At 42.9% G+C, this 72089-nt stretch overlaps 1 protein-coding gene and 1 pseudogene across 2 annotated transcripts; both read left to right on the plus strand.

The window, feature by feature from the left end:
- The first annotated feature begins 5298 nt into the window (after positions 1-5298).
- On the plus strand, positions 5299-41753 carry PPM1A (protein phosphatase, Mg2+/Mn2+ dependent 1A). 2 transcript variants are annotated; one of them, XM_066629691.1, is made up of 7 exons: positions 5418-5508; positions 21103-21180; positions 22514-23367; positions 26182-26299; positions 33506-33614; positions 35947-36004; positions 39072-41753. In XM_066629691.1, exons 3-7 carry the CDS (start codon positions 22534-22536, stop codon positions 39099-39101), a joined length of 1149 nt encoding a protein of 382 aa, XP_066485788.1. In that variant the 5' UTR covers positions 5418-5508; positions 21103-21180; positions 22514-22533; the 3' UTR covers positions 39102-41753. The 2 variants fall into 2 exon arrangements, with proteins under 2 accessions (XP_066485794.1, XP_066485788.1); XM_066629697.1 differs by lacking the exon at positions 21103-21180 and having other exon boundaries at positions 5299-5508.
- A 21267-nt stretch (positions 41754-63020) lies between these two features.
- LOC136638023 (5S ribosomal RNA) lies at positions 63021-63137 on the plus strand (annotated as a pseudogene).
- Positions 63138-72089: the final 8952 nt, after the last annotated feature.

The following is a 72089-nucleotide window of genomic DNA, read 5'->3' on the forward strand; positions in this document are numbered from 1 at the left end:
TAAACTACAATGACAAGTTGAATGTCTTAAGTAGTTGGACCCACAGACATGTCTTCTGGCCCCCAGACACCCTGTAGTTGCTGCCCACTACCCAGTCCTGACATTAGAGCAGCCCGTCCCTCCTGTTGCATGAAGTCCCTAGTCTTAAAATGCACATCAATATCTATTTCCTGTGGCATGAAGGAACAAGCCATTGCAGTACACAATAAGGGTGTTGTCTGCAAAAACTGACAGGTGCTGTTCAAACTGAGAAGGAGTCTTAAAGAGCCTGTTGTGTGTTTCTTGGTTCGTGCACAGGAGTGAATCACTGGGCAGAAGCAAATGTTGAGAAAGATGACAGGCCAACTGCCCACACGTTCCTGTTTTGGTAGCCCAGTGAGTAAGAACAAGCTGCATCTGTTGAATTCTCTTCTGTGTTATCCTGTAGCTAAGGCTATAAATGGCTTGGGTCCTGGCTACTCGAAGGACTACCTTCAAGTAGCCTACCTGGCTACCTTCTTTCATAAGAACTGCCTACCATGGATAACGTGTAAGAACTGTTAGAAATGCAGACTTAAGTCTGAAAAAGGTGGGAAGGGCAGTTTGGTTTTGAATTTCCATCCCAAAGCACTAATTGAAAAGGGAGGAGTCAAGCAGTCCTAAGGAGTACAGCAATACTTTCACTTTCATTGCTTTGCTCTTTAAGCATGCAAGCTTATAGTGCCTGCAGGCACCCTGAATGCTTGAAAAGACTAGATTGAACATTAACAGGAAGCAGGAAGTTAATGTTCAATCTAGTCTCTTCAGGTATTCTGGCTATCTGCATGGGCTATAAGCTTGCATGTATAGTGCAATCTGCATCTGCAATCTGTATAGTGCAATCTGGCTATCTGCATGGGCTATAAGCTTGCATGTATAGTGCATGTAAGCTTGCATGTATATTGCATCTATAGTGACCTGTAAAATGAAGAATAAACTTCATTGTGATGTTGCCTCTAAACAACATTAAGGGATGCACAGGGGCATGCCCCCTGAATTTGCAGATCCATGGATAACTAAATCTGACACTGGATCTGCAGATAAGGGGGGGGGGGATGCTTGCATTTTTTTGCTCAACAAAATACTGAACAAAATTTTGCTGAACAAAATTTGCAAGCTAAATAATGCTCTGCTTTGACATTCATCCATTTTTTTTACTTTCATCAATGCTCTGATCCCTAACCAGATGAAAGTGCAAGGAATTGCTGTATATAAGGGCCAACTCCTAGTCAGAAAACTGTGTTTTAATATATTTGATTTCAGGTGCCTGCTGCTCTGGGATGTGTGTACTAAATGGCAGCTTAAAAATCACCTAAATAACTAGTTTCATACCTCCTGAAGGATCCCTCCTTCAAGCTCCATTGTATTCAAAAGGCCAGAGTGACTTCTACAAGGCAGTGGTGTAGCTGGAGGGGGTGCAAAGCACTAAGTTTTGCAGGGAGCCTCACCGCAACATGCAAGCAGCCCCTCCCCCTCAGAGCCAGGCAAACGCCACCGTTTTGCTCCCACTGCCTGCAATGGGAGGTGGAGGGGCCCCATGCACGCTGTGGTGAAGCTCCCAGCAAAACTTAGTGCTTTGTTCCCCCACTAGCTATGCCACTGCTACAAGGAGAAGTGCCTCTGGGACTGTGGAAGTTCTTTCTGCAGGCTCTGCATCTCCTTCCACCCTGTCTGATATGCTGGAAGCAGACTTCTGTTTTGACATGCACATCTGATTCCTGGGTCTCATTTTATATGTGGAGTGGTTTTATCTGGTGTGCTCCCTGGGGCATTTGGTGGGCCGCTGTGAGATACAGGAAGCTGGACTAGATGGGCCTCTGGCCTGATCCAGTGGGGCTGTTCTTATGTTCTTATAAACCCACAAATGACAGATTTTTCAAGGCCTAAAAAGAATTGGAAGTGAGATTGGAAAACAGCAGGGCTACAGTCCCTTGATTTGTGTTGTTAGCTCTGAGGACAACATGCATTGCTGGGTGATGTGTACACCCTCTGCTGGCAACCTTGCAGTAGAACACTAAATGTTATTAATCCAACAAGGAAAAAAGAACTAACCCAAAGTTCTCTCTGAAAGTTTTGTTTGTCTCTTGCAAAGAAATGCAGCTGCTGTGAGTCCTGTCTGTGATCAAAGGTGCAGCATCAGGGTATTGTAAAACATCAGAGTCATATAGATTTGGACTGAGAAGCATGGAAAGAAGACTAGTGTGTGTTTACTGAATTTTTATCCCACTTCCCCCCCCCCCAAGCCACTTACAGAAAATCAATGGTGGTTTGATATGATATGAAGCCATGGTGTAGGCTTCCTCATGAGGAAGGTGCTTGAACCATTCACTAAAGAGGCTATACTATATCTCCAAAACTAGACGTGATAGGGCAAAACGGATGCCATTTTTGGAATCGGCACCCCAAATATACCCAGGAATTGGTGTAACGTTTAAGAAGGCAAAAAGTGTGTTGGCCTGTGTTATTCAAAAATACCAAGATTTTGAAAATTTTGGCAAGTAGTGTCACCCCCCCCCGTGCGTGTCAGCCAGTGCATCCCACATCCCCTGCACCCCAGCAACACCATTGACTGAGTTCATAAATTCTTACAGTAATCTCTCTCTTTTTCTATTAATATGTTTTCAGATATCTTTAAAATTGTGAGCACGAATATGTTTATTGTTACTAAGCCAGTTCTTCGGTTGCTTTTTGAGGAGTAACATTACGATGCAATAATTTAATTCTTTTTATGTTTATTTAATGTTATTTTTTAATTCATGTTAATTGCTGCATGGTGAGAAAGTTAGCTTGCCCATTCATCTTTCCAAAGGTTTGACCAAACTTGAAACATTTTAACAATTTGTTCTCTAAGGGCACAATCCTAACTCTTTACGTCAGTGCTTTCCAGCACTGGTATAGTGGTGCCAATGGGACATGTGCTGCATTCTGCAGTTGGGTGTCACTCAAAGAGGCTTCCTCAATGTAAAGGAATGTTTGTTCCCTTGCCTAGGAGCTGCATTGCCCTTATGTCAGTGCTAGAAAGTACTGACATAAGGGGTTAGGATTGTGCCCTAATATAAACAGAGATGAATCAATTTTCCATCCTGATGGCTGTGATTTGATGTTATGAAAAGATGTACTTGATTGGCATTTTTAAAAAAAGTATTTCCTCTTCTTATGCAATTGACTAAACAACTGAAAGGTTTTTGTTTTTACATAATAGCTAACACTATACCATTTGCTTACTCTGTTGTCTCCTTGCGGTTTTAGTTTAGATCAGGAGTGTCCAAACTTTTTGGCAGGAGCGCCACATCATCTCTCTGACACTGTGTTGGGGGCTGGGAAAAGTAGAATGAATTTACATTTAAAATTTGAATACATTTACATAGATGAATATATTAGAGATGGAATGAATGAAGGTCTTGCAGTAGCTCAAAGCCTATAAAAGGCCTTGCACAAAGCAAGGCCAGCCTTTCTTTCACTGCCATTGCTGCATCACAGAAGTGAAACAGCAAGTAGTGGAGGGGACGCTTGCCCCATAGCTCATGCAAGAGGTCAAACAGTCACCCTCACGCTGAAAGCAGTTGTGTCGGGCCAGCACAGGCTCCAGCAAGACTGGGGGTTCCCTGAGGGCCAGATTGGGAGTACTGGAGGGCCACAAGTGGCCCCTGGGCCGGGGTTTGGGCACCCCTGGTTTAGATTGTAAGTTCCTTGGAGCAGGCACCTGTCCTTTAGTACTTTGTAAGAAGCCGTGCATATTGAGAGTATGAAAGTAATCAGAATGTATTCTGTGACTATTTATTTACTTAAAGAGGTTTATACCCGCTTCAAGGCCCTCAAGGTGGCTTACAATAATATTTACGTATGGCAAAAACAGTGCTGAAACGTGAAGGGCACAATCCAAAGGTGCCCTTGGGCCGACGCCAGCCCCTTGCGCCGGCCCAGGAGGGTCTCAAAGGTGCTGCGAGGCATGTTTACAAGTCTCCGCACCGGCCTCCTCCTTGAAGCTGCGTCGGCCCAGCTGGGCTGATGCAATGAAGGTAGGCGGGGGGAGGCGTTCCTGGGCAGGGGGAGGGCGGGAAGAGGAGCTTCAGCTACGCCACTGGATGGGTCCAGGGAGGGGTGAGTGGCCACCCCCTGCCTTTATCTGGGGTCAGGGCAGGAGAAAAGTTGAAGACCCTGCGATGCCCACTTTCCTGGGAGTAAGCCCCATTGGCCACAATGGCTTGTGCTCTCAGCGTCACTCTATGCAGGTGGAGAAAAAGTCCATTCACTTCACCTGCCCACGTGACTTTCATTCCTCCCACTAAAAGCAACGCAGAGCCCTGCAGAGGAGGACAGGGAAGCACTCAGAGGCCACGCCCCGCACTCCCTTCCCTCCCGTTGCTGCTGGGTCCTGGGCGCGCATGCGCTGTCACGAGACAGCCAGGAGGGTGACGTCACCACCACGGCTCAGCCTCCTACCCCTCCCTTCTCCACTGCTTCCCACTTCCCCCCCCAGCCCGAACATCCGGGTCCTTGTTGCGCGCTCCTCCCCCTTCACTGCTTCAGACATTCAAAGCCCCAACATCCGGGTCCTTGTCACACGCTCCGCCAGTCTCCACCCTCTCCACTGCTTCTTACATTCAACATCCGGGTACTTGTCAGAAGCTCCTCCAGACTCCTCCCCCCTCCACTGCTTCCCACTCTCCCCAAGCCCGAACATCCGGGTCCTTGTCGCGCGCTCCTCTCCCTCCCTGCCTTCCTCTTCACTGCTTCCCACAATCTAAGCCTCAACATCCGGGTTCTTGTCACAAGCTCCTCCAGTCTCCTCCCCCTCCTTTCTCCTTCCACTTCTTTCTCCTTTCTCTTTCCCCAAGCCGCAGCATCCGGGTCATTGTCGCGTGGTGCTGCCAAAGTCAAACTCGCACGGGAGAGGGGGAAAGAGAGCGCGCACGCGCAAAAGGGGCGGAGAGAGAGCCGCGCGCGCTCATAGGCTGGGCACGAGGCCAATCACAAGCAGCCCCTGCAGCGCGCGCGCGCTCATAGGCCAATCGCGAGCAGCCCCTGGAACGCGAGGTCCGCCCGCCGTCCTGTCAATCATCCCGTCTGACGCACGTACGTCCGGCTCGCGCCCCCTCGCGTTTCTCATTTCCCGCCTCGCGCGTGCGCGCGCGCTGGGGAGGGGGGTTATTGTGCGTCGGAGGGCTGGTTCTCGATTTGCACATGCGCACCGGCGCTCGCTCGCCCGCCTGCCTGAGGGAAAGTGAGCGGCGCCGAGGGAAGGGCGGGGGAGGGGCGCGGGGCGGCGAGAGCTATGAGCGCTCGGTGCCCCCTCAGGACTGGGGAGCGGGAGCCGCGCAGGGAGCGCTCGCAGCCGCCGCGGCCTGTGTCGCAGCCGCCTGCCCCGCGTGGATGAACTGAGGGAGGTGCCCTCGCCGGCTCGGCTTCGCCCGGCCAGGCCCGGAGCAGCCCGGCCCTCCTCGACGCGCGGAGCCGCAGCCTCTCTTGCGCCGCCCCGGGCACAGCGGGGTAAGTGGAGGGGGAAGGCCGCCGCCTCGGGCTCGAGCCCGTGAGCAGGCCGGGCGGAGGGAGGGGCGCTCGGGGGGCTGGCGGGGCGGTGCTGCCCCCGCCGTGAAGGGAGGAGCGCCAGGCGTGTCAGGGCAGGTCGCGGCGCAGCTCCCTCCCTTCGCCGTCCCTGCAGGGCAGAGGCTCCCGGGCCGAGGGCCGTGGCACGCCGGTGCGTCCCGTCCCCGCTTTGGGTCGGCCACGACACTGAGCGGCGGCTTCCAGCCTTCCTCCGCTCGGGGCACGCTGGCGAGGGGCTCAGCGGCCAAGGCACAGCGCATTCTCTTGGCCACTGACGCCGGCGGGGGACTGACCCTCCCCTCAGACTCCTGGGGCACACCTGCAGGCCGCTCATAGTACACCAGTGGGCCCTGACGCTCTGGTTGAAGACAGCTGCAAAAGATCCTCCCCTGAACTCCTGTGGCGCACCTGCGGGCCATTCGCAGCACACCTCTGTGCCCTGGCATGTTGACCGAGGATGGCTCTGCAGGGACAACCTCACTGTCCACGGATTTTTTGCCTGCGGTTTAATGTAATGCAATAAGAAGGCTTCCTTTAAATCTGGGGTCTCTAAACTTTTTGGCCAAAGGGCCGCATGAAATATATGGCATAGTGTGGAGGGCCAGGAAAAAGAAAACTAAATATAAAATTTAAAAAAAATACATTAGAGATGGAACTTAGATATGTGATTAAATGAATGAACAAATGAGCTCAGATGTCCAGGATTTCTCCAAGCACAAACACAGCCCAAGAAATAAAGCACACACTTCAATGGACCCCCATTCCCCCACTCCAAAAGCACAACTCTGGTTGTGTTTGGTCAACTGGGTCAGGGGCTCTCAGAGGATCAAAGGCTGGCCACAGGCCAGATACAGCCTGCTGAGAGCTTCTATCTGGCCCCAGGGGCGGGGTTTGGAGACCCTTGCTATAAATTAAAGGAAAAAAGTCCTTTAACAACAACCTCCTTGATGTGAGAGGACAGCCTGCTGACAATCCATCAATCATTCTTTCTCCATGCACTTAGAACAGGCAAGCGACCCCTCCCTCCCCCCTAAGCACCACAAAGAAAGATAATCACTTTGAATTGGTGAAGGGAGGGGTCACTGGCTGGGAGTGAAGCCTTTCCAAGCACTTGGAGGGAAACTGACTAATGGATTTTCTACCTAATGACTGTTTTGCATCTCAGAGGTAAGCAAGGCTGTTCACCCACCAAAGGGACCTTGTTTTTTAAATGGATTTGCTTTAATGCAATTTTTGCCATCCACTGAGTTCTGGAAACGGAACCCTCCTGAATAAGAGGGAGACTCAACCTGTAGATGACTGTGTGTGCCCCCCCCCCACTATTATACCCTGGCACACTGGTTAAAAATAGCTGGACTAGATTATGACTAGACTAGGCAATTAGACTACGTGCATCAAGGTTAAACAATCTGCTACTTGGGTGAGTGGGCACTATGGGCTTTATACACCCTTCATAGCCCCTGAGGCTTGAGTGTTTGGTAAAGCTCAGAAGGCATACCCAGATGCTAGATGTGATGACCCTGCTGTAAAGGACTCCTTCTGGAAGAAAAGGGTTCTACAAGCTGCCAGTAGAACAATTATAATAAACTCATTTGTACTCTACTGTGGAGCTTTGCAATCTGCCTTGGGCATTTGCTTTAGCATGGAAAAGGTGGGATATAAATCTCTCAAAATAAAAAAAAATAAAATAGAGCTTTATCTAGGTGGGTTCCACTGCAATAGATTTTAGTATTTTATTGAAAAAAATTGTACCCCGACTTTCCCAGGTGAGCAAATGCCCATCACTGAGCTCCATGATAAAGTTCAAAGTGTCAGTCACAAGTAAGAAGGAAAATCATCAAAACAAGCATTAAAACATTAATTTTAACATTACATATTGAAACATAAACCAAAACAGAGCAAAATCTGTTAGACCATCCGCTTTCCACTTGGTTTTAGTGAGCAGAAAGCAGATCAACTTTGTTTTATTTTTGATAAATTTATCTCCTGCCTTTCCCATGCCAGAGCAAATGCCCAAGACAGCTTATAAAGCTTTATACTCAAGTACAAAGTATTGCAACGGGTAACAAGAAGAAAAAAACATCAGAGTAAGCATTAAAACACTAATTTTAACATTAAACAGTGAAACATAGAAACAAAAACAAAGCAAGACCTAACACATATCATTGAGTCATTGGGGGAACAAATAAATCTAGGGAGGCAGTCAGGTCTCAACAATATTTCAGAGGCACAGAAGCCAAATTCTTTTCAATAACCAAATGCCAGATGAAACAGGTATGTTTTGAGCCCTCACCGAAAAGCCTTGAGGGAGGGAGTAGTTCTCAGAATCCCTGGAAGGGAATTCCATCCTTGTGGTGCCACTGCAGAGAAGTCTTGCCCCCCCCCAAGCATCCACCCTTCTCACTTCAGACAGAGTTGGCGCTTGTAAAAGAGCCCCTCACAGATGACCTAAGGGTGGGTTGGATATAATATCAATGCAAGGGCGCTATGCAGAGCAAACAAAACAGCAGGTCTTTGCCCCTAGGAGTCTGCAATATTTTAAAAAAATCGCCACACAGAAGGAAGTAGATGAGAATGAAGGGGGTAACAGTGCAAGTTTATACATTAAGTAACAGTAGTTCATTGTCTCCTACTCCCTTTCTCCTTTCATTTTCCACTAGTACCTGGAGGAGAAAAAGTGAGGGCCTTAAAAGTAGGTAAGGGCACACAGCTTAGTGCAGTCATTCAAACACTGTAATTATCATTATGGCATTTTAAAAAAAATTCTCAGCACAAGATGTTTTAATGCCTGTGTATGTGGTATTTAGAAAAGAGTGATCTATAGAAATCAGCACAAGGGAGATAAGAGGAAGGGATAAGAACTGCAAATTTCTGCCCCTCTGTTTGTTACACAAGTCTCATGTTCTAAGGTTTTGCAAAATTCACATATGTGATTATCCTTGCTGGGATGTGGAGGGTATAAAATTTGTAGACCAGTCTTTAAATATTTACTTGGAGGAAAAGTTCTCTTCATTTCCATAGAACTTTGCCCCAGGTAAGTGTGTATGTTAGCAGTTTCAAATTTTCAAGAAACAAATGCTTGAAGCATATGTGTAGATGTACAAAGGATGGGTTAGCCCCCCCCTTGGGATGTGATTCCTCTATGTTCATTCTTGTCAACCCAATCCAGTGGTGACGTAGCGTGAAGTCTCTTTTTCCCTGGAGGTGTGTTAGTAGTGGGCAAAAGGGGTTCTTTCTGTCAGAATTTATTAGTAATGGTTATAAGCACGCATTCTACTCCTTCAGCAATAATTTTTCTTAGTGTTCACAGAGAACCATTAGTAAATTAGTCTATCTCTAAAACTCAACACTGCTGCATAATTCTCTTCATACTTCTAAAATGTGTAACTTTTATAAAGCGTTCTGTTTTAATGATTGCTTTTCTGTGTGCTCAACTACTGTTGTCTTTTTTAAAAAAAGTGTGGGAGAAGTTTTGAACCAAAGCAAAAAAGGTTATGTAAATGTGCTGCCTCTTGTCATATTTCAAATAGCCAAAGTGGGTGTGGAACTTTACTTTTGAGAGAATGATATCATTGCTTACTGAAATGTAAAAGGTAGTTTTTTACTTTTATAATGTCTTCACTGTGCTTAGTTTTTGTGCTGTTTTTTCAGAGCAGTGATTTTATAGCAGTTTGAGCAGTGATTTTACAGTGGTTTGATATGTATAATGTGGGCTGTGTCTACTTGTAATGCATACTGCAACAAGAAAATATGAATTATTTAACCTGTATAAATTACGCTACACTAAATCTGTTAGTCTTCTAGGTATCATAGTACTCTTTGTTGATATTTGGTGTGTGTGTACTTCTGTCTTTGAGGGGAAAAGTTGTACATGGTACATTGCTCTTATGTCTGAGCACTGTAACAAATTTACAACTCTCATCCCCACTGATTTCATCAGGCATTGATGAACTTACACTTTCAGCTTCATATGAGATAGAAACCTGCTTTTAAAAAAATTGCTGGGATTTTCTGGATACTGAGCCCTGGACCTGTATGCAATCCTGTGCTTGTGTAGTGTGATTGCAGAATATGTGCAGCCCTAGTGCTGTTACATTCCAACACAGAGCTTTGTATAATTCTGCACAAGAAGGTGGGTTTTGACAACACAGATCTGGAAGCTTGTTTAAAGGACAGACTGTGAGTAGAAGTACTGTTACTTCAAAAGGCTCAGTTTTATTGGTAGACAACAGTACAGTATGTGTTCTAGCTCAGGGGTGTCAAACTCATTTCATATAAAGGGCCGAATAGCATTCATGATGCCTGCTGAGGGCCGGAAGTGATGTCATTAGGCAAGAAGCGATGTCATTAAACAGGTCATAACAAAAAATATGCACTTTTCTCTCACTTAGGAACTCATTAGCTGCAAATGACAAAAGAGAAATACTCAAACCTTGACATATTTCAAGATATGGGAGAGCCCAATTTTCATGTGGGCTACTCTTTCAGCAGTAGCATCTCAGCACTGCTCAGTGCCTGACGGCCAGATAAAAGCTTCCATGGGCTGTATTCGGGCCTTATGTTTGACATAGATTCCCCCAAACCCGAAGCCTTCCAATTCTGGTTAAAGCGCTATCCCATTCTGTCCTAAACAAGTCCCTGTCTCTCCTCAGTGTGCCACTTTTGAACTCTGAAAGTTGAAGTTGTGATGCAAATAAAATAACTGATAAGGTAGTGCCAATCTTTGCACTGCCACAGTGTTCCAGACCAGCTTGTTTTGCTGGTGGAATACGTTGATGTGTAGTAACCATTGCATGTGCAAGTATTTGTCAGTGGATCAGACCTTGAAATTGCACTGCCTCTCCACTTTTTTCTGTGTACCGTGAGCAATATCTGTCTTATGTATTCACCTATTGTGTTTAGGATGGAGTTGTAGAGCACTTCTCTGTGAACCAAACTTGTTGAATGAGGTTTCCTGTCATACAGTGTGAATTTTTTTTGCATTTGGTAAATACTACTAATATTTTAAAAACTAGTTAGATACCCATAGATTACTACAGTGTAATGGAATAGTACACTCTGTTCTTGAACAGAGAAGGGAACAAGCTTCTGTGTCAGCCAGTGCAGGAGTAGACTATTTAACCTAAGTCCAAGGTTGTAGTATAAAGGTAAAAGGTTATATTGTTAGTGCTGGCAATTATGTAAGATACAAGCAGTTCAGTCCACTAACGTTGATAGTCATGGAAGTAATTTTAATAAATGCTTAACAGAAGAATCTTGCTAGATCAGGCTAAAGGCCTGTGTCATTCAGTGTCTTGCTTTCCACAATGGACCACTAGTTGCCTCTGGGTAGCCCCCAAGCAGCAGATGAAGGCATACCTTCAATAATAATAATAATAATAATAATAATAATAATTAATACCCCTCTCCTACTATTGCAGTTTGGAAATGCTATCCTGAAACTTTGAGGTAGTATATCACCAGTATAACTAGTGGCTAGTGATAGACTTGTTCTCCATGAGTTGAATTAAGTAAATGCTTAAATGCAGAGCTGGTAAGTAAGCAGAATGTATTTGTGTCCAATCGTGGGGCCAGTTCACAAGTTATTATCTCTTTTCCTTGCTCCTGTTTGCAGGGGTGGTCTTGCTCACACAAATAATACTGCATTTTCGCAAAGAATTCATTAAACTCTACTGGAAGTTCTGTTTTGCTGCTTGGTGGTTGTGGATGTTGCTGATCCAGCTATTTTAATGTTTGCGTTTTGGTTATACTAGTTTTAGCCCCACAGAACAACCATGTTCTCAGGACATGTTCTAGTGTTTGTATATTGCTATAGTAGGATCTTGGCAAGAGTTTGCTGCTTGTGATAGAATTGTTAACCATTTCATGTACATCAAAACTGAAGTTCCTGCTTGTCAGTTCGTATGACATTAAATTTAAGTATTTTTTATAATTCAGCTTCTGTTACTACAAAGAATTAAATCTAAGAAGTCGCATCAGAGTACCAAGTTTTATATACTGCAAGGTTGAAGGGATATTACTTCAGGAGAGGCCTTGGAGATTATTCTAACTGTAGAATGCACTCTGTAAGCTTGTATATGACACTGACTGTACATTTTTCAGACTCCAGTGCTAGGATCATTAGAGAGCTATTTTCTCTCAGCATGCTAGGGTCACATTCATTTTTCAGGTTCTAGCACATTTACCACACTAGCGTGAGGGTAGAAAACATGGTGGCCTCCATGTATTAGAGTTTTGGTGTTAAAAACATGGTGGCTTTCATGCATTATGGTAAAAAAATGGTGCATTTGAGTTCAATGACTGGACGCCATTTTGTTTGTAAGTATAATTGTGCGAAACACGCTGGTGACATCACTAACTGCTATTTTCTAGTTGAAAAACAAATGCAGCCACTATATGTTCTAGAGCAGGGGTGTCCAAAGTTTTTGGCAGGAGGGCCACATCATCTCTCTGACACTGTTGAGGGCCCGGGGGAAAAAAGAATTAATTTACATTTAAAATTTGAATAAATTTACATAAGTTTACATAAATGAATATATTAAAGGTGAACTTATATGAATGAATGAAGGTCTTGCAATAGCTCAAGGCCTATAAAAGACCTTGCACAAAGCAAGGCTGGCCTTTCCTTTGCTGCCACTACTGCATCACAGACGTGAAACAGCAAGCAATGTAGGAAGCCCTCATCCCACAGCTCACGCGAGAGGTCAAGCGGTCACCCTCACGCTGATAGCAGTTGTGTTGGGACAGTGTGGGCTCCAACAAATCTCTGGAGGGCCAGAGGCTCATTGGAGACCGGGGGCTCCTTGAGGGCTGCATTGAGTGACCTTGAGGGCTGCATGTGGCCCCAGGGCCGGGGTTTGGGCACCTCTGGTCTAGAGCAAGGATCTCTAAATTTTTCGGCCAAAGGGCCGCATCAAATATCTGGCACGGTGTCGGGGGCCAGAAAAAAATTAAATATAAAACTTAAATAAATACATTGGAGGTTAAACTTTGATGAATGAATAAATGAATGGGTTCAAATGTCCAGGACTTATCCAAGCACAAAGCTCCAAGAAATAAAGCACACACTTAAATGGACTCCCATTCCCCCACCCCACAAGCACAATTTTGGTTATGTTTGGTCAACTGGGCCAGAGGCTCTCAGGGGATCAGAGGCTGGATATGGGCTGGATAGAGGCTCACTGTGGGCAGCATCTGGCCCCCAGGTTGGGGTTTGGAGTCCCCTGGTCCAGAGCAGCGGTTTTCAAACTCTCACAGAGAATTTGAACTGCAGTAAGTCTTGGTGGGGGCTGGGGGGAGGCAGCGACGCGATCACCAGGATAGTGTCATTAACGCGGCTGCAGGGACTAGGATGCACTCACCAGTCCCTGCAGCAGGCATCCTGGGGTGCAGGGAGCCCTGCGCTAGTGTCTGGAGGGCTCCCCAGCCTTCTAAAAGTGAAAGCGGAGTGATTGCGCTCCTCCTCCACAAAACCGGACAAGACACATCATGGTGCTGGTGCGGGGCTCACATCTCCCAATGGCCCTAATAAGAAATTATCCTCCCCCAAATTCCCACAGCACACCTGCAGACCATTCGCAGCACACCAGTGTGCCATGACACACTGGTTAAAAATTGCTAGATTAGGGAAATGAAAATGGGAGGGGGTCGGTCTCAGAAACCACACAGGCATCAGATCCAACTAGCACAGTGTGTCCCAAATTGTTGGTCATGACTCACTGGTGGGTCGCGACCACATTGTTGATGGGTCATGAAGTTAACAAGGAAAATGTATGGAATCCTTTGGAAAGTGAAACTGAGCTGCACGTGCATGTTTAGTCAAGAGTAGTTGACCATGTCTCAGTCTGCTTTGGAGGGTAAGCTGAGAGAAACACAACACTTCCAGAGTGGTCCGAATTGGATGATCCCAGCCCCCCCCCCAAACACTCGAAGGAAGTTCCCTTTCTCCAAGTTGACAAGGAAAATGTATTGAGCCCTACAGAAAGCAAAATTGAGCTACACATTTATTCATAAGTAGACAGATGCTCCTTGGCTCCTATCAAAGGCCAGCAAAGGGGAACACAGAGTGGTCTCAGACCTATGAATGTGAACTCAACAAACACTCATAAGGTGGGCCCCCATCAGAGTAAAAAGCATAAAAACAAGCTTAAGCAGTTGCTAAGGGGTGTGTGTGTGTGTGTGTGTGTGTGTGTGTGTGTGTGTGTGTGTGTGTGTGTTTAAAATCTTGTAAAGGTAGATGGGTCCTGATAGTTATTTTAGAAAGTGGGGCCCAGTGGTAAAAAGTTTGGAAACCACTGAAATAGCAGATAATAGAAGTGAAAACTTTTGTTTGAAAAGTGGCAAATGGGAAATCTTAGTATCAGTTGATTCAAGGTTGAAAGTTTAGTAGTTCAAGTAGGTCAGAGAAAGGGTTTGCCCCTTATTTTCAATTTAGAGTCCTTCCAGATAGTCAGTCTTTCATGAGAATAGAGGCAGAAGTTAAATTGACAGTTCAATGTTCAAAGCTACTCTGACTGAAATGGAAGGCAGCTGTGGGACAGTCCACAACATCCACCAGACTGTTGGGCCAAAAATTGTGTGTCAGGTGGGACCCAAATGGGAGATAAAGGAGAGATCTGTGGAGACCAGTGCAAAGTAGATAAAAGGGGGTATAAATCGGGGAGATTTAAGCCTCCCAAATTCAGTTGAAATCGCATTTTGCCCAAGAAAATTGGGTTCTTTTCAAAGAAATTTTCTCATTAATGCTTCTAATTTGTGAAAACATGATATAGGAATATGTATACCATAGTATATACAGGGAAGAACATTCATTTTTGAAACATTGTCCTTTTCCCATAAACTAAGAGGCAATTTTCCTCATGTAGTAAAATATTTTCTTGTATCATGTTGGTGGTTTTGCATGATAGCAACTTCCTTTCTTGTGTTTGAAAAACAAATACTTGTATTTGAGTTTTCAGAGACTTCTCTAACAAACTGTTCCTTCAGATATGCATAATGCAAGTGTTATGAGAAAAGCCTGGCTGGATCAGGTCAAAAGTCCATCTAGTCCAGCTCCTGTTTCTCACAGTGGCTTGCTCACCAGATCTCTCAGAGAGCACACACAACAACAGGAAACCAGCATCCTGGTGCCATCCCTTGCATCTGGCATTCTGAGGTAGCCTACTTCTAAAATCAGGAGATTACTCATACCGGTCACGGCTTATAACCTGTGATGGTCTTTTTCTCCAGAAATTTGTCCAATCCCCTTTCAAAGGCATCCAGGCCAGATGCCATCACCACATCCTGTGGCAAGGAGTTCCACAGACTAATTGCACGCTGCGTAAAGAAATATTTTCTTTTGTCTGTTCTTCCAACACTCAATTTTAGTTGATGTCCTCTCATTCTGGCATTGTGTGAGAGGGGAAAAGAACATCCCCCTATCCACTTTATTCAGAAATGCATAGCTGTCCTCAAGAACAGCAGCCTCATGCTTCCTCTCCATATCATCTCTGTAAAATTGAGTTATAAATATGTAATGCGTCATTCGTTTTACTCAGAATTTTTTTGGCCCTGCAAGTGGCAGCCAATTAGGGCAGGACCTGGAGCAGCGAGGTGGCCAAGTTTGCGGATGACATTAAATCTTTCCTAGAGGTGAAGTCCAGAAGGGACTGTGAAGAGCTCCAAAAGGATCTCTCTAAACTGGGGGAATGGGCAAAAAAAAAAAAATGGCAGGTATGCTTCAGTGTAATGCACATTGGGGCAAAATTTCATGGGCTGTGAGCAGTCTGTGATGGATCAGATCTTGGGATGGACAGGTTGAAATAGGTGACCCAGTGCGCACTGGCCATGAACACCAATTCCACACTCAAGATATTTTAAAAGGATTGAGCATAAGATGGCCAATATTATGCCATTGTACAAATCAATGGTAAGGCCACATCTGGAGTATTGTTCAGTTCTGGTCACCACACCTCATAAAGGATATAGTGAAACTGGAAAAGGTGTAGAAGAAATGTCCAAAATGACTACTAGACTGAGGCACCTCCCTTATGAGGAGAAGCTACAGTGTTTGGGCTTCTTCAGTCTAGAAAAAAGGTGCCTGAGGGGGACATTATTGAGATGTAAAATTATGCTGGGAATAGATAAATGGAAGCTCTTTTCCCTCTTGTAAAACCCCAGAAGCAGCATACATCCACTAAAATTCAATGTAAGAACAGAAAAGAAACTATTTCTTTACCCAGTGAGTACTTAAACCATGGAACTCCTTGCCACAGACGCCTTGCCTAGGAAGTCTTTGATAGGAGATTGAACAGATTTATGGAGGAAAAGTCCACAATAGGTTACAAGCCTTGGTGACTATATGCAACCTTTTAGTTTAAGAGAGAGGCTATCTCTGAATTCTAGAATGAAGGGAGAGGCCACAGGATATGAGCATCTTGTTGTCTAGAGCAGTGATTCTCAAACTGTGGGTCAGGACCCAATAGTTGGGTTGTGAGCCAATTTCAGGTAGTCAATTCATTCAGTATTTTATTTTTAATATGTTAGACTTGATGCTCCTATGGTTTGTGACTGCATTTGGGGAAATGTCACAGGCCTGTACTTTTATCAAGCTACTATGTGTAATTTTTAACAATGACAGTCAGTGGGACTTACTCCTGGGTAAATGTGGGTAGGATTGCAGCCTAGGATTGCTACAAAATTATCCTGCTTGATGATATCACTTCTGGTCATGACATCACTTCCAGTGAGTCCTGATAGATTCTCATTCTAAAAAGTGGGTCCCGGTGCTAAATGTTTGAGAACCACTGGTCTAGAGTACTCCCAGAGGCGGTGAGCCAGTGTGAAATACTGGAAGCTGGACTAGATGGGACCTTGGTCAGATCCAGCAGGCTACTCTTATGTTCTTATCATATGCAGTTGTATTCAGCAGCTGAGGCTGATGGAATTAATTTAAATTCTTTGCACGTTGTTATAGAAAATTATTTTCAGAGGTTCTGTTACAGTTAATATACCTAATTAAATGCCTACTTCTAACAGAGTTAAGAACATTTTGTTACTTTTATGTTTGGCTTCTCCAAGATTCCTTCTGTCCTTGATATCATTAGTTTGCTTTAGATTTTCTTAATTTTTAGGCACAAAAATTGACATTTTTGCCAACTGTAAAACTTTTTTTTGCCTGACTTAAATTCTTTCAGTTTCCACCATACTTGGCAAATGGCTATTATATTATAATGGCAATTATATAATTTTGATGCAGGAATACTGTAATGCATCCTGTATTTGTCTGCCCTTGAAGACTGTTCCAGAGCTTCAGCCCTTATGGAGTATACTTCCTGTCTTGGGTGGGATACCAAAGGTTCATTGTCTCTGTGCTCCAGTTAACTTCCTGTTTTCTTCCAGGCATGTTTTGGGTGGTAGCTTTGACCTATATAAATCCTTCAGTTATTTAGTTCTAGCATACCTAAGGGACTGATGCCTCAGTTGTCATGCATCATGACCTCTGGTTATTCCAAGAATACCCTTCTAATTTTGTCTGTTAAGTTTGGAGAACAGATGGGTGTGTAGAGGTGGTGGCGGCGGCTTCTCCTCAACTTCCCTGAGGTCTTGCCAAAGCTCTTAGTTGGAGTAGTCAATCTTGAAGAAAATTGCTTCATGACTGATCTCTGTTGATGGAGTTGATGCAGACATGAGAATTGGTGAGTGAGAAGGGGAAAAATGGAAATTAACATTCAGTGTGTGGAAAAAATTAGAATGTCTGATGAGGAACAAGCATAATATTTATTTAAAGAATTTATATCCCACCTTTCTGCCACACATTAGGGGCACCCAAGGCAGCTTACAACATAAAAACACAATACAAAATTGAAGATTAAAACAATACTAAAACATAAAACAATTAAAATGAAAGGGGAGATCAAATCCCAATGGATCACAAAAAACTATTAAACTAATATTCATGAAAAGTGCCAGCCCATTAGAGAAAATGAAAGGCAGATACATATATCATATTTTAGGTTTCCTCCAGATGAAAAACTTAATCCATATTCCTTTCAGAACTTGTATAGATATTCTAACATGGTCCAGAAATGTATCCCTGTGGCTGTTACCTCTTTAACCTACTCTGTCATGCATTTAAGCTATTTAACTTTTATGCCTATTATTTTTAGTTAGATGTTTGCATCTTTAATTTTTATGTCTGTTTGCATTTTTATGTTTGCACAATATTTAGGGAAATAGCACTTGATCAAAGACTGGAGTCTTCCATTTTGTTGTGAACTAAAGGATTCGGAATATTTTGTTACGCAAGATTTTTTGACTTTATGTTAACATTTCGTTTTCTTCTTTATGCTAACTATGGGATTGTTTCCATACATTGCATGTGTGCTAAACATAATTTTGGCATTGACCCATAGAGCTGTTTACAATGATGTACAAGTTTCTTTTTTAAATCTCAATTGTTGGAAAAGCGCCTTCCTATTCATAAACAATTGAAGCTTTTGAACTTCTGCAGGTAGGGGATGCTGGAAATTTTCTCTCACGGCCAGCCCAGTGTGGTCCAGTATACAGTGCAGACAGTTGCTTATTTTGTGCCAGATAGTTGGGAAATGTGTCCTTTTAAACTTTAAATGCTTCATGAGGAAGGAGTTAAAAGCTTAAAGGGTTATATTCCATTTAAAGTCCGTGTGAGGACAGAGCACAGTGAGGAGGTAAGGAGCTTCCCCCCTATTCTTTTTCCAGTGCTGCCATGCTCCTGATCACCTCTCCCACCTACAAGTAGACAAGGTCAGGCAATTTGGAGTCGTCCCCCCCCTTACTTGTAGTTTATTTATGAGGAACATGACCTACAGCCTCCCTGGTCCATGCTACTTTTGTTATGAGCAGTAGCAGAGCAGGTTGGGAACCCAAACTGTGCCACTTCCATTTCAGGCAAACGTGGCATGGACCAGGCAGGCTAGAGATCGTGCTCCTGGTAAGTAAAATGATGGGGGTGTACAAATGTTTAAGAGTGCTTTCAAGCATTTTATTCTCTTCCATTAAAAAGTGTTTAAAATACAAATACAAGAGTAATTATGATCTGCTGCTCAAAATTACCATGGGCATGTGAGAATTTTTTAGAAGATGATTGCCTGTTTGGGTATATTCTCTCAAAAAGGTTCACCATCCCTGACTTAGGGCTGCCATCCTAACCACACTTTCCTGAGAGTAAGCCCCATTGAACAAAATAGGACTTACTTCTGGGTAGACCTGGTTAGGATTGTGCCCTAGGTTGTGCCCTAGGATTGTGCCAGGTCTGCCCCATCTCCCTGCTATAATGGGTGTGGAAGAACATGGCAATACAGGTAGATTAGCCCTTATCCATAAATCCGAAATCTGGACTAGTCCAAAATCCAATATTTTTGTCCCAGACTGTTTAAAGTGCAGAAAGTGGCAGAGTGTAGAGCTGAGAAGGCAATACTTTGCAGACTGCAGAAGGAGCACTTGTGTAGTGTTTTCTGTAGCGCGAACACTAGAATTTCTTGTGCTCATTCCCACATACAGTACAGGTACAGGCTGTAAGTTGTATGCTCTGTCGGGTGTATTTGTGCAGACACCTATATAGGTAACCGTGAAAAGAGCAAGCATTTTATTTATGCAAAAATCCAGGCAAATTTGAATTTGCAGATCCCAAACAGGATTTGAAGTCCTAAACAGTCCAGATTAGGGATACTCGGCCTGTATGATTTCATGAGGCATTCCTCCAATGTGACAGACATAGAAATAAATTATTTCTGCTAATGTTGAAACCTGTGGAAAGTTGTTTTTCTTTTTTGAACCCAGACCAAAATTGAGACAAATATAGTATTTGCTTACTGATTAGAATATTTATGAAATATAAGAGTATAAATTCATTAGTTATTATTCAAATAATTACAATATTAAATTGTAAACCAAAGGTACCTAAGCAGCAAGCTAAAGTACCTAAGCTTCTTTTTCTTTGCCTGTTCTAAAAATTGAAAAAAATTAAAACTGAAAATTGAAAGCATCAACGTTGTTGTAAACAAAGGAATTTTAAAAAACATTTGTCTAGTCTTAAGCAGTCTTCACGCTAAATAATGTCTGCACTATCCAGAAAAAATTCTAAAACTTGCATTACCTGCAAGGGTAGAGTAACAGTGGTATGAGTGTACATGCTATGATGATCTATGTTTTAAAATGCTTTGATCTTTCTGGAAGAAATCTAAAATCTACCTCTAGCTTAAAAGCCATTTCTGCCCAACGTTGCTTATACACAACAGGGATCAAATGTGAACACCTGTAGGCTGGGCAGAAATAGATTAACAGATCAGTATTAATGTGCCAAACATATATTTCCAGTTTTTTCAGCTCATATCAGAATCAGGTGAGATGATCTGACTGACAGATGTCTGCAGCAGTGGTTCTCAAACCTTTTAGCACTGGGTCCCACTTTTAGAATGAGTCTGTCAGGACCCAGCAGATGTCATTAACCTTAAAGTGATATAATGGCTGGAAGTGGCATCATTAAGCAGGAAGACCTCCCCGTAAAACAAAATCAAGTAAATTAAGTTTACAATAAGTATAAGTTAAAAATTTATTCAAAAATTTAAAAAAATTTATTTAAAATAAAGGACTCTCATAAACCTCCCAAGAAGTTCCTGATCTGCTTTAAAAAATTTCCTCAAACATCCCAAAGGCTGCAATCCTATCCACACTTACCCGGAAGTAAGCCCCATTGATTATCATTGTTGAAAGCATGAACATAGGAGTAGACTGTTAAAAGGACTGATCTGTAACATTTCCCAAATGCAACCATGGTAGCATCAAGTCTAATATATTGATAATAAAATACACATTGAAATGAATGGGAATCTACCTGCACTTGACACACAACCAACCTAGGGGTCCCAGCCCACAGTTTGAGAAACATTGGTCTTATAGCATATAGGCCAATGGTTATCACTCATTTAGCACCGGGACCCACTTTTTAGAATGAGACTCTATCAGGTCCCTCTGGAAGTGATGTCATGACCAGAAGTGATATCATCATGCAGGATAATTATGTAGCAATCCTACCCACACACTTAGCCAGGAGTAAATCCCATTGATTATCATTATTAAAAGAATATACAGATTTGCTTATTAAAAGTACAGGTATGTAACATTTCCCCAAATGCAGTCACATATCATGATAGCATCAAGTCTAAATGATTAAAAATAAAATATCCAAATGAATGGGGACCTACCTGAAATTGGCTTGTACCTACCTAGTGGGTCCTGACCCACCGTTTGAGAAACACTGATATAGGCAATTACAATTCCTAATATTGCAGATTATCTTATGTAGTTGTTTAGAAAGCATATTGAAGAAATAAAGGGCAGTTGCAACATCATGTTAAGTCAAAACATTCACTCATAATTCTAAACAAATATGTTCTGTAAAACTTTCTCAATATTTCACAAAACTTCCAATTTTTTCAACTGAAAAAATTACCTATGAGAATAATTGAGAAATGCTTGATTAAAAACGTTTCTGGTTTTTTTTCCCCCCTGGTTCGTTAGATCTGTGACAGGACAGTCAAACTGAGGGAAAGAAAGCAGTTCCCCTTGTAGATGACTTGGACTGATATTATAGTTGAGGTAGGTAGCATGAGAAGTTTGACTTCCTAGATTTTATTAATAAGTGTGTGTGCCTGTACAGGCCATCAGGTTGTTTCCTAGCAGAGTTTATGGTACACACTGAATATTTAAATTTGCTTAGTCAAGTGATTTTCCTGACTTTTCAGAACTTGCTTGTTTGAAAGGCAAATGTTGCTATTTCATTGGCCATGCACTCTGTGAACACATTTTAAAATACCTTGGCCTTGTGCTGCAAAAGCTTAAGACAGTCTGTTGATCTTGTACTGTGATGACATTGACCATGTATTCCTACGCTTTCCTGTCTTAGGATGCTTTTAGAAGTTATATTTATATGTTGGTGTTGGCAGCCTCCATAAAGTATGCGTGTAATCATTAGTATACCCTGTAACAATTTGTCATTGCTTCACTTTATAGTAGGATATGCAGTTCTAAAAATATTTGGTGCCTCTGTCATTTTTTTTAGATCTTGAACTCTTTTGCAAAAGGGAGCCATTTCTTTATTGGTTTTTCTCTGTAAACCGCTTTGAACTTTTTTGTTGAAAAGTGATAAAACTTTTCAGTACCATAGGTGGTATTTTTTGGATATTTGCGCCTCTCATCTGTACTCCCAAGTCATTTTGAGACTGTTGATAGACTTGTAAAATATAGTCACTCTTCTGTATTAGAGGCCTTTGAAATTCTTTCATCCATAATCGAGATTTGCATATGAGTGAAAACATCAAATGCTAACAACTTTGGCATTGCATTAAAAAGCATGGCAACAGCCATCAAGGATGCTCAGGTACACTAGACTTCCATGAGATCAATGCATGGTATGTTTGGTCTACTTAAATTTTGTTTTGGCTTGTTGGCATACGAAAGGGCATCTGAAAATATTACTTTATAGTACAAGAATAATCATTATAGTTCCAGCAATCAGGGAGTTTTCTTTTGTCAAATTTGAGCAGTGGTTTTTTAGCATTTTATTAGAGATTTTGATAAAAGCCACATGAATATAATGTAGATCTTTTTTCTTGCATAGCAGCAACTTAAATACTATAAACTTGTATAAAGTATGCTTAAGAGTATAGTCCATAGAACCACAAAAGCAAAATGGTTTAGCTAGTGCCAATTTAATGTGGACATGATGCAGTTGCACATTCATTATTTATATAGCACCAGGGACATGCATGGAATTGTAGAAGAAAGGGAACAGGTTTACAGTGTACAGTCCAGAAATAGGCACAAGAGAGATGGGGTCTGGTCTTAGATGTAATTGTCTTTAGTACATTCTGCATATAAAGTATGTTATATCACTTTGAAATAACTTAACAGCAGATCTTTGTTTCCATAGATCTGAAAGGACAAGACAACATGGGAGCATTTTTAGATAAGCCAAAGATGGAGAAACACAATGCCCAAGGGCAGGGCAATGGACTACGCTATGGGCTAAGTAGCATGCAAGGTTGGCGAGTTGAGATGGAGGATGCACATACAGCTGTAATTGGCTTGCCAAATGGACTTGATGGATGGTCATTTTTTGCTGTGTATGATGGGCATGCTGGATCCCAGGTTGCCAAATATTGTTGTGAGCATTTATTAGATCACATCACAAGTAATCATGATTTTAAAGGGCGTGGTACTTCACCATCTGTGGAAAATGTAAAGACTGGAATAAGAACAGGTTTTCTGCAAATTGATGAACAAATGAGGATACTCTCTGAGAAGAAACATGGTGCGGATAGAAGCGGGTCAACAGCTGTGGGAGTCCTGATTTCTCCCCAGCACACTTATTTTATCAACTGTGGTGACTCTAGAGGTTTACTTTGTAGAAACAGAAAGGTTTTTTTCTCTACGCAAGATCACAAACCAAATAATCCACTGGAGAAGGAGCGCATACAAAATGCTGGAGGTTCAGTAATGATTCAGCGTGTGAATGGCTCTCTCGCTGTGTCAAGAGCGCTTGGGGACTTCGATTACAAATGTGTCCATGGGAAAGGCCCTACAGAGCAGCTTGTTTCCCCTGAGCCTGAAGTCTATGAAATTGAGAGATCAGAAGATGATGATCAGTTCATCATACTGGCTTGTGATGGTATCTGGGATGTTATGGGTAATGAAGAGCTGTGTGAATTTGTAAAATCAAGGCTTGAAGTCACTGATGACCTTGAGAAAGTTTGCAATGAGATAGTTGACACCTGCTTGTACAAGGTAAGGAACATTTTGATGGAAATGAGCACACTTTTGTACAGTGGGAGTCTTAAGTAGACATTTGTTCAAAGCTGTTGAGTCTGATGATTTCTAATATTGGTAAGCTGTAGATGTGTCACTTTGCAGCATGTGTATGGTGTTAAATGGTATATTGCTTACCCCATCTTTAGCCGATGGATTTTAAACTGAGATGTAGATTGAATTATATAAAATCAATACTGAACACATGTTTTGTGAATTGAACTCCTACTGCTAATTGTTGTACTGGTATTGAATGAATTTGTGTAGAGTAAAATATTTGTATGAGAAGTGCTGATGCTATTTTACAGGACCAAATTGGACATTGCCTTAATTTTTTTCCCTTAAACTTTGTGATATAGAGATGTGGGGCTTTACCCTAAATTCTCAAATTGTGGGTAGCGCCCCACTATTGTGTCATGACCCCATGCAAGATGGTTTGTGAGTTGGACCTTCCTACTCACCCTTTCTCCTGAATGATTCCAGATAAGAGCCATTCTGGAAGCTGAACAACTTACCAGGAGCCTTTGGAGGATTCTTCCAGGTCGTGCCAGGCTGCGGATGCAGTCTCTCAGTCTCTGTAGGTCTCAAAATGGCTTCCAGAAGCCCCTGGAAGCCACTTTGATTTTTGGAAGTGGCTTCTGGAGGCTTCTGCTAGCCATTCTGAAGCCTGTGGAGATCAATACAGTGGGTCTGCAGCCCAGCATAACCCAGAGGAGCTCTCCAGAGGCTCCCATGGGCTTCCTCCAACACCTCCAGGAGTATTGCAACCAGCTACAGAGAACAAGGTGGGTTGCAGTGTTCAAGTTTGGGAACTGCTGCCCTAAGGTGCTGCTTCTGTTTATGCAAGAAGTGAGGGGTGATTTTGCATTTTGTACTTTGCCCTTTCATTTTGCAACCCCCTGCAGCCCTTCAGGAAGAGATTGGATGGCTGCGGGGGTGGACACGATATGGGTGAAAATTGCCCTTCTCTTTTTGCTTAAACAGAGCTATAGAACAATTTGGGATACAGTCTCTGATTTCTTGATAGTGAAACCCATTTAAAATTGAATAAGATAGTGAAACCCATTTAAGATTTTATTGATAGTGAAACCCATTTAAGATTTAATTTTGGGAGGTTGCAAGTTTAAGAGAATGATTGCTGGGGAGAGATGGTGGAGGCTTTGTACACCTTTCCCCTCTAGTCATTTTCAACTAGTACAGTGAATCCCAATTTAATGGTCTAAAGGGGGAAAGGGACAACCATTAATGCTGAAAGTCTGTTAAATCCAAATCATCTTTCATATTAGTTGATTAAACCCCTCCCTCAGAAAGCTCCTTTGGCACTGCTGGTCTTCTCTGCTCTTCACCAGGGTGCTGTAAGAATTATCTGGTGGAGAGAGGAGCAGCACCACCAATGGAGCTCTCCCAGGTGGGTAATGGTTGGGAGGGGGCTGGAGAAGCAGGTTTACCTACCTTCTAGGATTGGTGCTGGAGTTGCCACTGTCCATTTTGCTTTTGAGCAAAGCGCTCTAGGAATGGAGAAATTTCTGTATTCTTGAGGTTGCAAAATGGAGAGTGGCAGCACCAGCCCTAGAAAGTTGGTAAGCCTGCCTCTAGTGCTTTCTGAGCCTTAACTACCTCACAGAGCTGGTTTGGCATTACTCAGGGAGCTCTGTTAGGTTCCTACCCCAGTCCTAAATAACTGGCGATTTCTGAGGTCCCAGAGTCCGTTACATATTTTTAACCAGACCTCTGGGAGCTCGGAAATGGTCTGAAGTCTGTTGAATTGAGGTCTTTTAAATCAAGGGTTCTCTGTATTTGCCTTCAGCGGCTTTCCACCATAGGAGAAAATATTACTATTGTATCTTTTCCCTTGGTTTGAGAGAAATAGCTTGTTGAGGGTAAACTGGTGATAATAGGAAGCTACCTTATACAGGCTATTGGTCCATCTAGATTAGTATTGTCAGTAGACTGACAGTGACTTTCAAAAGTTTCAAACAGGAATTTTTCTTTACCCTATGTGGAGATAGTGGGAATTGAACCCGGAATGTTCTGAATGCAAAGCAGGTGCCTTTATCCTTCCCTAAGAAAGGACTAGATGAATCTCTTCCTCTGCTTCTTTTCCAAATAAACCCACAGCTTCTTGGGGTTCTTGCAACCTCCTGATTTTAGAAATGGACTACCTCAGAATGCTAGATGCAAAAGAGTGGCACCAGGATGCAGGTCTCTTCTTGTGTTATGTGCTCCCTTCTTGTGTTATGTGCTCCCTGAGGCATCTGGTGGGCCACTGTGAGATACTGAAAACTAGACTAGAGAGTCCTGCCTTTGGCCTGATCCATCTGGGCCCTTATGTTCTTATTGGGGTTGCTCTTAATTTCTCTTTAAAAAAATTACCAGGAAGGGAAGATTGTGCAGCACCATTGTATACATTATGTCTTCTAATTAAGTTCAAGTTAGGTTCCAGGTGTCTGTACGAAAATCAAAGCATACTTAAGTTGTAATATACAGTTCTTGCCAGCTCAGCACTATCACACCTGGGCGAAGCACTTCCAAGTGTGATTGTAATCCTTATTTTGAATTACGATCCAAAATAATCCTTATTTTGTAATCCTCATTTTGCCAAATCTTGAGCCATTTAACTCATGTAAATGTAAAAACACCAATTGTGTTGAATAATTTGCCATATGCAAATTGATTTATGCTGTGTGTGGAGGAAGGGGTGAGAGAATGTATTTATGTAGTATAATAATTGTACATTATTATTATTAATGGAAAATAGGATTTTGCTGAACTCTTTTTTCTCCTCCCCTCTAGGGAAGCCGAGACAACATGAGTGTGATATTGATCTGTTTTCCAAATGCACCAAAGGTATTACCAGAGGCAGTGAAGAGAGAGGCAGAACTGGACAAGTTCCTGGAAAGCAGAGTAGAAGGTGGCTCTTTAAAAAAAAAAAAAAATAAGTAATTTCATTTCTAAACAAGTGGAGTGCTAAATATATATAGACTTTTTAATTAAATCCCTAAGTGCCATAGGATGCCTAGTATGCATTTCCTAAAAAGGTGGTTTTGTTACCTTTTTGGATGCATGTAGTATGTCCTGTCAAAATTCAGGTTGAGTATCCCTTATCCAAAACTCTGGAATCTGAAATGCTCCACAATTTGAAACTTCTTGAGTTTCACGGCCACAATTTTTTAGAATGGTTGGTGCTGTCTTGTTTTGCTCATGCTCTGTTCCTGCAACTTTAAACAGCAGCTTGATACACAGAAATGAAGGTGAGATGATGCTTTTCCTTGCACAGAAAGAGAGGTCTAGCTGCTGTGAAAAGGACAGAAAAGGAACAGGAGTTTCAAGAGGAAAGTTTCAGCTCCTGTTGACTCCATCCTGGAGCCTTTTTTTGTCTCTCCATGACTTCCATAGGGAAAGGCTTGGGCATATAATGCTTATTTCACCTTCTCCCCAGTGAACCTCCCTCGGCTGTCACATTTTGAGGAGTCCCTCTGTCATTTGCCTCCTCCAGACGACTTCAGCCCCTGGGTAGTGCCTGGAGATGTGGGGTTGGGTGAGGGGGCTTAGGCTTTAGTCTGGGATTGGTAATAGCAGCCCCCAGTGAGATCTGCAACCATTAGCAGAAGACAGCCTCTCCTTTTAGGGAGGAAATGCTGTACCCTGATGCTTGTCTACCAAGTTGCTCTTCAAGTCTCAAAAACAGGCCAGACCCACTTGCAAATATATAAAAAAATATTGTATAAAATTACCTTCAGGTTATGTGTATATGAAACAAATGAATTTCGTGTTTAGGCTTGGATCCCATCCCCACGTTCTCTTTATGTATGCAAACATTGCAAAATCTGAAACCTGATCCCAAGCATTTTGGGTAAGGGATATTCAACCTGTATTAGATATATTCATTTTCTGTCCCTGTCAGTTCTGCATAAGAGAGGGTCAAGTATAGTATTTGTGATGGAAACATTAGCAGCAATAATATTCAGGGCAGCAAACAATAAGCAGTGGTTATGATTATGTAAAGTTTAAAAATCAGTATAGCCAAAGAATATGTTAATCTGGTAACTTTGGATTTCATATAAATTTGTGCTATATATGGTTCAGAACAGATTCTGGTTACAAACATGGATTAAAAAGGCACTCACTGTGCTGCCTTTCAACATTAAAGATGGCAGTTTAAGTGACTTTACTATGGTTACATATCCATTTCCCAAGCTCCTTATTGTGAGTGCTTGATTTAGTACAAAGAAAACTGATTTTTATAAATGGTTGAATTAGTAAAATGGTATTTTGGATCTAAAATGGTGCACTGTTATGGATGTAATAACATGCAGGGTAGGCTCTGGAGTTATTAGTATCATGCATTAGCATGAGATACTTTTGTGTCTGCCATTTTGAGTTAAATGTTTCATGCACTTTATTTTTATTGTATAAAACTAGCAAAAACATAACAAGTGCCTGTCAGTGTTTCATTGCTTTTTTGATTCTTTAGCTACTTAGAACTATTGAAACATAGTATCCCAAACAGAGCTATGAATTGGGAAGCCCCTGGCTTGAATCCCATCTTTGCCAGGATCACACTAGATAGCCTTAGTAAATCTATGCTCCCCCATCTGTAGTAGAGATAATTATACTGACCTAACTGATAGAATTGTTGTAAGGAATTTGTTGAAATAAAGTTTTTAGATACTTAAAAGCACTGTACAAATGCCAAATAATATGTATTATGTATTTGTTGTTCAAGATCTTAGCTCTTACATGAAGGGAGTGCCGTTACTGTCTTCTGAGACCCATGATTAAAATTCATGGGTGTATAAAGTGTGATATACATAGGCTAGCTGTAATGTAACCTGTTACCTTTCAGCTTGATTAACAGATAGCTGCTGTTTCATAAGCAACAAGCCAGTGATTTAATGACTGAGATGTGGACAAGAAATAGAATATACTGTATATCTTCCCATTTGCCCATACATGCCTGTTTTCTTGAACTGAAACTTTCAAATCGCATTCAGTGGCCAGGATCCAAAGGGTCATTTACAGTGCTGTGCAAGTGCATTAGGGGTTTTCAGGCCACCACTTTTTACTTGAAGTATTTTTGCACACCTCCTAGAGCAGCATTATGTTGTTGTTTTATTATTATTATTAGTAGTAGTAGTATGGTGAATAGAGCTGCTGCCCAAAGGGAAAATATGTTGTTCTTCCCTATGTTTGGATGTAAGCACTAGATGAGCATGAAGTTCTTTGGATCTCACCCAATACGTTAAATCCATAAAGTGTATAAATACTACGAATATAACAAATCCCTGTTAATACATGAGATCTAATTCTATAGTTCTTACCTTGTATGAATGGACTTGGTGAAACTATTCATTAATAAACACTGGCTGCATTACAAAGGTTGATGTGAGTGCACATCAGTTTTTGAAGTTTTCTGTTCCCCCCACAAAGGGGGAACTTCTTGAACTTCTCTTTAACATTTTCTGAGTTCAAAATCAACTTGGGGATTTGTTGCAAGAATTTAAAAGGAAATGCTGGTGGGCTGCATGCAGTATTTCACTTTAAGTTTGTTTTTTTACCAAATTCCTATAAAAAGTGATATAGGAAGGTGTTAAAAAACAATTATGCATTATGGGGAAAGCTTCTGAACTAGTAACTGCTAAAACTTCAGGCATACATTTGTACTGGCATACCTGCCTTTCATAATATTTATGAGGAAGGAAGGCTTCTGGTTAATGACTTGTGTTATCTTTTACACAGTTCACAGGAAAACTCTTTCTGTAAATGGAGTAAGTACTGTCTAATTGAACTGATGTAGCTGTTGAGTCATTCAGAAATGTGCTTAAGTAGTAGTATTCTTAGAGCTTGACTTTTATCTTTTAAATGGCCATATACAAGGTCAAACTGTGTTCATTGTGTTGCTAAAATTGAAAAAATAGAAGCTTAAAAATTGTAAAATGTGGCTACTAAAAATTCAGACAAGTGGTTAAGGCAAGTAGATTAGAATTTGACTCAGTAGGTTGTATCCTAAATGCTTTTTTTGTTTGAAGAAGTAGCCCCATTTGCACTAGGAGGGATGATTTTTGCAATATATAATAATAAAATACATATGTACACACTGCTTGTCAGCAGGAAAAGTAAGCAAAGTAGCATACATAGAAAAATATTTTATAATATATAAATTATAAAATGGCTCCTTGCCCCAGAGAGCTAAAAATTCAAGAAAGCAGCAAATGGCCACTGAAAAAGCTGTTGTGCTTGAGTGAATAGGAATCTCCTTTCTGTAACCCCAACGCCACACAAATCTGCTCAATAACTGCAAGAGAACTGTAAAGGAAATTGGCAAAAATCACCTCTCTACCCCTTGTACAAATGGGAGAAGCACTTCAGATACAAACCAATATTTTTTTTTTCTGGCTGACCAAATTTGGGGCTTATACTTCTGACCAGATAATAAAACGATTAAATCTTAACATTCAAGCTTATTTACCTAATTGCTATGCAGGGGATCATGTTAGGAGTTGATTTAGAAGAGCATATGGTAGTAACAAACTCTGTTTTAGTCTCTGTTTAATCTATTCTGTATTCATGTTGAATAATTTATCTAGAATTAAATGTTGCAAATTCTCCTTATGCTAGCCCCGCATTAGAATCCCAAACTGTAGATGTTAAACATTTATTGCAAAATGATCTAGAACTATGGATAATGAGGCTATCCCAACTTTAAGAGAAACGGACTTTGTAATCTTTCATTACTAAGATTACAGTCCTCTTCCTGCTTGACTAGTGCAAGACTCACTTCATTTTAGTGGGGCTTACATGAATTTAGCACCTTGAGGTCTGGGCAGGAAAACTGTATTTTGAAATGCATTTTGTAATGCATATAATGTTGAATACAATAACTGTCTGTATTTTAATGAATTCATTAAGTCTGGTATAGTCTGCTTCATATCTTTATCTAAACATTTGTGTTTTACTTCAATGTCTTCTCTTACTCAGATGAAAAGATCAGTAGATCTTTATTTGGATGTTGTTTGAAAGCAAGAACATTCTCTCACAACTGTAAAAGTCCATTTCTCAAACTTTAAAACCACGGCCACTTTTTATTTGAAAGCCAGTGTGCTAAACTACGCTTAACGCTTAATGCCTTTCATTAATCTTTCTGTGCCACAGTTTGAAAAAATGTGCTAAGTTTATGAAAGGGAGCTGCAATATGCACTGGATGTGCAAAAGGAAAAATGAAGGCCATTAGATTGGTTCCATTCATGATATAATTATTTGTGAACTGTACATATATATCTTGAGTATAAATGTATTACTTTAGACGAGAATGTATTAAAAATGTACTGCAGCTTTAGGTTATAGAACTGTGTAGTCCAGGTAAATTTTAAACCCCTTTATTTTTGTACAAAAGAGAGCATTAGAATGATGTAGACACTACTAGATGTTCACAATTCACAATAAAATAACTTGGCAAAACAAATCTGAGATCTTTGCTCTTTATTTAGTATCAGAAGTTTTTGTCCTGAATATAGAGGATGAAATATAAATTCTGGCCATAATACTTCATCTTTTAAAACATTTTCAGTCTTTTTTTAGTACTGTATATGCTTCAAAATACTGTTCAGGGTTCAGAGTACTGTTAAACTAAGTCTGTGAGCCCAAGGGGGCTTGTTTACCTCAAACATGAGCATTATGAGCCATATAGGGAACTTGTTTCCCCCAAAATTGCACTCAGAGAGATCAACTGTATGAAGGAAACAGAACCAATTTCTCTGGGTTGGTGCAAGACACTAAAGTAGCTCTTTAGATCCTGGCCACTATTAACAATGATTTCTTATTGGAAAAAAGGTTGCTTTTTTCAATTAACAATTAAATGTTGTTAAATGCAGGGTTAAATGTCCTACCTACTATGGCAGTGTCTAAATCTTTCCCCAGTGTGTGTTTGTTCATAATACAGTGGTGCCTCGCATAACGAATGCCCCGCACACCGAAAAACCCGCATAACGAAAGCGTTTTTGCAATTTTGTCCGGTGACTCGCAAGACGAATTTTCTATGGCCGTGCTTCGCATAACGAATTTTTTTTATGACCGTGCTTCACATAACGAATTTTTAAAATTAAAAAGTTGAAGTTTTGTGCTTGAAATTTTTGAAATCCTCAGTACAGTATGTATGCCTTTAAAGAGCACTTAATAAACACTTTGTAAACCAAATTTGACTTTGTTCTGACTTTTCTTGCCCATAGGAACGCATTAATTAAATTTCAATGCATTCCTATGGGAAAACGCGATTCGCATAACAAAAAATTCGCATAACAAAAGGACTTGTGGAACGGATTAATTTCGTTATGCGAGGCACCACTGTATATAAGTAAGGATATTGTTACAAATTAGGCTAACCTTTGCTGTGACTTAAACGTTGTATTTAAAAAAATCTCTTCTTGAACTCCAGAATCTTACTTTGCAAGCTGTTCTTTTAAAAAAAAAAAAAAAACTATTTCTGTGCAGCAAACCTGTGTAGATAGATTTGGCAAACAGTTGCTTTGATTCTTGAATGGAATGTTAAATACGTATCTTCTGATCCAGCTTTTTTGCTGATGTTTTCATGAAATCTTGTTAAACGTGTGTGTGTGTGTGTGTGTGTGTGTGTGTGTGTGTTTCTAATCCATGGGCAAAATGTTTTTGTGATTTAAAGCTGTTGCCCTCACCAAATTAAAACATCCATCATAATCTTGTTTAGCAGATTATGAGATAGACAATCTTTGCAAATTATAGTTTCCAGTTTGATCTCTTGCAACAATCTTCAGATGAAGCATGTGTTAATACGAAAGCTGACAAAGACCTTGTAGTGAGTAATTGCTGGAGACCTTGCTTTAGATTTAGATCAGGGGTCTCTAAACTTTTTGGCCAAAGGGCTGCATCAAATATCTGGCACAGTGTCGACGGCAGGAAAAAAAATTAAATATAAAATTTAAATAGGTACATTAGAAATGAAACTTAGATGAATGAATAAAGGAATGGGCTCAAATGTCCAGGACTTCCCCAAGCATAAACACAGCCCAAGAAATAAAGCACACACTTAAATGGACCCCCATTCCACCACCCCACAAGCACAACTCTAGCTGTGTTTGGTCAACTGGACCAGAGACTCTCAGGGGATCAGAGACTGGCTGCAGGCCAGTTAGAGGCTCTGGCCCCTGGGCTGGGGTTTGGAGACCCCTGATTTAGATGGATCGGTGTTTTGAATGGTTGTTAGGCAAATTCGCATCTCAATACTGCCAGTTCTTATTTAGTTTTTTGAGGTCTTTGTTAAAATGTCTTTCCAAAAATGAAAAACAGTGCAGTTAAGCATTTTTTACATAGAAGTTGTTGTCGCTAGGTTTTTAAGTCTTGATACTCTGTTTACTATGAATAATAAAACTATTTACTGTACTGCTATTGACTGAAAGATGGATTGGGAATTAAGTGCATTCAGTGTTCAGATATTGGTGAAAACTTCATGGTATTGTAAACAAAATATTCTTGACTTTTCTAAGAATTTGTACAGCAAGGCTGAAGGATTTGAGTAAATTTAATGTTGAAACCTAGTTTCTGCATGCATTTATTATGCAATATGTCTCCTGTTTCTCAACTGTTTTCTTTCGTGATGTTTACCATGTAAGCTATAGTTTATCAAATCATAAAAAAATGTCTTTAAACAGTATTTTGGAATATATAATTTACATTGCCTAAAAATAGCAGTTACATTTATCTGTAAAGTCTATTTATAACTAGTTTGTTTTCCTCAGGCAGTATAAGCAGCCAAGACCATAGTGCTCTTTTAATACAAGCTCCCTTTATAGTATTACAAGGATTAAAGCATGATATTTTTAGATAACGATCTAATCAAATTAAAATTTTAGGCAAGATCTGTGGAAGAATTGATGTTGTAGAGATGCCATGCAGAAATGTGTTCTCCTTTACCATGTTTTTTTTCCTTTTGCTAGGATAACCATGATAACAAAATCATTGTAAAGACAATTCTCAATGTGATAAAATTTGTTAACATTGTAATTGTGCCTTTGGTAAAACTGAGTGTTCGCAATATTTTCAATTGCACTTGGATTGAATTTACAAAGAAAGTACTTCTGATTCCCAGAGATCATAAAGAAGCAGGGTGAAGGAGTGCCAGACTTAGTCCACGTCATGCGTACGTTACAAACGGAGAGCATCCCAAACCTTCCACCAGGGGGCGAATTGGCAAGCAAGTGAGTTCATACAAGTGAAATGGAGTTTTTATTTTAAATTAACATTTCATAAGACGATGCTTAAAAACAGAGGGGAAAAATGCACAACATATTTTGAAAGGTTCTGATGCCCTTGCTTTCTCTTTCAAATTTGAGATCCTGTTAAATAAGGACGTGGAGGCGTGCCTAATACTGGGAAGTAAATTCTTTCTAAAATTAAAAGTAGACCTGTTCATACTGCAGCTAAAGAACAGTCAGGCTATTTTTAAGGGTGGCCTCATTTTTTAACTGAAGTTCTTAAATATTAACCTTTTAAAGTGCAAGATGTGATGCATATGATTCTGATTTTTTAAATTAATATGTGCTTTTGACTGGTTCTGTGTTAGTGGTGTTTTCAGCAAACCCATGCTTCCCTTTTGCAAATGATGACTTGCCTAGTTTAGCATAAAACAGTGGTTCTCAAAAGTTTTAGGGAGATTTACTCCCTAAGTAAGTCTTTGCGGGGGAGGGAAGAGGGCTAAGGAGGGGCAAGGGGAGTGCTTTTACTTACTTTCACTGATGTAGGGCTGCTATAGGGTCCAGGAGGTGTGGGGAGCAGGGCCTAGGAGGGGGGGGTAAAGGGGGTAATTTGTACCTGGGCCCAGGAGCCAAAGGAGGGGGTCCAGAAATTCCTTGGGATCTTACATTTTCCTATCTATTTAGACTTGTTGCCTGCATGGGATGCTGGGGACACTATCACAGGCTTGCAGCTGCAGCTACTGGCAAGCCATATATCTGCCAGTACCACATGGGTGGGTAGACCTGGGCTCAGAAGACTTTTCCAGCTGTCTTCACCCTCCCCCATCCTGTTTTGCCCCTCCCTGCCCCCATTCTGCTTGCCCATCATCACCCTCCCCCACACTGTTTCACCCCTCCCCCTTTGCAAAGGGGCCCAAAAGAAACTTTGTACCCCCTGATTAAAGTCCTCTCAGAGGCCCTGGTGGGGAGCCCTGTGCAGCTCGCTGCAGGGCTCCCTGGGGTTTGGATTGTTGAGACATAAGCTTGCGCAAAGCATTTCCTCATTGTGTTGCAAAGAGAAAGGGCTTTGCACACGCTTATGTCTCAATGTTCTAAGCCTCGGGGAGCCCTGCAGAGGGCTGCACAGGACTCTCTGAACCTCCTGGACCCTGCAGCAGCCCTACATTAGTGAAAGTAAGTAAAGGCACCCACTCGCAGCGCATTGGGTGATGCGACACCCAGTGCGCTGATGCTCTAGGGCTCCAGTTTCCTCTCCGCGGGGGGGGGGGAGGGTGCCCTAGAGAGGCAGTATCACAACTCCCAGCACACTGCCTCTCTAGGGTGTTGTCTTGTCTCGTCTCCTCTGGAGGGGGCGCCCTAGAGAGGCAGCATCACAACTTACAGCACGCTGCCTCTCTAGAGCACCATCTTGTCTCCTCCGGAGGATAGGAAAGGGGAGCCCTAGAGCATCAGCGCATCAGGAGTCACATTTCCCAATGCACTGTCTCTCTAGGGCGCCCCTTTCCTCTCCTCCTATAAAGAAGGTGGGGAGAGTGGGCAGCCCCAGTCCAAAGTTCTAGCGCTGCTGGAGAGGCAGCTTCTCACTGCCTCTCCACAGCGATCCTGGGCACCCTTCCTCCGCGTCTGATGGCATCCCTCAGAGGCAGAGGGGAAGCGGCGTGTGCCTCTGATTTCAGAGGAGACGGATGCTGTTTCCAAGGCCCCGATGGAGCCTTCTGCGACCCTTGTAAGCGGCGCGGAGGTCTCCATTATAGCGGTCTGGGGCTGCTGGAAGTGCCACCCAGCAAGGGAGCACCACTCACCTGTCTTAGGCGCCACTTCCAGCAGCCCCAGACCTCCAGTGGACGACTCCAAATCCTCCATCAAGGCCTCGGCTGCCTCCTTCATTCCCCCTTCTTCAAAGAGGGAACGGAGGAGGTAGCCATGCGGAAGTAATTGTGGTGACAAAGATGTCACTGTAATTACTTCCGGGTTAGGGGGGAAGGGGGTGTGGGGGAGGAAAAGGAGGGTTTACCTCGGTGGCTGGGACCCCCAGGTACGGCACTGCACCAGTCCTCTGGATGCTACCTGCTTGTTGCTGCTTTTCTCTATTTGTTTTAATGTCATGTGGTCTATCTGTTGCTTTCTTTTATGATAGTTGATGTGTTTATGGAATCTTAAACAATCTTAAATGCCAACTGGCCGAAAAATCACAAACAAATATTTTAATTCAAATAACTGGTTTTAGTGATGAGTGATAAACTAAGTATGGCCATTTTCAGAACCTTTGTTTTTAAATAACTGCAGGCCTTTGGTATATGTTGACATTTACAACCGTTTTTCCCCTTTGTTTTAGGCGGAGTGTGATTGAAGCAGTTTATAACAGACTGAATCCTTTTAGAAATGATGATGCTGTGAGTATTGCTGCTGTCCAATCTGTCATATGACCAGCTCACTACCCATTTTAACAACCCCTGTTTAAAAGATTGTCAGTGCTTAACGTTTATTTCTGCTTTGTATTGACTTGTCCTGGAAATTGTGTACTGCTCTCTAAATGTGTCTGAATAAAGTCTTCCCTTAACTTGTTTCCAAGAATAGTCAGGGTTTATAAAACCACCCCAGATGATGTCTCCTCATCTGGATGTTGGGAGAGTTAAATGTGAACATACAGCAGATGCTATGAAAATGCTTGTAGCAAGGAACCTTTTGCCGTTCATGAACAGCAAGGTAGTCCTGGCTGTTGCATGTAAAAGTGCATTGTTGTCATGCCACCATATGGCTGAAGACAGTGTCAAGAGACCATGTTATGTTTGTTGCCATGGTTTTAGCATATAGTAGAGACACCATGCACTTATCCCTGTTTCATCACTGGATTAAGCCTCTTTTTTGTGAGACCTTAATGCTTGTATCATGCATTCATCAGGCATACCAGTTTATTGGACAGCATTTTCTGATTTCACTAACTGCTTTGTTACACAGTAACTCAGGCACAGTGCTGGCCTTAGTTCATGGGTGACTAATCTGCTGAAAATCTTTTGTACTTCTGTTTCACTGTACTCTTTATTTCCTTTCACTGTCTTCCTGTTTCCTTTCTATTCATTTTTTTGCTCGGTCTCCTTTCATCTGTCCAAACATGTGCAAGCACTTTATTGCTACTTGCTCCAGGCTCAGATGCATGACACACAACACATACACACTGCTCTTTCTGTTTCTAGAAAGCTTCTCTTCTGCCCTTTGGAAGCTGAAGTTGTTAATTCGCTCTGTTTTCATGCGTGATGATGATAGCAGAAGAAGAATCGCTATGCTTCTTAGAATTTATTTCAGGTGGTAGAATGGAATGGCTATAAAATCTCCAGTTAGTACTTATCCCCATTTCATTGTGATTTGTTTGTGACTACTTACATTTTTGCATAACTATTCCCAAATAATGCATCAAAGTAGCGCACTTGAAAACATAGTGTTACGTAAATTCCTTATATAGTCAATTCTCGCTGCTAGGGATATGTTTCTGGATAACCCAGCAGATATTGAATCATTGATCAGTGGGGCTAGGGGAAGGGGTAGCTAACCTGGTCAGGAATGCCAGCAGTGAAAAACCTCAGGATGGCCACCGCAGATAGCTTCAGGATGACTGAAAACAGGAAGCAAATGATGCAATATGAGTAACATTCCTGTGGATAAGCGAATCCGTGGGAAACTGTGTGCTCAAGCTAAGAAAGTAAAAACAGAAGTGTGGGTCTAAGGAGCAGATTCATCATAGGGTGGGCAGATGTCAAACAAGAAAACTTGTGCAAGGGGGAATTGTGCACTTACTTTTGCTCAGGTGCATCCACACCCACTTTATGTATGCATAAGGCCAAATACAGCTGTCTAGGAACAAACAGTAAGGGTGAGTGAGAGTAGACGTACCTTTTCCCAGTGGAAAAATTGGAAATTTGAAGAACTACTGTATTAGGCAATCCCAGATAATCTCACCTGTCTCAGATTCTTTCATTTTTTTGCAGCACGTGGAAAAAAGTGATATGTGGGAACATATACATCAAATCAAGAAACAAGTTTAAGATGTGAAATAGTAGCAAGAAGCTTGTTTCAGGCTATGCAAACCATCAGTTGTCTGAAGTCCAAGGAGTTCAGAATCTGATTCTGGTTTGAAAACAAAAGATTGTGGTATTTTTAGACATGTTTTCTTTTTGAGATGATGTGGGTTCTGCTTTGTCCATAGTTGTTGTTACCAGTACATGGTGGTGGTTTACTACTGAAAAGTAATAGAATTTAACCCAATACCCAGATTGACTAATAATTTCTTAATACCATGACCTGTTATGTTGGAAGTAGACACTAGGGTTTTTTTTTTTCATGAGTGTTGGAATCATTGATGGTGAGAATTGTTCGTAGTGTGCTCTATATTCATTTATATACTCTTCCAGATTGTTGCAGGTTTTTATGATTTCCGGATAATCCTGAAAATCACGTGGGTAGACAGTAGTCCAAATATTTTATTTTGCTGCTGTTTTCCACTTTCCCTATTTTTTCAGCTGGCAAAAACCAGGATATGCATAGGCATCAGCTTCATCCTTAATACTGTACTAGATATAATGATAATTGTTCCATAATGCTTAAACATTTCTATAAATATACCAAACGGTTCGCTTATATATGTCAATTTGCATAAGTGTAAGTAAGTTTAGATTTTTTAAGAGCATCATGCTGATTAAACATTGTTTCTGGGGGAAAAATTCTAGGAAAAAATATGCTTGACGTCAACATTTCTGGAAATTCTAGTCTGACTTCAGGAATGTTCAGATGTCAGAAGAGTGGAGAAATCCACAGTTTTAACAATCTGAATAACACGTATAAGTAGTACTACTTGTCAGCTATGTGAGTATGAAATTGTGCGTTACAGTAGGTCATGGGATCTAAGCCTGTGGCTTCTTTGTAATAATTTGGTGATGTCTGAACTTGGTGACTCAAACCATCCTTCATCACCAGAGAACTGATATGTGGTCTAAGTACTGCCATATTCAGCCCTTACTATGACTAAGGCAAAGATTCAGATGATGATTTTGGTGGAAAAAAATTTTCATCACATTTAAAAGTAAATTCTTGGAAAGCTAGTATATAGATCTAGTTACATAGGTTATAAATTTGTTAGTTCCAAGTGCCTTAAGTCTGCAGTTAAAAAAGCCAGAAGACCGTATTTATATGAGTAACTGTTACGTTAAATCATTAGCCAGCGTTAAGCCTGACATCTGAAAATAGCTTGCTTTGAAGTTAATAGATTAAAGGCAAGGTCCAAACTAAACTTTGTATGTGTATCAGTTTCATTTGTTGTCTGCTCATGAATTATTCCCAGAGTAAATCTGTTTTCAGCTGGAATCCTAAAATTATCTGCATTTCTACCCTTTTCAGTCTGGATTATCCAGAGACTGCTACAATTTTGGGTGCTCCAGACTTTAAAGGGTTCCTTCTCTTTTCTTTAAGGACTCTGCATCGACTGACGATATGTGGTAAAACTGCCATCTAAGCTGTGGAGTTTACATCCATCCTCTCTGTGGAAAATCACCCAGCCCACAGTGACCCTTCTTTACATCCATCCTCTACCTTATTGAAAGGAGAAAAAAAAAAAAGGTGATAGAAATGACTACAGCAGAAAACAGTCCCAATGCCTAGCCCAGGAACTGGTGATATATTTTGCAAAACAGACTTCTGTAAAAGTGACATTGAAACCATCATGTTGTAAATTGGACTCTAAGCAATTTATGTTGTATGATTTTGTTTGTAAAGTGCAATTGTGGTTGTACAAAATGCTTATTTAATAATGAACTGCTTTACATCATTTAAGGTTAGATTTGAAATGCTTTCTTTGTTGCTAAATGCAACAGAAATCTAGCCCTCTCCATTCATGTTTGTGATTTTAGATTGCTGGGAGCAGCAACCTAACCGGCTTAAATTCTCAGGAGGTGCATAGAAATCAGGTAAAGGATATTTTATATAAGCTGAACGTCCATGGCAGTTCACTGCAAGTCTAGGATGGAAAAGAGCTGGTATACAGTTCATTCTTTTTCAGACTTAACTATATCTTTTTTTAAAAATTCCTGTGGGGCCTAAAGCTCCCATTGTAATATGGGGGAGGTTCAGCAAAAATAGGGATAGGTTAGCCAACTTTGCAAAATGGCCATAGCAATTACAGATAGCAGAGGTTAAAATGCCTTGATTATTTGCACCTTTTCCAGATGTGAATCTTTTACCTTCAGTTGCGCGAGAGGCTGTATCTTTCTGTGTTACTAGAGGCCTGCACTGTTTTTACTATCCTGATCACCTGGGTTGGCTGCTGTTCCAAGTAAAATATTTTGGATTCCATTTTATCAATAAAGCTTGATTCAACAAACACAAAATTTAACAATATATGAGTAACTCCTTTTTACTCTGCTTGTCTTCTGAAATACTTTTAAATTAGATGTCATGTGGGTAAATATTTTTATTAACTAATTGCCCATTTTTTAAATGGGAAGAACTCTTGACTGTTGCCAGAGGCAGCAAAGGTAGACTCTTATCCAGTTTGTGGGCATAAAATGATTTGAAAAACGGAATGACTTTTTAACATGGTTTCTTTCTGGATTTTTGCTTTGAGAGAACCACATGAGCCTATATTTGCCTCTTGTTAATGAAAATTCATTTGTCAGAGCCTGACAATCTTACATTTTATGGTATGTTTTATAAGACCTATGAACCTGGAAAACTAATGATTTAGCAGTATGTGTGATTTGACATGCAGCATGTCGGAATATTTAATGGTTGAGATGAAATTCTAATCTTTAAAAAATGTATAAAAGTAATGCAACTAATTTGACTTTTCTTCCACCAGGCATACAAAAATAACTTTTCAAATCAACCATGTGTTTGCAGAACTACTGTTTGTGCACCTTGTATTTTGTCTTTTTTAAAAGTAGAGGATATTGCACGATTAATATGTAGCTTTCTTTAACTTTCAGTCAGCAGGTGCCCCCAAAGGAAAATCAACAAAATATATATAAATAGGTTGTAGCAATGTAGCTAGAAAAACTTTTTAAAAGGTGTAAAATATACCTTTTTATAGGAAAAAAATGTACAATGCATTTTTCTATATCTGTCTTTTCCCCAACTTTGAAATATACAATTGTGCGTGTATATATAGATTTAACTATTCAGAGTTAGGGAGTGTTTAACAGTGGAAAAAGTAACTTACTTGTGTCTCCGTTAAGGATAGCATTATACCAGCAAACATCTTATCCTTCTTGTTTGTGTGAGGTGCTTAACCTAACATTGTATTCAGTTTGTACCTTGTTCAAGCATGAATGAAGAAAACATAAGCACTGTTTGTATTTATAAATTTATAGCAATTTGGGGTTAAAAGAACAAATCCCTCACCCTAGTGCAAGTAAATGCTTACGATGTACAATTTTGTTGAGTTCAGACTATAAAGATGTCAAACATATATCTTCACATGCACCTAATTAAGAGACTTGTATTTAAAATACTCTATGATAAGCTAGTTAAGGTTTAAACTGGTTTTAGGGTTGGAAAGAGCATTCTGCTTCTTTTTTCCATGTAAAGTGTAATGTGGTTCTTAAAAGGCAAAACCTCAAAATGGACTGTGGAAACTAAGGTTTAAAATCTTTAAAAATCACAGTTGAAAGCCATATATTAAACAATAATTTAAAATGTCATAATGACATAGCACATGTTTAAAACTTACTACAGATGCACCCTTAAAAAAGAAAAACAGACAATTCTGCTGTTGCTACTAGTGCTGTAAAAGGGGTTTGGGGGTAAAAGGCACAGCAGTTTAGATCCCCCTCTGTTTGGCACTTTAAAAAGTGGTCAGAGCACTGTGTCAATTATGCCTAGTTCACTGCTATTTTATGTACCAAAACGAGATTAAATTCATGTATTCAGTGCATCACATAATCTCACAAGAAACTTGCTCTTCATTAATCTGCAAAAAAGAAAAAAAAGCACTTTTCATTTTTGCAACTTTTTTAAATGCTAAAAATTGTTGGAACACCTCAGGGGCAGTGCAGCAAAGTTTTGAAGAATTGTGTGCTATTTATTTCCCTGACTGGAGAAGGAGGAAGTGGATTCCTGTGTGCTGACTCAATAAAGTACTATGATGGTCCCAATGTATCTGTAAGGTGTTGCAATTTTGTGCATTTGCTTTTTATGCATTCCACTCTGTATATCTTAATTTGACAAGTTTCAGTTGTTTGAGCGTTTCAGTTTCAAACATCATTGAACTCTGAGAAAATCTAATATTCAGATAGCCGTATACTGCTAAGAAATGCTTAAACAATCTATACAGTAGTTAAAACGATTGAATTCAGTATACATATGAGCTAGCCGCACATTTTGTGGTTTGCATGACGTGGATGGATCCATTGATATATATGAAGCTCCTGCAATATTGAAGCTTGCACGTGATCAGGTTGGAAGAACGGTTATTTCTACAGCTCAACCATAACATTTAGAAATTACTTGGGCTGAGTTAATCCGTTCCTAGAATCCTTGCAGATGCTGAAATCCAAGAATAATCAAATCCATGAGTCTTAGCATTTAAACACTCCACTGGAGCAGAGCTCTGGTTGCATCCAGCGGGTATTCTGAGGGCCAGGGAGGCTTAGACTGTCACTTCCGGTTTTGCTGAAAAACCAGAAGTGATGTTTTAAAGGCCTTCCAAGGATAATTACCCTCCACATATGTGCATATGCTGGTTGTGCCTATAGTGGATTCAAAGCTCCAAGTGATGCAGGTAAATTAATATGTTAGCCATGGGTAGGAATAATTTGACTGGGAGAAGACTACAGTCAAGCACGCTTTCTGGGCAATGTGACTGAACATTTTTGCCAGTTCAGTGAAATGAGCATGGCACATTTTCCGAAGAGTATAGTGCTACATTGTGTGCTTTGTGGAGCTGTAGCTAAAATCAGTTTCTGGCCTAGTGGTAGAATAGCTTTTTACAGTACTTCAGCAAAAGAAAGTCCTCTTCTGAAAAAGACTGGCTTTGCCACATAGACTGCTGTTCACCGAAATGGAGCAGGAGTGGGCAAACTTTCAACTTTGGGGATCCTGGACCTTTACCTGTTGTGCAGGAGAGAGAATTTCAGCAGGTAGAGCTTGTCATCTGTGAGATGACAAGCTGCACCTGCTGAAGTTCCCACTTCTATACAATTGTTAAAAGGTCCAGGATCCCCACAGTTGAAAGTTTGCCCATCCCTGAAATAGAAGAATAAAATTCTTATCCTTGTTTCTAACTTAATAGAGTAGAAATGAGTGTATAACCTCATTTCTGATATCAGCCGAATAAGTAGTATAACTGGCTGAAAGCATCTGGATGACTATTTCTTTTCTGACCATGTCTTGGGCCAGCCATTTACAACCACTGTGCCATGGCACACTGGTGTGCCACGAATGGTCCCCAAGTGTGCCGTAGGAATTTGGGAGAGGGTCATTTATTAGTAGGGCCATTGGGGATGTGAGCCTCCCATTGATAGCACAGTGTGCCTTGTCAATTGTCAAAAAACCGATGGTGTGCCTTGACCATTTTAATACTTTGCCAGTACTGTCCTATGAAAAAGGTTGAAAATCACTGTCTTGGGCAGTAGAACTGATCAGAGAAAACATCCCATCAATCTGCCACTTCCACCCTGCTGAAGAACAAGTGCAGGGGTGTCAAACATAAGGCCCGGGGGGGGGGGGCAGATATGGCCCCTGGAAGCTTTTTATTCACCCCTCAGACTCTCAGCTGCTGAGGTGTTAGTAGCAGTACTACCAGCAGTGCTTGAAATGGTGTCTGGTGATCCTCATGGGACCCCTGGACACCTGCCCAGCAGCGAGACCAGGAATGTGATGCAATGAACAGTGGCAAGAGGCTCAACTTGTCAGTCAGAGCTCCAAAGCATGCTTTTCCACTCTTGGAAAAAGCCTTCCTGTACATTCTGAGCCTCTTATTGATGTTTGTGGCCTCCCAACCCAGAGGTAACTGCTTATTATGTCATTGCCAGTTACATCTGGTGGTACTTCGAATAGGTGGACCATGTGAAGTTATACGACAGAAGACAAACACTGAGAAACACTGACTTAGTGCAGTTCTTTTCAACTGTATTAAAATTACAGAAATTCTACTCATCCATTGGTCAGTGCATGAAATGGAGGTAAACGTCCTTGCTTATAAATCATCCCAGTAGTTTTTTACACATTGGAAAGCAAATACTGTACTAGTTTTTTCGATTGCCCAGCAAACAGTAGGATCTGCTCATTTTCCTTTGTTTCCAACTACTAAGTGAAAACTTAAAAATTCCTGAGAGGCCTAAAAGATCCCTGAGTGCTTGTGGTCTTGTCCATCAGACCCAAGCCTACAGCTGCCTTTATTGTTCCCTTATGACACACCTTGAAGGGGTTAGATCCATTCATACGAATGCCCTAAGAACTTGCAAAAAATACTGTTTGTGAACCATTTATTCTTTCTGTTTAACAGTTTTTGGGAAACTGTTGCCTCACTTGGCTAAGGCAAGGCACAGAGTGTTCTGCTTGGGCAATTTCAACAGTAATTTTAGCAACACTGCTTGACAGCTTCCTTAGACTATGACTTGCAGGGACAATCCCCCCCCCCCCCCACACACACACACACTAACCTTATGAGCTATTTCATATGATTTAAAAATCAACTTTCCTACATGCACAGTACCATCTCATGCCACCGCTGCAGGAAATTATGGTGCCATTTGATCGTAAGCCACCTGATGTCCCTTTTTAAAAATATCTCCCTGCCCAGGGCACTCCTCAAAACAACCTCTTTGCCAGTTTATATGCAGTACACCTGCTATCCAAGGAAGAATATGATTCATTAATACACAAACAATTCTGCACTGAGCTGTAAAAGGGGCTCTGAAGGATTGCCCTGTGAATATGAGGGGGATTCTTGCCTAAGTACTTGGTAAATTGAATATACATGGTACGCATATGTTTAAATCTATGTATGCAAATGCAAGAACAAGGGAAGAGGTCAGCCCTCGCAATATATACCTGTAGATCCTTAGGATGCCTCTGAACAGGATACAAATTATCCCAAACTTGTTTTCAAAATTGGATTACAAAGGTGTTACTGAATGTTACTCAATAACCCAGGTGATATAGGATCTTCTACAACATGCTTGCAACACATATGCAGAAAGTCGATGTACTCTGAATTGGGTTGCACTCCCGCTGTAAGAAGAGGTTTGCAGCTTGGGGGTTCTTCTGGATTGCCAGGTGCCAGGAAGGCCTTTGCTCAGCTGAGGCTAGTGCACCACCTGTGTCTGCACTCGAGTTGGTCAAATTACCCATGGTAGCCCATACCTTGGTGACATTAAATTTTGACTACCGTAATGCTATCTATGTGGGGCTGCCCTTGAAGACTGTTCAGAAATTGCCATTATTGTAAGCTATGGCAGGCCATGCTGTCTTGGGAGCTCTGCAATTCAGCTCTGTCAGATGGCTCTCCTGTGGCTGTTGGTTTGTTTCTAGGCACGTTTTAAGGTGCTGGTTTTGACCTCAAAAGCTCCTTGTAGCTTTGGGGCTGGGAAATCTGAGGAACTGTCTTGTCTCCCTATGAGCCAGCTCATCCCACAAGATCATCTGGGGGATCCTCATCTCGTGAGTGCCACCCTTGACCAAAGCCAAGTTGGCAGCAAGAAGATACAGAACCTTCTCTGTAACTGCCAATGTTATGGAACTCCCCTCTTCACTGTTATGGAACTCCCCTCTTCACTGAACTAAGAACTGCACATGCGCTGCCTCCGACGCATCTTTGGTATCACCTGGCAGGACAAAGTTCCAAACAACATAGTCCTGGAGCGAGCTGGAATCCCCAGCATGTATACACTGCTGAAACAAGACGCCTGCATTGACTTGGTCATGTCATGAGAATGGGCAATGGTTGGATCCCAAAGGGTCTCCTCTATGGAGAACTAGTGCAGGGAAAGTGCCCTATAGGTAGACCACAGCTGCGTTACAAGGATATCTGATCTGAAGGCCTTAGAAATAGACCTCAACAGATGGAAAACCTTGGCTTCTGAGCGTCCCACTTGGAGGCAGGCTGTGCAGCATGGCCTCTCCCAGTTTGAAGAGACACTCGCCCAACAGGCTGAGGCAAAGAAGGAAGGCCCATAGCCAGGGAGACAGACCAAGGACAGACTACACTTGCTCCCAGTGTGGAAGGGATTGTCACCGATTTGGATCGGCCTTTTCAGCCACAATAAATGCTGTTCCAGAACCACCATTCAGATCGTGATACCATAGTCTTCCGAGACTTAAGGTTGTCAACAACTGTGTATCTGTTTTTATGATATATGTTCCCTTTTGTCATTTGTCACAGTATTTTAATGAACATTGTAAGCCACCCTCAGTACCCCATAAAAAGAGGGCAACTCTTTTAAATACATTACTTACATACTGAGGATTGCATAGGTATTCTAAAACCTGTACAACCATTAACCTGTCAAATGTGCCGTAGAACACTGGGCCTAGTCTAGGCAAGGCTGTATGTTGGATAGAGTAGTATATTTTGGACCAGGGCATATCTGGGTTCAAAGCCCCATTCAGACACAAAGTTTATTGGGTCAGTCACTATGATTGGGTCTATGTGACCTCATTGTCTTGCTGAGAAAACACCTGTGTGCAGTGCTCTGAGTACCTCAAGAAAAGCTGGGAGCACAAACTTCAAGCAGGGCAGAATTAAAGGGATGAATGCAGACTTATCGCTACCAAAAACGGCAGCCTCATGTCAAGATCGCTCCTACTACTACATAGCACAACTTGCCCTGACACTGTGCAGTTTCTTTCCCTAGCTCGACATGAGTGGCTACTACTAGAGGGCAAAAATATATACAAGTGCAGTGATATTGGACACATAGTAAGGCACACTAGTTCAGGGGTGTCAAACTCGTTTCGTACACAGGGCCGAAGTTAGCATACAAGGCTCCTGCTAAGAGCCGGAAGTGATGTCATTAAACAGAAAGTGACATCATTAAGCAGTTAATGGCCAGAAATTAGATCTTGTTCTCATATAGAAACTCAATAACTGCAAATGACAGAAGAGAAAATATGCAAATTTTGATCATATTTCAAGATTTGGGAAAGCCCAATTTTCATGTGGGCTGCCATTTCAGCAGTACCACTGGTGGAGAAACACTGCACTATTTAATAAATGCAGATTTAGGCTGCATTCCTATAGAGACATTCCTGGGGGTAAGTCTCATTGAACACAATACTTCTGAATAGATACGCATAGGATTGTGCTGTCTGCTGTTTTATCTAGGTTTTTTGCTGTTTAACATTAAGTTGTGGTGTTCACTCTTGCAGTACACACACACGAGAATCTCTCAAGTTACTGCATAAAGAATGAAATAGAAAGGGTTTTTTTCCCCAGCTCTGTTACCAAAAAGGCTGTTTTGTTTAGGGGAATTATTTATATTAGCCTTCTGGAAACTTTTGGGACCATAGGCTGGATACAAGACAGCGTAGAGCAAAGAAATCCCTTGTTTAGCTTAATGAGGAGACTGGGAGGAAGGTAACTTTCAATCAAAGGATTATATTTTTATTGCAAAAACACACAAAGGTAACATAATACACATGGAGAATCGATAAGTATATACTTGTCTGGTGTACCTAACTCGTGGTGGATGCATGTGCTATGTATTTGAGTGCATCCAAAAAAGAAACAGAAATGGTTAGGGTGTAGGAAGGTATTTTAGTGGTTCCTTAATCTGCTAAACCCAGTTGCTGACTAAAGATGGGGGGGAGAAGGGAGGAATAGGTAGGGTGAAAGGGGGGGAAGTTTAGACGCACGATATATTTACCTGTGGGGGGGCAGTTGGAGGAAGAGTCCCGCAGGACCACTCTCGCAAGAGAGCAATCCGAGAGAGACCGCATGTGCTCTGAGTTCTCTCTTAAGAGTTGTCTTTGACCTGGAAGTCAATCCAAACTGACCGGAAGTATCCCAGAGCTGTGGGCATGCTCAGTAACACTTGGAGTATGTAAAGAAAAGGTGGAAGGGACCAGAACTCGGTTATCAGCAAAGCTTGACTCTGGGGGAGGGGGAGTAGCTTACTTCCTGTTGCTACTAGATTTGAGTCTGGAGGTGGCTTTAATGGTTGTGATTTAATTAACAATAGGTGGTAGACTTTGCTGCCAAAGTCCTCCTTCTTTAAGGTGTTTGCATATTCAGTGATTGACTTAAACAATAAAGACATTTCCAGTGTCTCTAGAGGAAATGAGTCTCCCCAGACTGACAAACAACAGGAGAAATGAGTGAGTTTAAGATTTGACTCCTTTTGTGGCCTAAAAGAGAAGTTTTAGGCCTGCATTTTAGTAAAAATCACAACTTGGAAGGGAAAAAGGGGATTTTCACGTAACAGCTCCACTGAAGATTACATTGTAAGATCATGACATAATTTGAAAAGCTGTATATAAATATTCTGAAGTGTAAAGAAAAATGACCCTTCCTTGTTTTTTTTTTTACTCCTCTCCCTCCTGTGAGTGACTTTCTTTGCTCACTTGGGAGGTCTGAATCAAACTATGCAGCTGGTACGCTTCCTTACTCCCAGTCCTGCTTGTGCCATTTTTCAGTCAGTATTGATCTGTAACTGTTACCCTGCACATGCCTGATCTCAGAAGCTAAGCAGCATCAGGCCTGGTTAGTACTTGGATGGGAGACCGCCTGGGAACACCAGGTGCTGTAGGCTTATACCATAGTCTTTCGAGACTGAAGGTTGCCTATCATTGATCTGTAAGTGATCTGATGCACTGCTGGCCCATCCATGAGGCCATCTGAGTGGGTTGCATCAGCAGCAGCTTGCAAGAGGTCCAAGGGGGGGGAGGTGGCAGGTTCTGGATGCTTTTCACCTTGAGCCTGCCACCACCACCCACCTCCCTCCAACCTGCCATCAGTACAAGCCACATTGATCTGCTTCCTGCTCACTCAGGTGAGACCATTCTTCTCCTTACTGTGCTCCTTGCATATTGCTGGGAGACTTGGAAGTCCCACACTTTCGAGTTTCTCAGCAGGCAAGCAATGAGCATGGTAAGGGACTGTGTTGTGTGTGTGTGTGTGTTTTGGGAGCACAGAGGTGAAGGACCAGAGATGGTATCAGGCAAGTGTTCCGGGTCATGCCCCACGTGAGCGAATGGCCTAGCCTTGTAAGAGGAGGTGAAGGCTGGGCTTATTCATTTTTGGCTCCTTCCCCTGTAACACTAGAGTGTTCCCTAGTACAACATTTGCTACCACGGTGGTGGGGAGGGTGCCAACTTAAACATTGTGGTTCTGGCGCTGGCCAAAGCTCGATCCAAAAGCACTGGCAGTCAGTCATTCTTAAAAACACCACACTTTGACAAATCTACTTATAAATCATCTTGATAAGAACAGGCATTGTGTTCTTGTAGGTTGTATATTCTTGTGATGTCTTCACCTTTCTAGTTCAAACAATTTACAGCCTTGTAGTAGTTTTAACCTAAATGTATCAAATCATCTTTCTTGCAGTATTTTAAACACGTGATTAGCATGTGTGATAAAACGTGCAGAAGAATCCAATGTCTTTATTAAAACCCATTTCTGCCCAGCCCACAGGTGTACACATTTGATCCCTGTTGCGTTGGGCAGAAATGACTTAAAAAGAAATGAATTGTATTGAATGGGGATGGATGCAGAGGTACCACTGCCTGAAATTCAAATCGGTCACTAGATTTTCTGTAGAAGACCGGAAAATGAATTTTCACAAACGGTTTCACACCGTATCAGTCTGACCGTGTCTGAAGAGTGTTTTCAGTGATAACTGTTTTAATGAATGTAATAATTACATCCTACTTGGATTACAATGCCTTCCCTACTCTATAATTTAATTGTTCAATTTATATTCTGCTCTGCCCCACTTTTTCTACATGTTAGGAGGCCTGTCCCCAGAGGCTCACAATCTAAAAATATCTGTCAGCTACACCGGATGCCTTTCCAGGAGCCCAGCTGCCCCTCCCACTCTCTGTCACCATGACAAATACTGTTTTGATGGATAGAAAGCTAGTCTTGGATCTGGGAGACACAGGATTAAGTTTCACCTTTCCTTTGGACTAATTTTGTGGCCTGATAACTCTGCTCTTCCCATTTATAAAGTGGGAATAGGGATTTACTGCACTGATCTGAGCTGAGGGAAAATGAAGATTGTAAAGCACTTTGCAAATCAGGACTCATTTATGCTAGTTGAAATTTCTACACTGGCAATAGCATGTTGATATTGCTAACCATTTTATGTTTGGCAGACTTCTTAAATTAGCACAGGCAGGCCACAGTCTGAACAGCCATGCAGAGATGTTCACAAAAGCAGGACTCATGCATGTAGCTCTGCCACAAAGCAATTTTTAAAAATTACCTTGCCAGGTTGGGGAGAGAGCCTAATGATTCCATCTTCTGTGAACAACACCTTATCCAGTTTTGAAAGTTTTGTCCTTTGTGTGTTTCCTTGTAATACAAATAGTAATAGCTCTTACTAGTTCTTCCTCTTTGCCGACAATGCAGCTATCACTACCCACTCTGCCAAAGATCTCCAGCAGCTCATGGGTCGTTTTAGCAAGGCCTGCCAAGATTTTGGACTGACAATCAGCCTGAAGAAAACACAGGTCATGGTTCAGGATGTGGACTCACCTCCCTGTATTACAATCTCTGCGCATGAATTGGAGGTTGTCCACGACTTTGTGTACCTTGGCTCAACGATCTCCGACACTCTCTCAATACTGAGCTAAACAAACACATCGGTAAAGCAGCTACCACGTTTTCCAGACTCACAAAGAGAGTCTGGTCCAACAAGAAGCTGACTGAACATACCAAGATCCAGGTCTACAGAGCTTGCGTCCTGAGTACACTTCTGTACTGCAGCGAGTCATGGACTCTTCGCTCACAACAGAAGAGGAAACTGAACGCATTCCACATTTGCTGCCTCCGACGCATCCTTGGCATCACCTGGCAGGACAAAGTTCCAAACAACACAGTCCTGGAACGAGCTGGAATCCCTAGCATGTATGCAATGCCTGCTAGAGTTTTGCTGTCATCACGGTCTCTGTGACAGTAACACGTTCTTCAACATGAAGCCCCAACATAGAGTCTCTTGGAGACACCCAAGATCAAAGTACTGGCACCAGCTCGACCTGATTCTCACCAGACGATCCAGCCTTCCCAGCATCAAGATCACACGCAGTTATCAGGGTGCTGCCTGCGACACCGACCACTCGCTGGTGTGCAGCAGAGTGAAACTGCAAACAAAGCAACTGTACCACACAAAAAAGGAAGGAAGACCTCGCATTGATACGAGCAAGACCCGGGATCAGAGAAAAGTAGAGGAATTGGCACGAGCGCTTGAGGAATCTCTTCCAGGCCCGGTCGATGCAAACGCATCCAACAGATGGGAACATTTCAAGAATGCCATTTACAACAACGCCTTGTCCATATTTGGCAAGAAGACCAACAAGATGGCAGACTGGTTTGAAGCCCACTCTGAGGAGTTGACACCAGTCATTGAGGAAAAGAGGAGAGCTCAAGCAGCATACAAGGCCTGTCCCAGTGAGCGCAACCTGCAGGTCCTCCGAGGTGCTCGCAGCAAAGTCCAGCAGACTGCCAGGAGATGTGCTAACGACTACTGACTCCAGCTCTGTTCCGAGATACAGATAGCAGCTGACACGGGCAACATCAAGGGGATGTATGATGGTATCAAGCAGGCCCTAGGTCCAACACAGAAGAAAATTGCCCCTCTGAAGTCTGCCGCAGGCGAGGTCATCCAGGATCGGGCGCAGCAGATGGAACGCTGGGTGCAGCACTACTCTGAGCTATATTCCAGAGAAAATGTAGTCACCGAAGAAGCGCTGAACAACATTGAGTGCCTGCCTGTGCTGGAGGAGCTTGACAGTGAACCAACCCTAGAAGAACTTCACGTGGCCCTGGACTCCCTTGCCTTTGGCAAGGCACCTGGAAAAGACAGCATCCCTGCTGAAGTCCTAAAGTGCTGCAAAGAGATCATCGTTACTGAGCTGCATGAAATCCTCTGTCTCTGCTGGAGAGAAGGTGGAGTACCTCAAGACATGAGGGATGCAAACATCATCACGCTGTACAAGAACAAAGGTGACAGGGGTGACTGCAACAACTACCGCGGCATCTCTCTCCTTAGCGTTGTAGGAAAGTTGTTTGCCCGAGTTGCACTAAAGAGGCTCCAGGTACTTGCAGAGAGCGTTTATCCAGAATCACAGTGCGGATTCCGAGCCAACAGGTCCACCACTGATATGGTATTCTCCCTTAGACAACTGCAGGAGAAATGCAGGGAACAAAGACAGCCACTCTTTATAGCCTTCATAGATCTCACGAAGGCTTTCGACCTGGTCAGCAGGGATGGCCTCTTCAAGATTCTCCCCATGATTGGATGTCCACCCAGGCTCCTCAGCATCATCAGATCCTTCCACAAGGACATGAAGGGCACTGTTGTCTTTGATGGCTCCACATCAGACCCCTTTGACATCCGAAGCGGCGTGAAGCAGGGCTGTGTTCTTGCACCAACCTTGTTTGGGATCTTCTTCGCTGTCCTGCTGAAGCAGGCCTTTGGAACTACAACAGAAGGCATCTATCTCCGGACCAGATCAGATGGAAAGCTCTTCAACCTCTCCAGACTGAGAGCAAAGTCCAAAGTCCAGCTGAAATGTCTGCGTGACTTCCTCTTTGCCGACGATGCAGCTATCACTACCCACTCTGCCAAAGATCTCCAGCAGCTCATGGATCATTTTAGCAAGGCCTGCCAAGATTTTGGACTGACAATCAGCCTGAAGAAAACACAGGTCATGGTTCAGGATGTGGACTCACCTCCCTGCATTACAATCTCTGCACATGAACTGGAGGTTGTCCATGACTTTGTGTACCTTGGCTCAACGATCTCCGACACTCTTTCTCTCGATACCGAGCTAAACAAACACATCGGTAAAGCAGCTACCACGTTTTCCAGACTCACAAAGAGAGTCTGGTCCAACAAGAAGCTGACGGAACATACCAAGATCCAGGTCTACAGAGCTTGCGTCCTGAGTACACTTCTGTACTGCAGCGAGTCATGGACTCTTCACTCACAACAGGAGAGGAAACTGAACGCTTTCCACATGCGCTGCCTCCGACGTATTCTCGGCATCACCTGGCAGGACAAAGTTCCAAACAACACAGTCCTGGAATGTGCTGGAATCCCTAGCATGTATGCACTACTGAAACAAAGACGCCTGCGTTGGCTCGGTCATGTCGTGAGAATGGATGATGGCCGGATCCCAAAGGATCTCCTCTATGGAGAACTCGTGCAAGGAAAGCGCCCTACAGGTAGACCACAGCTGCGATACAAGAACATCTGCAAGAGGGATCTGAAGGCCTTAGGAGTGGACCTCAACAAGTGGGAAACCCTGGCCTCTGAGCGGCCCGCTTGGAGGCAGGCTGTGCAACATGGCCTTTCCCAGTTTGAAGAGACACTTGGCCAACAGTCTGAGGCTAAGAGGCAAAGAAGGAAGGCCCATAGCCAGGGAGACAGACCAGGGACAGACTGCACTTGCTCCCGGTGTGGAAGGGATTGTCACTCCCGAATCGGCCTTTTCAGCCACACTAGACGCTGTTCCAGAACCACCATTCAGAGCGCGATACCAGAGTCTTTCGAGACTGAAGGTTGCCTACAGACTAATAGCTCTTAACACACCTCCTTTTTTATCTTACAACTGTGTACTTCACTATGCTTTGATACATTCAGTATCCCAACTGCAGTTTACTTCCTAGGTTATCATGCAAATCTCCCTTAGCCACCTTTGTTATTGACCTCCTTTTATAAAGAGAAGCCTCCTGACCAGTTGTCTTTTTTTTTCCCCCAGAATGGTGTGGTGTTTCTTTGCTGTGACTAAATTAAGTAAGGATGCAATTAAGAATGCTGCCTTTCTTTCCATTTATCTAACTTGGGGCCCAATCCTGACCTGGGCCAGTGCCGGCATTGACCTCCAGCACTGGCACTGGGTGTTGCAAATGTGCCATAAGGCACGCCTGCGAACCCTGTGCCAAGTCAGTGCAATTGCTAGCCCAGCACCCCAGTGCTGCCCGGATGCCACCCAGAGCTAGGTAAGAGTAGGCAGCAGTGAGGGCCTTGGGGGTGGGGGTGGGTGTTCCGGGTTGGGGGAGAGCAGAGCTGGGGGAGGAACTGGGATGGGGGGGATGTGTTCTGCGTTGGAAGAGGGCGGAGGGAGAGCAGAGCAGGGGGAGGAACTGGGATGGGAGGGGGAGGGGACTAGTGAATCAGGGCTCCGCTGGATCTTGAACTCCATGTCATGCCGGAAGGCCCAACACGAAATCTCTCAAATCTGTACTGGCAAAATAGCTGGCTGGGGCTTGGGGCTTTCTCTGGGGAAGGGGACAAAAGTCCCTTTCTCCTGAGGAGATCTCCAGCGGCTGCCCTGATGCAGTGATAGCTGCTTTGGGCTGTCAGTTCCAGAGCTTCTGTCACAGTTCCTTCTGTCCAAGAAAACGAACCTCAGGTGGGGCTGAGGGAGGCAGATGGTTGGCTTATATGTTCCCCTTCCTCCCGTGGTGAAACTCTGAAGTGGCATTCACAGGGTTACGAAGTGACCTCCGCTACAGGTTCTGATGAGCCCTGAACTAGCTTACTTTCAGCAAGGCTGCTGTTCTGTGCGCCTTCAGACTAATGCCCTAGGGCAGTGATTCCCAAACTTTTTAGCGTCGAGACCCATTTTTTAAAATGATACTCTTACTGGGACCCACTTAGGTTTACTAGACTTTAAAAAAAGGAGATCTAGAAAGAAAATTATTTTTATTTAACTACAGGTAATATTATTTTATTTATTTATTTGCAGAAAGACTTGATTCATTTCTCATATTGAAGCAGCCCTAATGAACTGCTTCCTTCTCATGTTTCTCCCCAGAAAAATAAAAAAAATCTGGGGTGTGTGTGTTTAATTCTTTACTGGGGGCATCAATTAAGACACATTTATCTCCCTATATTTACACATGCTTGCAAACTGCAGGAGCTCAGCTCCATGCAAACCCCAGGAGTTGAGCGTTTGCAAGGCAATTAGCAGCTATCTTGCAAACTGCAGGAGCTGATCTGCTTGCAGGGTAAGAAGCAGCTACTGTATCTGAATTTGAATTGCCTTACGGTTTGAGGCAATCAGTTATCTCAGTGTTTCTCAAGCTGTGGGTCAGGACCCACTAGTTGGGTCTCAAACCAATTTCAGGTGGTTCCCCATTTCAATATTTTAAAAAAATATATTAGATGATGCTTCCATGGTATGTGACTGCATTTGGAGAGATGTTACAGACCTTTTTCTTTAACAAACTACTATGTATATTCTTTCAACAATGATAGTAAATGGAATTTACTCCTGGGTAAGTGTGAGTAGGATTGCAGCCTAAGGAACATTAAAAAATTTTCCTGCTTGATGCTGTCACTTCCTGTCATGACATCACTTCCAGTGGGTCATGACAGATTCTCATTCTAAAAAGTGGGTCCCGGTGCTGAATGTGTGAGAATCACTGAGTTATCTGATCTTGCCATTACCTGTGCTTACATTGGAAGCTCTGCCCAGTCAGTCCTTTGCAACCCACCAAAAATTGGGTCACAACTCACCAGTGGGTCCTGACCCACAATTTGGAAACCACTGCTTTAGGGTCAGGCTTAGCCCTTGTCCCGGTGTGTTCCTGAGTTACACCCCTTTTATTTTCTTGAGCAGCTCTAACACAGCGGTTGAGAGACCAATCCCAAGTGGGAAAGTTCTGGCTGGAATGCAACCTTGTGGCAAACTCAGAACTCTGGAGGGCTTCCCTGGGCCTTCCAATGCCTTATTGGGAATTAAGAATGTCGCTTCCAGTTTTTCCATGAAACCAGAAGTTGTGTTTTTTTGTCTGCCTCTGCTGGGCAAAAAAGTGCATGTGGGGGGCCCTGAACCTGATCTGTGGATAACTGAATGTGCAGATATGGGATCTTCGGATACGGGGCCCTCTTTTTTCCTAAGCTCCTGCACTCTCCATGCATTCAATTAACAGTGACAAGCCTTGCCTGCAAGTTTGTAATCTAAATAGACAACCACAAGGGAAAGGGGGAGAGAGAGAGAGCAAAGAAAGATGAGGGAGGAAGAAGGCCCAAAGGTATTGTATTAAAATCACAGCAGATGAGGGAAGGTCTTGGGCAAGAAAATATATCCTAAGGCACTTCTTAAAGAGTGAAAGACTCTGTAACAAATGGATGTCTGGGGGCACTGAATTCCAAAGATGGGAGATGCCAAGGAACATGCAGGAATGAGGGAGAGAAATCCATGATCTTGTCAAGAGATAGATATTTGAAGAATGAAGAGTTCTTTGAAGAGTTTAAACAGAAATTGGTGAAGAAAGCAAAAAACAAGCAATGGAATTTTGGTATTTTAAAGTCCTGTTCTCACACATTCAGCACCGGGACCCACTTTTTTAGAATGAGAATCTGTCAGGACCCGCTGAAAGTGACATCATCAAGCAGGAATACTTTAACAATCCTAGGCTGCAATCCTACCCACACTTACCCAGGAGTAAGTCCCACTAGCTATCGTTAAAAGATTATTCACAGTAGCTTGTTAAAAGTACAAGTCTGTGCAGTTTCCCAAATGCAATCACAGACCATGGTAGCATCAAGTCTAATATATTAAAAATAAAATATTGAAATGAATGGGGACCCACTTGAAAATGGCTCACAACCCACCTAGTGGGTCCTGACCCACAGTTTGAGAAACACTGTTGTAGAATTTTAAATTGGACATGGTAAGAGGAAGGAAGCCAATGTAAAGAAAAATTTGGAGAAATTAGGTCATGTTTACAGGCAAGGAAGATGAGAGAAGTTGCAGAATGGAGAATAGGGTTTGAGAGAGATCAAGCAAGACCAACAAAAAGGAGGTTGCAATAGTCAAGTCTGGACAGAATGCAACAGCACAAGTCTATTCATATCTACTCTGAAGTAAGTCTCACTAAATTCGGTGAGACTCCCTGGCAGTGGTGTTGCTAGGGGGTGCAGGCGCATTCAGGCTGGTGGTGACATAACTACTGGCCAAAATGGTGAAATCTTGGTATTTTTGAATAATACCATCATGCTATATATCACTCGATGTGTAATTTCATGCAGAATGCAATGAAACAAACCACACTGAAATTCCTGTATTCTATCAAATGTTATGGCCAAACAACCAGAAAAGGAAAACACAACTGCCTTATATAAGAAAAAGTGGATTTCTTTAACTCAGAACCAACCAGTGAGAGTTTTGAAAGCCAATGAAGTCTTATTATGACACAGCAGAGAACCAATAAGTTGTTGATATGAGTTGGCTCTCATTTCATGTATACTGGAACTCTTATTCAGTTGGGTGAGTGCCATCAAGTTGGCCAAAGGTTTTTTCTTGGTTATTACTGTTATATATAAAAAATTAAGTTAATGGGGGTTACACCAAACCAACTGATGCCACTGTATTTAGGCTATGCATATGATATGGTAATTTTCTCTGCATGATCTGATACAGGAGGAGGTCCATCGTGGGGGTGACATGATGAACTCTTGCAACCGGTGACATAAACCTTAGTGACGTCTCTGCTCTCTGGTAAGTGTGCAAAGGATTGCAGTCTGAACAGGACTGTTGGTAGCATCTTCAGGAGGGAAAATTATCAACCTAATAAGTTACCAACCCCTCTGCGAAGCCTGAATTTGAGCAGTCAGAGGGGTCAAAAGACAACACTGCTAGGATAGGCTTGATAGTATATGGGCAGCACCTTGTTGTAATTTGACCCCTTCTCTTAGGCAGGTATAGTCTAAGGGCACAATCCTAACTAGGAGTTAGGCCAGCACAGTCAGAGATGGGGGACGCTGCTGGATTGCCACTGAACTGGGAAGATTCTGCTGGACTGTGCTTTGAAGCTGCTTCAGACTTGCACTAAGCTACTAAGTGAAGTTCGGGGGAAGGGAAAGCCTCTGGACAAGCAATAGCAATAAATTCTGTTAATTGCTCTCCAACTGAGAAGGGTGTTCTGCAGTTCCTTTGCATGCTGCAGCTGCAGTTTCTGGAGAAGGGGAGGTATTAATTGGCCAGAAAGTAGGCATTGGAAGGGAGATGGAATGTTGTGGACGGGGACAGACCCCAACACAAATCCCTGTCCTTGCCAGGTATCCTGCAGCAGGTGTAATGTGTCTCTATGCGTAAAATGCACTGAATCTCTGATGGGTCCTAGTAATAAATCCTCCCTCCAAGCACACCTTGATGATGATAACAATGGGCAATGGTGTTAGTTTGTGAGCACACACAAAACATAACTAGAAGTTAACTAGCCATTTAGTTATTTGATTTTTCTCTGTAAACCGCTTTGTGAACTTTTAGTTGAAAAGCGGTATATAAATACTGTTAATAAATGTGCTTTGGTATGTCAGGTACTTTCATGGGCTTGGAATTCTCTTCCTTCATTTCAACGCTGAACTGATTTGGCTGATCTTAGCAATTATAACTATGCAAAGCTAGAACTATACCTAGCTGTGTACGTTTATATGGGGCATCTCCCCATTGCTGCAACCATTGCTGCTTGCTTTCTAGGGAATGGGGAGGGTCTTTGACCTTGTAGCACCACAGCCTTCAGTGTCACCTGAGAGGGTTTGAGGCAGGAGAGCATAAAATCCTTTGAGCTGGTGAAATTCCATTTCCTTTCCATTGTGTTGGATTGCTTACAGAGGTAATGGTACACCAAGGGTTGGGGATGGGGTACAACTGGCAAATGATGAATGGGAAAGTGATAGAAGGTGGGATTGAAATGTTGCACCTGGTGTCATTAATTGCATGATTAAAACAAGGTGGGTGGGAAGGGAAGAGGGTTGAGAACAAAGAGCCAGGTGATTATTTGGGATTTTGGTGAAACAACAGGCTACAGCAGGAACAAAGATGCTCTTCAGGAGTCTTCGCTTGATGGCACTGGTAATCTTTCCTTTTCTTTCTCGGTCATCCTTCCTGTGAAATCTTCTTGGCTTTGTCCGTTTTTCCAGCAGTGCACCTGGTGGCGGCTGAAGGGTGAAGAACAAAAGTGCCCTTGGAGAATTTGCTTCCACCTGTAGTTATGCTTCTGACCGACTGAGGTCTTCATTTCTCAGACTGTTTTTATTGATACGTGACATTCTAAAGCCGAAGTGCATTTGCTTCCAAATCTTCCTGAAGTTTGAGCTGTCACTCAGTTAAAGAAATTTGGTCAATCAAATTAGCTTCAATCTATTAATATTACTTTATACCACTGCCAAACTTTGTTTTACAGTGTGTAATTAAATGAGTTCTAATGGATTAATTGATTAAAAGCATACTTTTGTATATGACTAAAATTTGTTTTTAAAACTATTCAAATCCCTGCTCAGACATGAAGCTTCCTGGTAACCTTGGGCCAGTCACTGTTTCTCAGCCTCAACTACCTTACAGGATTGTTATGAGGACAAAAAAGGAAGGGAGGAATTATGTACACCACCCTGAGCTCCTTGGAAGAAGGGGGGTATAAAAATGTGAAAGATAAATAAATACTTTTAAAAAGTAACTTTTAAAAAATGATCCCCTGATCAATGGGAGATGCCTTTTTAGTCAAGTCAATTAAGGTTTTAAATCAGTTAAGTCAACTGATTAATTAAAAGCTGCAGCCTTTCACTGTACATGTTCATGTCAAATACTATCCAGTTATCTGAATATTTGAATTTTTTTGAAGATTTGGTATTCACAATATTTTGACACTATATGATAGTTGACATGTAATGGTATTCAGTGTTGATAGCTGGATTATGTAGTGGTATTTCATATTTCACAGTGATTGGCATGTGATATATTCAGTTTTTGACATCATTTGATAAGATGATGTACAATGATACTAAATACTGAAAGTCTTCAGTGGTTCGTTACATTTCATGTCTGATAATCATTTAAACAACTGAGACATGCCAACACATCTCATCACTCCCACTTCAAATGGAAGTAAAATTTCACTTTCAAAACTGTAATTTTGAATTTAAAAAAAACTCCAGTGCTTGAGTGGTGAAACTGGGAATTTATGTAACCATTCAAAACTTGCCAGTATCTGTTTCAGTTCTGCTAAAGCAAGTGACAGCTATAGATGGTGTTGACTCAAAAAAGTCGATAGCTATAGATGGTGTTGACTTTTTTGTTGACTCAAAAAAGACATAGTGGAAATGGAAAAGGTGCAAAAGAGAGTGACTAAGTTGATTACGGGGCTGGGGCACCTTCCTTATGAGGAAAGGCTACGGCCTCTTTGGGCCTCTTCAGCCTAGAAAAGAGACACCTGAGGGGGGACACGATTGAGACATACAAAATTATGCAGGGGATGGACAGAGTGGATAGGGAGATGCTCTTCACACTCTCACATAATACCAGAACCAGGGGACGTCCACTAAAATTGAGTGTTGGGCGGGTTAGGACAGACAAAAGAAAATATTTCTTTACTCAGCGTGTGGTCGGTCTGTGCAACTCCTTGCCACAGGATGTGGTGATGGCGTCTAGTCTAGACACCTTTAAAAGGGGATTGGACAAGTTTCTGGAGGAAAAATCCATTATGGGGTACAAGCCATGATGTGTATGCGCAACCTCCTGATTTTAGAAATGGGTTATGTCAGAATGCCAGATGCAAGGGACGGCACCAGGATGAGGTCTCTTGTTATCTGGTGTGCTCCCTGGGGCATTTGGTGGGCCGCTGTGAGATACAGGAAGCTGGACTAGATGGGCCTATGGCCTGATCCAGTGGGGCTGTTCTTATGTTCTTATGACTCCAAGTCAGCCCACAGTCAGCATTGGAAAACAGGGGTCGCCAATACAGTAGCATAGATACAGGGAGTGGGCAGTGTTGGGAACTCGAGTCAGCGACTCAGACTCGAGTCGTGAAAAGGTGTGATTTTTGCTGACTCGGCAACATGAGTCACAGGTGTGGAAGGCTCTGAAAAAGGGCCCCCCTGACTTGGCACTCATCCCCATGTGTGCTGACTCAAGTCTGTCTGTGTCTGGGGGTGCTTGCTTACTGTTTTTGCCAGGTGGAAAACCTCATGGGGCAAGCATTCTGAAGGCAAGCAGCAGGGAGTTCCAGCCAGGAGGCAGGGAAGGGTTAATGAACTGGGCAGGAGGGGGGGGAGGCAGGAGTGAGTTGCTGTTGCTGCCAAAAATGCCTCTGAGTGGGAGGGGCCATTTACATGCCTTGTTGCCATGCCTGTATATAGCAGCAACTGTTACCCTGCAGATGCCTGATCGTGTCTGATCTCGGAAGCTAAGCAGGGCCAGGCCTGGTTAGTACTGGGATGGGAGACCGCCTGGGAATACCGGGTGCTGTAGGCTTTTACCATAGTCTTTTGAGACTGAAGGTTGCCAACCATCTAATACTTACCATGTCACCCCCACCTCCCATAGCTATGCTACTGCAGGAGTGTTTCATATTGTCTGGACCAGCCTTGGATTATTGTGAGACCTAAAATGCAATAGGGGGACAGAGATTAAATTTCACTTTTTAAAAAAATTAACTGGCCAAATCTTGGTCTGCGTGTCTCTAGTTCAGCACACTTCTTCTGTCATTGCAACCCTCCCATGTCCTTACCACTTGAGTTTTTTAGATCACAGCTCAGTGTAGACTGCAGGAAACTGAGCTCACAAAACGTCTTTGATTTTTCTTGCATCTCAATATTTTAACATGCTGGGAAATCCAAAGATGCTGGCATGTCACACTGACATATTCTATTCCCCCCTGCCCCTCCCCATTATTATTTAGTTCTTGTCATGCTCTGTTGCTTTTGTAGCCATTAAAGTCACACTAATGCAACCACACAGCATCCAGCTTGGTTCTCCCTGGGGCAGGGGATCTAATGTCAGTAGGGTACGATCCGGTTCATGTTGAAAGAGATGCATTAAATCTCTTTGCGTGGAGTCTTGTCAAGAAAAGCCAAGCTGCCTGCTATCAAATGAGCTGAGATCTGTGCAGCCCAAACAATGATTTTGGTGTGTGCATTGATACAGAATGGATTGTCGCTCTCCCTCCAGGGCAAGAGTTCTTAACCTTTTCACAATAACAGAACCCCAATGGATTGCCCAATATGTCCCCATACCCCCTTCACCAGACTGTTGAAATAGTCATCACCAGTCCCATTAGATACCAGTATGACTTAAACGGATGTCAATAGCTTGGCTTTGCATATGGAGAGCTAGGAACAAAGCAGCTGAAAGGAAATCAAAAGGATTTCATCATATTTATACAACTGGCAAATCACAAATACCCAAACTAGCTACAACTAGTGAGATTTTTGCTGTTTTTTTGTGCATTCAAATTGAGGTACAATTACTGACGTATCTCCTGACACATCAAGTCGATTTCTCCACTTTGATTTCAGGTTCAATAATGCAGAGCATCCTGTTTCACAGAGATAAGTAGTTGTGAAGGGAACCAAAACATTCATTGCCCTCATCAGGGTTTGCCTCAATCCACAGTGATAATGGTGATAGTTAATCTAATCAAACAACATTTTTTTTAAATTGTTCACAGATGGGCAGCCCAAACTGAAAATGGCTGCTGCTGTATCCAGTGCTGTATCCAGCCACTGCTGCCTCCTTGGGGGAAGGGGACTTTCCCCCCTTCCCCTAGGTAAAGTAAGTAGCCCCACAATGGGGCTACTTGATTCTACGATAACCCAAGGGTCCCCATGTCGGACATGGAGGCTCAGGATTCAGAGGAGCAAAGCACCAGTCCCCCCTCCCTCCCCTGGCATGTCTCTTCCCTGCCCTCTTCCCAGCCCACAATGCTTCCTGCCTGCCTGCCCCCTGCCCCAATGCTACCCCAGCACCAGTAAGCACTGGGCTAGCACCAGCACTAGGGCCTACAGATGTGCCTGATGGCATGTGCACGCTGGTGGTAAGCTGGTGCGCATTGTTTAGGATTGGGCCCTGAGGAGTCCCCTACCCTCATCCTTTGATTCCCATACCCCACGGCATATGGATATCCCCAGTTAAGAATCCCTGCTCTAAGGCATTGCCAAGTTCGGTAGGCTGATCTTTTTGATCAAACCACCACTTCTGAGCAAGGGAAGAGAAGGGAGGGGAGTCTCAAAGCATGACCTTGAAAGAACCTCATATTTGCAGGATCCATTTGAAAATAATGAAATAGAATCCTTTGTTTTTGATTTACGACTGTGATGTCTTTATTTTTCTAAGAGCTCTGGCAATCCTTTGACCAGCAAGTAATAACAGCAACACTGGGGATGACATTGGTTCATGTCAACACCCTCATTTTTATGTATTTCCTCACTTCAAGGAGCTCAAGGTACAGTAAGTCAGGCTGAAAGGTAATGACTGGCCTATGGTGCAGCCCCTGCACATGCCTGATCTCGTCTGATCTCAGAAGCTAAGCAGGGTCAGGCCTGGTTAGTACATGGATGGGAGACCGCCTGGGAATACCGGGTGCTGTAGGCTTATACCATAGTCTTTCGAGACCGAAGGTTGCCAACCTTCTCCCTATACTGAACACTATCTTCCGATCTTGTCTGATCTCGGAAGCTAAGCAGGGTCAGGCCTGGTTAGTACTTGGATGGGAGACCGCCTGGGAATACTGGGTGCTGTAGGCTAATGCGGCGGCCCGTGTGGTCACTGGAGCCAGGCGGTTTGACTCTGTCAGCCCGCTTCTCTGGGGGCTGCATTGGCTGCCCATTCGTTTCCGGGCCCAATTCAAGGTGCTGGTTTTGACCTTTAAAGCCCTATACTGCTCTGGGCCAGGATATCTTAGAGACCACCTACTCCCGTACAATCTGGCTCGCCATCTCAGGTCATCAGAGAAGGCCTTTTTGCAAGTGCCGCCACCCAAGGAGGTCCGGGGGGTGGCTGCAAGAAATAGGGCCTTCTCGGTAGTGGCACCAACATTATGGAACTCCCTTCCCCTTGACTTGAGAATGGCTCCCTCTCTTGAGAGCTTTCGGCGAGGCCTGAAAACACTGTTGTTTAAACAAGCCTTCTGATTTCTGGCCTTCTTAACTTTTTATACATCTTTTAGTTTTACAGGCTTGATTCCTCGGTGATCTGCTCTTTTACTCTTTTAATCTGACTACTGTTTTTATGGCCCTGTAGTGTGTTTTTAAATGTTTTTATCTGTTTGTATTAATGTTTTTTAAATTCTATTGTTTTTTAATATGTTGTTAGCCGCCCTGGGTCCCGTTAGGGAGAAGGGCGGGATAAAAATAAAGTTTTATTATTATTATTATTATTATTATTATACCATAGTCTTTCGAGACCGAAGGTTGCCAACCTTCTCCCTATACTGAACACTATCTCCCGATCTTGTCTGATCTCGGAAGCTAAGCAGGGTCAGGCCTGGTTAGTACTTGGATGGGAGACCACCTAGGAATACTGGGTGCTGTAGGCTTATACCATAGTATTTCGAGACTGAAGGTTGCCAACCTTCTCCCTATACTGAACACTATCTCCCGATCTTGTCTGATCTCGGAAACTAAGCAGGGTCAGGCCCGGTTAGTACTTGGATGGGAGACCACCTAAGAATACTGGGTGCTGTAGGCTTATACCATAGTCTTTTGAGACTGAAGGTTGCCAACCATGGTCATCCCATGAGCTTCAGACCAAATGGGATTTGAACCCAGGTCTCCACAGACTTGGTCCACCCATGGCCCTACAGCATGCAGCATGGCGGGGGGGGGGGGGGAGAGATGATGAACCCCTTTCATACTGACAATTTTTCTGATCAGATCGACTTCTGGCTGAGTCTTCTAAGAAGGCAACATACGTGGACACTGTAATGGGGAGAAGAGCTTGAAAAATAATAAAATGAAGTGCCAGGAAAACCTTAAACATCCTGTCCTCTTTTTGGCAGCTGCAATTTGATAAAAAAGACTACAACATTGAGGACACAAATTATGGGTCTCCCACATCACATCTAATTTGGCCCTTAATTGGGGTGCTAAGTAAAAATGCTAATGAGAAAATTGCAAGTCGTGATGACAGCCCACTTTGCAGAATTGTAGGGGACATTTACTAAAATTGAATGTTGGGAGAGTTAGGACAGACAAAAGAAAATATTTCTTTACTCAGCATGCAGTTGGTCTGTGGAACTCCTTGCCACAGGATGTGGTGACGGCATCTGACCTGGATGCCTTTAAAAGGGGATTGGACAAGTTTCTGGAGGAAAAATTCATTATGGGTTACAATCCATGATATGTATGTGCAACCTCCTGATTTTAGAAATGGGCTATGTCAGATGCAAGGGAGGGCACCAGGATGCAGGTCTCTTGTTGTCTGGTGTGCTCCCTGGGGCATTTACAATGTGAGCTGGATAAATTGATTCTTGGGGTCGCATTCAGCCAACAGGCCTTATGTATGTCACCCCTGAGTTAGACATTCATTTTCAGGTGTAGCATCATCTTGGGGAATCCCTAGATTCTCATATGGCAGTAACATTAACCTCTCAAAAATGGATAAGTTGCCCTGGCATATGCAACTTTATGGGCATTAGTTAGGTGAATTTTAACTTGATAGCCACCCTAGAATTATTTTTATTAAAGTGTGGCATAAACATTCTTAAAACAAATAAATGCATGAAGTTGCCTTGTGTGCAGTGACAGGGTTAACATTGCTAAACTAGAGGGAAAAAAGCAGTTAACGTTAAACGGAAGATGAAATGCTTCACATCCTGAACCAAAAGGCCTGGATGATAAAAGGGCAGGAAGTGGGTCATGTCTTTTTGTGGGTTCCTGCCCCTATTATCCATTAGCTGCATTTGTCTAATATCCACCCCATCTGAACATGCTTCTTTTGCCTGGGACTGCAAGTATTCTTATGCAAGGCAGGAGATGAGCAGGACATATTTCTGTTCAAAGCGTGCCTAAGAGATAAGTGTTGTTAGTGCACTGTCTGTGATTGGCACAAGGCCCAGCAAGTATCCACCAAGGCTGCAAGGTTGCTGTGCCTATATTTTGTAGGGCAAATGGAAACGGGTTGTAAGCTGAGTGTGCAAGCTTGTCTCAAACTGTAATAAGCACTAACAGGTTATTCCACACTGTAAATAGAGCAGTCACACGTGAGTAATGCAGTAGAAGCACACAGCACATGCCCCTTGATCCGGATCAGGAAGGACCACTAGAATGACATTTTCTGTCCAACTTCCCCCCTCTTCTTGGCTTCGTCTGACCTCTATGTCTTTGATGCACATGGCTGTTGTTTCTGACGGTATTAGGGATTCTGGCTCAGCGGGGGGCACTATCAGCCACAATTATTTCCATCTCAGTTGTGCAAGGCAGGCCTGATGCATTACATTTCTGCGCACCGGATGCACTGAGCGGCAGCCCAGCCAGTAGAGGTTTCTAATAACAACAACGTATGTCTTCCACTTTGTGTTATTGGATATGTGGCAATCCTACACAGAGGAAGAGGAAGAATTTGGCAGTTGGAGAGGATTAAGTCATTCACAGTTGTGGGAAGCTCCTAAAAGGCGAGTGTTGGGAATTAGTCCTAACAGAAGTTGTGGAGAGTGCTGGAGCCGCAGGGGGTCTCAGTTGAATTGATCTGGAACACTGGTGGGAATACAGCAGATGGAGGGGGGGGAGGTAGCACGAGAAAGGATGATGGGGTCCAACAGTCCTTTTTCTCCACCACCTCCTCTGCAAAGTGCCCCCTCCAAGGCTGTTCAAACTGAGTTTCTCCACGTGTCATTTCTGGGGAAGGAGGAAAAAACAGAAATGAGAAGGATTAACATTATCACAACATTATTCCAGTTTTTGGAAAGGAGCACCCAGAGGCTAGCTTTGCAAAGCCCTCCCAGGTCAGCAGGCCTCCAGACTGTACTTCCTTTAAAAGAACATTTTATTGACTACTTCCCTTTTACATGGAAAGCAAAACAGCACAGTGCTAACAAAAAATGGAGCAGGACAACACAGTCCACTTTTGCAGTAGTGTAGCTAGAGGGGGTGCAAAGCACTAAGTCTTGCAGGGATCCTCCGTGCAGCATGCAAGTGGCCCCTCCCCCCCTTTGGAGCCATTCTGAGCCAGGGGAGCAAAATGGAGCAGTATACACATCCTTTAAATAAAATACGTAACTAAGGGTGCAATCCTAACCCCTGATGTCGGCGCTTTCCAGCACTGACATAAGGGCAATGCTGCTCTGAGGGAAGGGAACAAACATTTCCTTATTTTGAGGAGGCCTCTGTGAGTGACACTCAACTGCAGGATGCAGCGCATGTCCCATTGACACCGCTATGCCAGCGCTGGAAAGCACTGACATAAGGGGTTAGGATTGCGTCCAAAAATAAACAGTCTGCAGAGGAAAGTGCACCCAGAATCCAAGTTGTTCTTCCAAACATTTTGTCCCAGTAGACTTTCATCTTCTTACCAGTCATGCTTCTCTGGGAAGAGGTGTTGGAGATCTTTATGACTGAAGGTCCTCAGATTTTTGAAAGGCATGACTTAATGCTACACAGGATCCCCCCTGTGTTTATTTTTCTGATTTTCCATCCTCACCTTTCTACATCTTTGTGTGAAGAAGGCTTCTATTGCTGATCTCCCCAGGGGAGAATGTCTCCATGTGTTTACATGATGAAGACAATAGTATCTTGTATTGTATTGACAATACTATAGTATTGTGTCTCTCTGAGTTAGGCTGCGAACTGTTCTAAGCAAGGACCTTGTCTGCTTACATGTTTGTTACAGAGTCAGAAATGTACCTTTTCCTTTTGTAGTAGGTTACAATGACTGTGATAACCCCAGTTGCTAAGAGCTATGGAGGTAAAGAGCACTGGAAATGTTTGTGGTTGGATGTAAAGTAGCATTTTGCTTTATAAAAATGAGGCCCAGTGGTGGGGTGGTTTTCTAACCTCCAGAGAAGAAAAATCCAATTAACGTTGGTCTAGGTCAGGGGTGTCCAAACTTTTTGGCAGGTGGGCCGCATCATCTCTCTGACACTGTGTCAGGGGCTGGGGGGGGGGAAAAAAGAATTAATTTGCATTTCAAATTTACTTAAATTAGTGTATTAGAGATGGAATTTATATGAATGAATGAAGGTCTTTCAATAGCTCATGACCTATAAAAGGCCTTGCACAAAGTAAGGCTGGCCTTTCCTTCGCTGCCACTGCTGCATCACAGATGTGGAACAGCAAGCAGTGGAGGGAGCCCTCGTCCCACAGCTCACACGAGAGATCAGACAGTCGCTCTCATGCTGAGAGCAGTTGCATCTGGCCAGCATGGGTTCCAGCAAGTCTCCAGAGGCTCATTAGAGACTAGAGGCTTCCTGCGGGCCGGACTGGGAATCCCTGAGGGCCGCAAGTGGCCCCCAGGTTGGGGTTTGGGCACCCCTGGTCTAGGCTTATGGCTGCTAGGAGGCCTCGTCACACATTCAACCTGACACATCTGGAGTCCACAAACACAAGGATCAGTGGGAAGCCACAACTGCACTTTCTCCCCGGATTCAGCTACTGGGACTGCCTGTGCAGACCCTCTTAAAATAAAACAACGATGGGTCTAGGCAACCATTTAGAAAGGGGAAGGGGACTGAATTTAGTCCCAGCATTGTTAACATTCAGTGAATGTCTGCAAAAAAGACACCACATTAAGAATATATGTCATACACAATAAAGCTCTGAACTTTAAAGCTCAATAAAGTTCAAAGCATTTACTGGCCACACCTGTAGTAAGGTGTAAGTGTAAGTAGTAAGTGTAACTGGAGTAAGGTGTGGAGTAAGGCCACACTTGGAGTAAGGCCACACCTGTAGTGTCCAGTTCTGGTCACCACATCCCAAAAAGGACATAGTGGAAATGGAAAAGGTGCAAAAGAGAGCAACTAAGATGATTGCTGGGCTGGGGCACCTTCCTTATGAGGAAAGGCTATGGCGTTTGGGCTCTTCAGCCTAGAAAAGAGGTGCCTGAGGGGAGACATGATTAAGACATACAAAATTATGCATGGGAAGGATAAAGTGGATAGAGAGATGCTCTTTACACTCTCACATAACAACAGAACCAGGGGACATCCACTAAAATTGAGTGTTGGGAGGGTTAGGACAGACAAAAGAAAATATTTCTTTACTCATCTTGTGGTCAGTCTGTGGAACTCCTTGCCACAGGATGTGGTGAGGCATCTGGCCTGGATGCTTTTAAAAGGGGATTGGAGAAGTTTCTGGAGGAAAAATCCATTACGGGTTACAAGCCATGATGTGTATGCGCAACCTCCTGATTTTAGAAATGGGCTATGTCAGAATGCCAGATGCAAGGGAGGGCACCAGGATGAGGTCTCTTGTTATCTGGTGTGCTCCCTGGGGCATTTGGTGGGCTGCTTTGAGATACAGGAAGCTGGACTAGATGGGCCTATGGCCTGATCCGGTGGGGCTGTTCTTATGTCCTTAACTACAATTCCCAGGAGGCCTTGCAGGTCTTCTTGTTTTCTGGTGTGCTCCCTGGGGCATTTGGTGGGCTGCTGTGAGATACAGGAAGCTGGACTAGATGGGCCTATGGCCTGATCCAGTGGGGCTGTTCTTATGTCCTTAACTACAATTCCCAGGAGGCCTTGCAGGTCTCTTGTTATCTGGTGTGCTCCCTGGGGCATTTGGTGGGCTGCTGTGAGATACAGGAAGCTGGACTAGATGGGCCTATGGCCTGATCCAGTGGGGCTGTTCTTATGTCCTTAACTACAATTCCCAGGAGGCCTTGCAGGTCTCTTGTTATCTGGTGTGCTCCCTGGGGCATTTGGTGGGCCGCTGTGAGATACAGGAAGCTGGACTAGATGGGCCTATGGCGTCATCCAGTGTGGGGCTGTTCTTATGTTCTTACTGATGCACATGCAGAGGGGAAAAAACAACAACACATAACTGTTGGCCTATCCACTCACCTCCACAAGTCCAGCCTCTACAGGGTCCCACTGCTGTGAGTATGCCCCAGTGTGTATAAGGCTCAGTATGTATGGTCTGTAGCCTCCATTTTTTGCACAGTGCTGACTACTCAAACAGATCTGTGCCCATTGTGATGAACAGACTTGAGCCCTTCTGAGGTTGGGGGGATTTTGCCTGCAGGTATTATATTTCAAGTATCATGAAGGGCACATCTTGCTTTAAATATGATGGCACTTGACATTCCTCAATCAACATTTGGGCAAAGAATCGTTTATAAATCATCTGTATGCTTCAGTGGTATAGCTAGAAGGGGTGCAAACTACTAAATTTTGCTTACCTAGTGCTTTGCACCCCCTCTAGCTATACCACTAGTATGCTTAGTTGCACGTACATGCTTGATGAGCGTTGCACTCAAGGGTTTTGTGCTGTGACTGTAGTATTATGAGGGAGAGTTTCTAATAAAAGGCCGTGATTCAGCTATATGAGTAATAATGATGAAGCACTGGATGTTTCCTGTCAAGGTGCTGTTTGGATCTATGGGTATATAATTACACTGAATTGGCCAGTATTTGTTGCAAAGGAAATAAGGAATGGTCATGCACATAACAAAGCAGAAGTGTGTTTGTCAAATGTACTTTGGTAAAATCCACAACTGTACACTAGGAGGCTCCAATACCTTGGCCAAATAATTCTCACTGCTGGGATTAAGTTCCTTTGCAGAATTATGTTGAAGGAAGCCCAATTAGGAATTTTTCCAACAGTACAAAGATGTGACTGGAAGAAACAAGTGTGAGAATGGTCTGGCTTCTGTATGATCTGCACACCTGTGATTTAACTGCAATTTGCTTGTGGTATTTGTGCCTGCACTTCGTGTCACAAAGGTGTATGGCATTTCTGGATATTTCCTGATGCTCCTAAAGGGTCGGGAAGCATCTGGAAATGCCATGCACCTCTGTAAAGTTAGAAAGATGAGACTTGAGCACAACAAGCACATTGCAGCTGGGAAGTTCAAAGAATGTCTACTCCAGGCAGATGCCTCTGGGTGTGTCTGAACAAGGCAGGATATGATACACATCTCCCTTTCTCCCAGCAACATCTGGTAGTCAGCCGTACACAGCCTCTGAACGAGGAGGTTTCATTTACTCATCTGTGGCTAATAATAACATATAAGCTCTGGAAACCTGTCTCTTGTGCCTCCATGCCCCTCCAACATGCATATCTGGGGATCTTGTAGTGTTGGTTATGAGACACACTATATAGAATAGCACATGCACACAGACATAGCGTTTTCTTCAGGCTGATTGTCAGTTCAAAATCTTGGCAGGCCTTGCTAAAACGATCCATGAGCTGCTGGAGATCTTTGGCAGAGTGGGTAGTGACAGCTGCATCGTCGGCAAAGAGGAAGTCACGCAGACATTTCAGCTGGACTTTGGATTTTGCTCTCAGTCTGGAGAGGTTGAAGAGCTTTCCGTCTGATCTGGTCCGGAGATAGATGCCTTCTGTTGCAGTTCCAAAGGCCTGCTTCAGCAGGACAGCGAAGAAAATCCCAAACAAGGTTGGTGCAAGAACACAGCCCTGCTTCACTCCGCTTTGGATGTCAAAAGGGTCTGATGTGGAGCCATCGAAGACAACAGTGCCCTTCATGTCCTTGTGGAAAGATCTGATGATGCTGAGGAGCCTGGGTGGACATCCAATCTTGGGGAGAATCTTGAAGAGGCCGTCTCTGCTGACCAGGTCGAAAGCCTTTGTGAGATCTATGAAGGCTATAAAGAGTGGCTGTCGTTGTTCCCTGCATTTCTCCTGCAGTTGTCTAAGGGAGAATACCATATCAGTGGTGGACCTGTTGGCTCGGAATCCACACTGCGATTCTGGATAGACGCTCTCTGCAAGTACCTGGAGCCTCTTTAGTACAACTCGGGCAAACAGCTTTCCTACAACAGCTTTCCTACAACAGCTTTCCTACAATGACCTGAAGAAAACACAGGTCATGGTTCAGGATGTGGACTCACCTCCCTGCATTACAATCTCTGAGCATGAACTGGAGGTTGTCCATGACTTTGTGTACCTTGGCTCAACGATCTCCGACACTCATTCTCTCGATACCGAGCTAAACAAGCGCATCGGTAAAGCAGCTACCACGTTTTCCAGACTCACAAAGAGAGTCTGGTCCAACAAGAAGCTGACGGAACATACCAAGATCCAGGTCTACAGAGCTTGCGTCCTGAGTACACTTCTGTACTGCAGCGAGTCATGGACTCTTCGCTCACAACAGGAGAGGAAACTGAGCGCTTTCCACATGCGCTGCCTCCGACGCATCCTCGGCATCACCTGGCAGGACAAAGTCCCAAACAACACAGTCCTGGAACGTGCTGGAATCCCTAGCATGTATTCACTGCTGAAACAGAGACGCCTGCGTTGGCTTGGTCATGTCGTGAGAATGGATGATGGCCGGATCCCAAAGGATCTCCTCTATGGAGAACTCGTGCAGGAAAAGCACCCTACAGGTAGACCACAGCTGCGATACAAGGACATCTGCAAGAGGGATCTGAAG

Source organism: Tiliqua scincoides, chromosome 1 (genome assembly GCF_035046505.1).
Source record: "Tiliqua scincoides isolate rTilSci1 chromosome 1, rTilSci1.hap2, whole genome shotgun sequence".
Classification (NCBI taxonomy): domain Eukaryota; kingdom Metazoa; phylum Chordata; class Lepidosauria; order Squamata; family Scincidae; genus Tiliqua; species Tiliqua scincoides.

What these genes read in the sequence shown, in the direction of transcription:
- PPM1A (XM_066629697.1), top strand. Translation starts at nt 22,534, where the DNA reads ATGGGAGCATTTTTAGATAAGCCAAAGATGGAGAAACACAATGCCCAA. An exon ending in TTGACACCTGCTTGTACAAG is followed by an intron (nt 23,368 to 26,181) that starts GTAAGGAACATT and finishes CCTCCCCTCTAG; the next exon opens with GGAAGCCGAGACAACATGAG. An exon ending in CTTTTAGAAATGATGATGCT is followed by an intron (nt 36,005 to 39,071) that starts GTGAGTATTGCT and finishes CTTTTCTTTAAG; the next exon opens with GACTCTGCATCGACTGACGA.